Genomic DNA, 63364 nt, shown 5'->3' with positions numbered 1-63364 from the left:
AAAACCCTTATAGGGAAACACCGATAAAAGTCTTTAGTTTTGCTAGTTTTTTATTTTAGTCATCCATTCCACCATAAAAACCACCACAACTTTGTTGGAAAATCCCACCACAAGTAAAATAACCTGACTTAAAATAACTTAAAATGTTTAACGTTTTGAAATGTTTACAAATGTTTACATTTAATGAGGTTAATTAGTGGGAGAATAGCAGGAATAACACCTACATTTGAGTTGAATATGTTGTATATTCATTTGAGCTAATACACAGTGTGCAATGAAATAAATTTACAATCCTCCAGGACCATGGTGCAACAGAACATCAGGGCTTAGGCCTTGGTTACGCGAATTCATTACTAAGGCTAATTCATTTGATATGAAATTTAATTGTCATTTTTTAATGATCTAATAGAACAGGTATTGTTAAAAGTCAAAGAGCATTTACCTCAGAACCATAGAAGCAGTTATCCAGAAGTTTAAACTAGTGCAGCCAGGTGCAACATTAAAATATATAAATAAATGGAAATGCTTTGGAAAAAAACAAAAAAACAATTAAAACAAAAATGTTTAAATGCACATTTTCTATGTTTTTGTGTGTACAAACCTATTGTAGAAATGAAAAATATTTATTGATTATATGATTGCATTTATTTAATATATTTAATTTATTCTTTTTTTTGTATTTTCTTCCCCCAAAATGCTAAAATCAGCAAATAAAATTTGCATAGAAAATATAAAAGGAAGATACCACACAATATTAACTTTACAAATGAACACATTTTCGAGTAATTACCTGTTAAATTTATTATTTTAAGAATGGACATCAAACTGACATTCTGAGCAATACTTTACTGTACTTTACTGTACTATTGAAAATCCCTGATTAGGATTAATGGAAGTGTATATGGTGTTTTGTCTTATGTTTTAGTGAAAAGATTGGGCTAAAAGAAGCTGCACAAAAGTGTAATATATAAATAGTTTAAGGGTTTGGGCGTCTGACTCATATATTAATATCTTGTACAAGTCGTCACGTTCAGACCAAAACTGTGTCCCAGTTTTTATTGTTTAAGGCGCCTTAACATTGTTATATTCTGTGAACACTTCTTGATGAACAGACATTTTCATCCTTCATGTACAAATAGCATTAGCCAGATCTTAATTTTTCTCCAGTAAATGTATCTGTTTGTACATGGGAGGTTTGTTTCATGCTCAGTGTGGGGTAATGGGAGTGACCTGGCCCTGAGTTTATAAACAGGTGAGTAAAGGATTTAACTCTCTTTGCGTCCTCCTTCATTCTCCTCTCCAGTAAACATGTGGGTCCTGCTCATATACCTGCAACTAACAGTTCTACAAGGCAAGTTACAATTTATAATTCTTCATTTTACAGTTGTTACATAAAATATAATGATTATATATCGAGAGAGTATAGAATTATATATAATGACCTGCTGTAGGTTTATTTCATAATCATTTCTGCTTTAATAGACCTTAATTAATGAGAAATAATTCAGTAAATAATGATAATGAGAGTTGTATTCATTTGAGAGAAAAAAATACCATTACAGCCATATTTGAATATTTGGGCAGAATTAGCAAAATATTGTAATGAATGTAGATGATTGGCTTTGCATTTTCCTTAAAAAAGACTGAGTTCACGTAGAAAAAGACATATAATGTCCCCAAAAATGAACCCAAAAATGATATAAATGTATAAATGCATATACAGCAAGAGGAGTGTAAACTGCAGTCTTATAACAGGATATTACTTATCGTTTTGCTCAGAAAGCTACAAAAAAAGTGTTTCAGCACATGCTGAGGTATACTGTGTACATGAATGCATTTGTATTTTTCTGTGAGATCAAATAACAATCAGTCATTATAAAAGTGTTGTCCATCGTTTTTATGTAATGTAGAAAACTGCAAAATGACATGTATCACCACTGTTAAGACAAACCTGGTCTCTCCAAAGGGATAACTTCACTGTAGAAGGAAAAATCATTCACATTTAGTTCATCCCACTGCAGTGATTATTTATTCGGTGCACTTTTCTACAGGTTCATTTGAAATTTTGAGTAAATAATAAGGAGCAGCTGGAATATACTGATGAACTAAAAATATGAAAAAACGCAATAAAGAATGACTTTAAACGTTATACTTCTGAAACATTAAAAGTTGCACATATTTCACACTTTTCAGTTTCATTTAATGATTTTTGTAAAGATGAACTTTATGAAGAACCTAATATTGCTGAAGGAATCTTAATATTCATAACTTTATAATGTTATCCGCCCACATAACTATTTCATTAATGCATCAAGCAAAGAACACTTTCCATTTATTTTTTAATTTCTTTACTTAATTACTTATGTATGTATTTACTGAATGATTTTGTTCTAAATCTTCACCTTAAATCCATAGCTTCAGCGAAAATCTAATGAATTCGCTGATTCGGTTTGAGACAAAGAGAATATTTGAATCTTTTTAGAATGTTTAAAATCATTTGAACCAAGTGAAATTGTAGCACTGTATATTTAAATAATATGATCTGTATATATGTGATAATAATAATAAATTATAATATGATTTGTAATATGACTAAATAAATGATTTGTTTGTCTCTAAAGTATTTTAATTCTGTTCATCAAACTCTTGATAGTGCTATCTGTGATTCATATGTTTTTATTATTATTATTATTATTATTATTATTATTATTATTCAGACAATGCATGGTTTATATTGAGAATAAAAAAAACATTTCATGTTATAAACAAATTTTTAGAGCAATCATTTACTAGATTTGATTAGATTTTAATGTAAATTCTTTAAGATAAACAAACAAACACAAACAAACCAATAAACGTTTACTTTGTTTACTGTATATTTATTAATGAGGTATACAGTGTAGATTCTAAAAACTAGACATCAAATGTAATATTTAAAAATATTTGTATTTAAATTATGACATCATGTTTAATTCTTTTAACCCTTTACTACTCAAAGTCTGCAAAGTTAACTGTAACTCCGTTTCCTAACACTGAGACCTAACCCTAACCCTAACTTAAAAGGTCAGAATTTTAAGCATTTTCTCCCAGCTTCTTTTAATATTTCTATAATTTTATTTGGGTACATCTATATTGTGTTATATTGCATCCTAATTACCGTTCTGTAAGGAAATTAGTTTCTAAATTTACTTCCCAAAAACGATGCCGCCACTCCAGAATGTGTTCCCGCCTTGAACCCACACACACTGCGACCCTGAACTGGATAAGTGCTTATAGACAATGAATGAATGAATGAATGAATGAATGAATGAAAAGTATTTGCCTTTAATTAAGAATAACATCAATAGAAAATAAATCTAGAAATAATTGAGATATGACGGCAGAGATGGTTGAGTTTTCTGCAGCTGATGTTTTATTGTTATATTTGTTTGATTCCAGTGCTCTATCAACATTAACTCTGTCTGAGAACAGAAACGCTTCAGAGCTGCTTCCATTCCTCAAATTTAGTTATATTTATTTTATATACTCATATATATGAAATTCATCATTTTAGTTGCAGGATTCTTAGAAATACAATTTCTGCTGTGAAATCTGCTGAAGTTAAGGTAGCTCCATAAGCAATAAAATGCTTAATGTCAGAAATGAGTCAAATGCAGGGTCTATATTTCATTGAACTACTGTCAAATGCTGCGAAAGCACAGCTGACATTTTGCAACTTCCAAAGTCCAAAAATGATGGTTCATTATTCCTTGCTGCTAGAAATGACCCGACTTTAATGTGATGGTCTGAAACAGTCCTCTCCTCATCTCTCTCCAAAGTGATCATGCTAAATTTCATAAGCATTTACTGTAATAGGTTGTAGAGTAAATTGACAATTTGGCTTGACAGGGTACATCATGAACAATGTGGCAAACCTGAGTACTTTGGTGTGAGTGTTTGCTGTAAAACTATAAATCATCACGTCTGCCATCATGAAAGGATACAATAATAATAATAATAATAATAATAATAATAATAATAATCTCCATGTGTCTTGCACAGAAACACTTTTTTTTGAAGCATGAAATTTTGAAGTGTTTGTGCCGATGTTATTCTCTTATTTACTCGTTATTACCTCAGAGTCGGGTTTAATTTTTTTTTTAATTTCCAGGCTCAGGTTTAGGGCAGAGCCGTGGTTTAACTGAAAGAGCTGCGGGGACAAGCTCTAATCTCTGAATCTGCTCTGATAAGCAACTCTGAGCTGACAAGACCCAGAGTAGCTTCTGCAGAATGTGGTTAACCAGCTCTTACCTCTCAGTTTACACGCATGCACACACACACACACACACACACACACACACACACACACAGTTTCCATTCACCTTATAAGGTTAAATGCACAGAAAGCACCCCATTGGAAAAAAAAGTGCCACATATACTGTCAGTGCAGCACTGAAGGGTTAAAATAGTGGTGTGCAGTTTAAAAAGTGTCATGTGTGTCCATATTTGAAATCATATTGTTTGGGAGCCTTTCAAATTCTTTAAATATGTACTTATATGTTTATATTATATTGATAATAATAATAATAATAATAATAATAATAATAATAATACAATGAATAGACTACATTTTTTGGGCTTTTTTATGGATCCCTGTGACAGAAATGTGAGAAACAGTAACACACCAATGCTAATATAGTGAGAATTTAAATATTTGGAGTTCTCTTTTTATCAGCTCAGAAGCGGATCGCTCTGCGGGGGTCTGGCAGCCCGTGCCAGGGTCGTGTGGAGATTTTTCAGGAGAAGCAGTGGGGTCTAGTGTGTCGTCATGGATGGAACAATGTAAACAGTGATGTGGTGTGCAGTTCTTTGGGCTGTGGGAAACATTCCCAATCGGTATATGGAGAGCCCTATTATGATCATCCTCCACTACCAAAAAAATTCTGGCTGGACGAGGTGAAATGCAACGGATCGGAGAGCAACCTGTGGGACTGCCCACACTCTGGGTTGGGCCACACTGACTGCACTGGCAATTACGTAGCTGTCACCTGCGGAAATGGTGAGCTTTTCTATTTTCTGAGATTGTAGTTATCATGGTCTTATAGGTTCATTAATCAGTATCATTCAGTATCTTTTAGAATTTGGCATAACCTTGTTATTACATGAAAATATTTGTATATTTTGGTTGTTCCATGTTATTACACTGATAATAGAACCAATGCACATAATTACAAAAGTCAAATGAGGGAAGAAGTGTGTTTCCAAACTTGTGAAAGGCAGTCAACATCCTTAAAGTCGTTAAATTTGGCCTTTAGAGAAAACGATAACATGACAGGGCTGATGCGTTTCTCAGGTACATCACTTCCAAGAAATTCAAATAGTTCAATCAAAGGGCTCAAGGCAAGTGCACACCTTGGACAGAGCGCCAGTCTTTCACCGAAGTCTGAATTTATGGAAATGTAATCAATGAATTTTTTTTTTCTTCTCTCTTTAGAATCTATACAGCTGACTTTGAACAGTGATGGAAAAACAGATAGATGTGCTGGGGTTGTCCAGTTCAGAACAGTGAACGGCATTGCTAGCGCCTGCAGCTTGAATTTTAGTGAGTTTACCATGTCTCTACTCTTGTAAAAACGGTGTAAGCACTTGGCTCCCTCATGATTTTAACAGATTAAGGTAATAATGGTATCTCTGTCAGAGAGTGTGTTCTTTTTAGAGGTCTGTTCCAGAGAATTCTCTTTGCATAGTCATTATTAAAATATGAAGCGTCCAGACGCCAATATTAGCCTCTCAACCTGGTCCATTTAAATTAATTGGATTAACATTTGAATTTAAAAATCCGTTAGAATAGGACGACATTTTGATGAAATGATGTTTACTTCTCTGTGTAAAAGTTGATTATGGCACCTTTAAAGGTTTAAAGGTCCTCATGCTCATTTGGGTTTGTTCATTGCACTCATCCCGGCAACCTGCGTGAGCTTCACCTCTGGGGAGGAGGCGGAGGGGGCCAGACTACACTTTCTAGTGTTTTGAATGTGAACGGCAGTAGCCATTTTAAACACTTGCTGAGAGACTGTTCCTTTAATCAACTATGAGAAGTTCAAGTACATCAAGAGGCCGTTACATTTAACGTAGAATTACATTTAGTCAACTTTTATGAACAGGTCAATGGCCCTATGAGCCAATAGGAACCAGGCGTCAGAAGAAGGTTGCGTCTTTAAAAACAAACTCACAGAGAAAGTTATTCTAGTCCCTGATGTGCTGCCTCATGTCTGACAATTGTTTTCCATTTCCATTTCCTATCATCACCACTATAAACTGTTCCCTGTGCCATTTTCCAGCAGTACGTTTGGAAAACAGGTGTAATTCTGCAATTGAAAGGAAAAAAAAAGATTTTCAATAGATGCTATATTTTCTGCTGAATCAGAAACAAATACTGTACAGGTACATTTTTTTCAACCAAGGCACAAACAGTGTAAATCTAGGGAGGCATTTCAATTTGCAATGGAATTGGCTACAAATATGTTTCTCAGAGAAGTTCCACTGAAGCTATATCACTAGAGACGTAAAGGGTACCATCCCAGTGACAGCTGAGTGTGTGTTTACACAGGTTCACACTTTTAAGTGAATCTTTTACCCCATACAGCTTTTAAAGAAGCAGAGATGGTGTGCAAAGAGCTCAACTGTGGAAAACATCACAAGATCCTCAAGCCTGGAACCTTTGTTGGAGAGAAAAGTTCATACATTGTTCCCCTCAGCTGCACTGGCCGTGAAGAATTCTCCTGGCAGTGTGTGGACTGGGTCACAGGAAAGCACAACACTTGCACCGAAGAGGCCAGTATCATCTGCTCAGGTATGGTTACCATGGTAATTTTACCAAAGGACCATTAACCAAGTCTTTTTTACATTTAATACTAATGTTACTTGTTTACTACTAGTGTTAATTCTGCCAAATAACAACATATGGTTAATTTAATTATTATTATTATTTGGTCATTAAAAGATACTTATATTTTTATTCCACTTTGAATATATATGAATTTAAAGTTACTAATACTGGTATTATAAACATGATTCACATATTAATGTGGTATAATGTTTAATAGCTTTAGACATTTCTTTCCTGCTTGTGTTGTTCAGTGTAGCGTAAGAGTAACTGTATATGTCTGTGTTGACATGTAATGAGTCCTGTTAGCAATGTTAAAATCAGTGCTACTTTGACAACTGCACATTCAAAGTTACAAGCCATTCTGTATATCGTTGCTGACCAGTTAAAAACACGTCAGCATCTCGCAAACATGCATCTTTACTTTACAGGAGTAAAGTAATACCTTCTTAACTTTGGAAGGAAGTCAATGTAAAAAGATTGTATTCCAAGTCATTTTGCAGCATTTCTATTGGTCCATTTATCATTAGATTTTCACACGATGTGAAGGACAGCTGCTGTGTTCAAATGATGTTGTAAACTCAAAACTGACCAAAACAGAGAGACGTATTTTTAATTGGACAGCGGTGATATATTCACCCTGGACAGAGTTTTCCCGAAGGTCTGTTTCCAGAGTGGACAAGAGTCCAAAGTATAGAATAAAGCTACATTTTAACATATATCTACGCACATGGGGCTAGGCCTAAATTTACAGACCAGAAAAAGCTGGATTTTGAATTATCTTTAAATCAGTACATATGCTGAAATGACATGATTATTTGTGATATTTAAGTCAAATGCTAAAAAATATTAAAGCATTTTTTTATCCGTTTTACCAGTGATAGCCAATGTGTTTCTGAAGTGTTATTTTGGCTTTTAGTGTTGAGTTTGTGAGTCTATATTCGTTCAGAGAAAGAGGAACTTGGTTTTCTATGAGTGGAAATAACTGCTTGGACTTTGGTTATAATCACATTCTCCTTCAACAGAGCACAAACACCTGCGCCTTTCAGATGAAGGCGATGTTTGTCAGGGGACAATACAGGAGAAGAGAAGTGATGAAAAAGAGTGGCGTATGTCCAATTATACAGACATCCACGAGGTGGCTAATGACACATGCGCTAAAATGAGGTGTGGCGAGTCAGCCAGCGTTAAACCAATTAATGAAACACAAGTTCACCTCACATGCACAGGTAAGCGTACATGTGATCTTCTGGTCTATTTGTTGATTTTGTCACAGTGTTTATATCAGCTGACCTGAGGAAAATAATAATAATAATAATAAATAAATAACTTCTTGTTCCAACAGCTAAGGTATGTATGTTCTTGGTTCACCACTATGATCCAGTCCTGTACTCAACTATGACGTTTTTTATGCTGAAAGATTCAGATCATTTCATCATTTATTGCTTAAGAAAATATAGTTAACAACCAGTAGAAAAATTCTAATGTGAAGAGTCAGTGCAGAGAACCTGGAAGACTGAACATTAACAAAAGCCTGTTAGAGATGCTTACTGCCCACATGCTCTTATTGCCCCACTTCAAAATGCAAATGTCGTTTTGAAAAAGACATTCAAACATCTCCCAGATATAACAAATTAGATGTTTTTTAAATAGAGTTTGCGTGTAATAGAAAAGTATATCTATTTAAAACAAACTAAGTGTATGGATTTTTTTTAAATTTAATTTTCTAATTGCAATCTCAAATCTGAAAAAAGTAAATGTCAGTAAACTGATATCGTATGGCAGTGGTTTCCAAAGTAGGGGTGTGCCCCCTAGGGCGGGTGCTGAGGTATAACACAGGGCAGGGGAGGGGACAGCTACAGAAGTGAATAAATCCACTGTAAAATAGAGATTTGTGACATTGTTTTGTTTTCTTCAATAAGAAGTTGCAGTTTTGTATGAATTTCAAAGTTTAAAATAAATTTAAATAAGTTTGGAAGCTAGAGATATATGTGTACATGTGTGTCAGAGTGGGGATCAAAAACGTATTATTTACTCAACTGGGGCATTGCCGAAGACAAATGGGAACCACAGTTTTATGGTCATTTTGTTGTGTGAACGTCCCACATGTGTGTGTAGGTGACTGGATTGTGTAAACTGTCCACTGGAGTTAGTGTGTGAGTGAATGGGTGAGTGTGTAATTTGTAATCTACAGTTAGTGTGTGAGTGACTGGATGAGTGTGTACATTTTAAACTAGAGTTAGTGTGTGAGTGACTGGGTGAGTGTGTAAATTGTAAACTGGAGTTAGTGTGTGAGTGACTGGGTGAGTGTGTACATTTTAAACTAGAGTTAGTGTGTGAGTGACTGGGTGAGTGTGTACATTTTAAACTAGAGTTAGTGTGTGAGTGACTGGGTGAGTGTGTAAATTTTAAACTAGAGTTAGTGTGTGAGTGGCTGGGTGAGTGTGTAAATTGTCCACTGGAGATAGTGTGTAAGTGACTGGGTGAGTGTGTAAATTGTCCACTGGAGATAGTGTATAAGTGACTGGGTGAGTGTGTAAATTATCCACTGGAGTTAGTGTGTGAGTGACTGGGTGAGTGTGTACATTTTAAACTAGAGTTAGTGTGTGAGTGAGTGGGGTGAGTGTGTAAATTGTAAACTGGAGTTAGTGTGTGAGTGACTGGGTGAGTGTGTACATTTTAAACTAGAGTTAGTGTGTGAGTGACTGGGTGAGTGTGTACATTTTAAACTAGAGTTAGTGTGTGAGTGACTGGGTGAGTGTGTAAATTTTAAACTAGAGTTAGTGTGTGAGTGACTGGGTGAGTGTGTACATTTTAAACTAGAGTTAGTGTGTGAGTGACTGGGTGAGTGTGTACATTTTAAACTAGAGTTAGTGTGTGAGTGGCTGGGTGAGTGTGTAAATTGTCCACTGGAGATAGTGTGTAAGTGACTGGGTGAGTGTGTAAATTGTCCACTGGAGATAGTGTATAAGTGACTGGGTGAGTGTGTAAATTGTCCACTGGAGATAGTGTGTAAGTGACTGGGTGAGTGTGTAAATTGTCCACTGGAGATAGTGTGTAAGTGACTGGGTGAGTGTGTAAATTGTCCACTGGAGTTAGTGTGTGAGTGACTGGGTGAGTGTGTACATTTTAAACTAGAGTTAGTGTGTGAGTGAGTGGGGTGAGTGTGTAAATTGTAAACTGGAGTTAGTGTGTGAGTGACTGGGTGAGTGTGTACATTTTAAACTAGAGTTAGTGTGTGAGTGACTGGGTGAGTGTGTAAATTGTCCACTGGAGATAGTGTGTGAGTGACTGAGTGAGTGTGTACATTTTAAACTAGAGTTAGTGTGTGAGTGACTGGGTGAGTGTGTAAATTTTAAACTAGAGTTAGTGTGTGAGTGACTGGGTGAGTGTGTAAATTGTCCACTGAAGTTAGTGTGTGAGTGACTGAGTGAGTGTGTACATTTTAAACTAGAGTTAGTGTGTGAGTGACTGGGTGAGTGTGTACATTTTAAACTAGAGTTAGTGTGTGAGTGACTGGGTGAGTGTGTAAATTGTCCACTGGAGTTAGTGTGTGAGTGACTGGGTGAGTGTGTACATTTTAAACTAGAGTTAGTGTGTGAGTGAGTGGGGTGAGTGTGTAAATTGTAAACTGGAGTTAGTGTGTGAGTGACTGGGTGAGTGTGTACATTTTAAACTAGAGTTAGTGTGTGAGTGACTGGGTGAGTGTGTAAATTGTCCACTGGAGATAGTGTGTGAGTGACTGGGTGAGTGTGTAAATTGTCCACTGGAGTTAGTGTGTGAGTGACTGGGTGAGTGTGTAAATTTTAAACTAGAGTTAGTGTGTGAGTGGCTGGGTGAGTGTGTAAATTGTCTACTGAAGTTAGTGTGTGAGTGACTGAGTGAGTGTGTACATTTTAAACTAGAGTTAGTGTGTGAGTGACTGGGTGAGTGTGTACATTTTAAACTAGAGTTAGTGTGTGAGTGAGTGGGTGAGTGTGTAAATTGTCCACTTGAGTTAGTGTGTGAGTGACTGGGTGAGTGTGTAATTTGTAAACTAGAGTTAGTGTGTGAGTGACTGGGTGAGTGTGTACATTTTAAACTAGAGTTAGTGTGTGAGTGACTGGGTGAGTGTGTAAATTGTCCACTGGAGTTAGTGTGTGAGTGACTGGGTGAGTGTGTAAAATTTAAACTAGAGTTAGTGTGTGAGTGACTGGGTGAGTGTGTAAATTGTCCACTGAAGTTAGTGTGTGAGTGGCTGGGTGAGTGTGTAAATTGTCCACTGGAGTTAGTGTGTGAGTGACTGGGTGAGTGTGTACATTTTAAACTAGAGTTAGTGTGTGAGTGACTGGGTGAGTGTGTACATTTTAAACTAGAGTTAGTGTGTGAGTGACTGGGTGAGTGTGTAAATTGTCCACTTGAGATAGTGTGTGAGTGAGTGGGTGAGTGTGTAATTTGTAAACTACAGTTAGTGTGTGAGTGACTGGGTGAGTGTGTACATTTTAAACTAGAGTTAGTGTGTGAGTGACTGGGTGAGTGTGTAAATTGTAAACTGGAGTTAGTGTGTGAGTGACTGGGTGAGTGTGTACATTTTAAACTAGAGTTAGTGTGTGAGTGAAGTGGGTGAGTGTGTAAATTGTCCACTGGAGTTAGTGTGTGAGTGACTGGGTGAGTGTGTAAATTGTCCACTGAAGATAGTGTGTGAGTGGCTGGGTGAGTGTGTAATTTGTAAACTAGAGTTAGTGTGTGAGTGACTGGGTTAGTGTGTACATTTTAAACTAGAGTTAGTGTGTGAGTGACTGGGTGAGTGTGTAAATTGTCCACTGGAGTTAGTTTGTGAGTGACTGGGTGAGTGTGTAAATTGTTCACTGGAATTAGTGTGTGAGTGACTGGGTGAGTGTGTAAATTGTCCACTGGAGTTAGTGTGTGAGTGACTGGGTGAGTGTGTAAATTATCCACTGCAGTTAGTGTGTGAGTGACTGGGTGAGTGTGTAAATTGTCCACTGGAGTTAGTGTGTGAGTGAGTGGGTGAGTGTGTACATTGTCCACTGGAGTTAGTGTTTGAGTGACTGGGTGAGTGTGTAAATTGTCCACTGGAGTTAGTGTGTGAGTGACTGGGTGAGTGTGTACATTGTCCACTGGAGTTAGTGTGTGAGTGACTTGGTGAGTGTGTACATTGTCCACTGGAGTTAGTGTGTGAGTGACTGGGTGAGTGTGTAAATTGTCCACTGGAGTTAGTGTGTGAGTGACTGGGTGAGTGTGTACATTGTCCACTGGAGTTAGTGTGTGAGTGAGTGGGTGAGTGTGTAAATTGTCCACTTGAGTTAGTGTGTGAGTGACTGGGTGAGTGTGTAATTTGTAAACTAGAGTTAGTGTGTGAGTGACTGGGTGAGTGTGTACATTTTAAACTAGAGTTAGTGTGTGAGTGACTGGGTGAGTGTGTAAATTGTCCACTGGAGTTAGTGTGTGAGTGACTGGGTGAGTGTGTAAAATTTAAACTAGAGTTAGTGTGTGAGTGACTGGGTGAGTGTGTAAATTGTCCACTGAAGTTAGTGTGTGAGTGGCTGGGTGAGTGTATAAATTGTCCACTGGAGTTAGTGTGTGAGTGACTGGGTGAGTGTGTACATTTTAAACTAGAGTTAGTGTGTGAGTGACTGGGTGAGTGTGTACATTTTAAACTAGAGTTAGTGTGTGAGTGACTGGGTGAGTGTGTAAATTATCCACTGCAGTTAGTGTGTGAGTGACTGGGTGAGTGTGTAAATTGTCCACTGGAGTTAGTGTGTGAGTGAGTGGGTGAGTGTGTACATTGTCCACTGGAGTTAGTGTTTGAGTGACTGGGTGAGTGTGTTAATTGTCCACTGGAGTTAGTGTGTGAGTGACTGGGTGAGTGTGTACATTGTCCACTGGAGTTAGTGTGTGAGTGACTTGGTGAGTGTGTACATTGTCCACTGGAGTTAGTGTGTGAGTGACTGGGTGAGTGTGTAAATTGTCCACTGGAGTTAGTGTGTGAGTGACTGGGTGAGTGTGTACATTGTCCACTGGAGTTAGTGTGTGAGTGAGTGGGTGAGTGTGTAAATTGTCCACTTGAGTTAGTGTGTGAGTGACTGGGTGAGTGTGTAATTTGTAAACTAGAGTTAGTGTGTGAGTGACTGGGTGAGTGTGTACATTTTAAACTAGAGTTAGTGTGTGAGTGACTGGGTGAGTGTGTAAATTGTCCACTGGAGTTAGTGTGTGAGTGACTGGGTGAGTGTGTAAAATTTAAACTAGAGTTAGTGTGTGAGTGACTGGGTGAGTGTGTAAATTGTCCACTGAAGTTAGTGTGTGAGTGGCTGGGTGAGTGTATAAATTGTCCACTGGAGTTAGTGTGTGAGTGACTGGGTGAGTGTGTACATTTTAAACTAGAGTTAGTGTGTGAGTGACTGGGTGAGTGTGTACATTTTAAACTAGAGTTAGTGTGTGAGTGACTGGGTGAGTGTGTACATTTTAAACTAGAGTTAGTGTGTGAGTGACTGGGTGAGTGTGTAAATTGTCCACTTGAGATAGTGTGTGAGTGAGTGGGTGAGTGTGTAATTTGTAAACTACAGTTAGTGTGTGAGTGACTGGGTGAGTGTGTACATTTTAAACTAGAGTTAGTGTGTGAGTGACTGGGTGAGTGTGTAAATTGTCCACTGGAGTTAGTGTGTGAGTGACTGGGTGAGTGTGTAAATTGTCCACTGGAGTTAGTGTTTGAGTGACTGGGTGAGTGTGTAAATTGTCCACTGGAGTTAGTGTGTGAGTGACTGGGTGAGTGTGTAAATTGTCCACTGGAGTTAGTGTGTGAGTGACTGGGTGAGTGTATAAATTGTCCACTGGAGTTAGTGAGTGAGTGACTGAGTGAGTGTGTAAATTGTCCACTGCAGATAGTGTGGGAGTGACTGGGTTAGTGTGTCATTTGTAAACTACAGTTAGTGTGTGAGTGACTGGGTGAGTGTGTACATTTTAAACTAGAGTTAGTGTGTGAGTGACTGGGTGAGTGTGTAAATTGTCCACTGCAGATAGTGTGGGAGTGACTGGGTTAGTGTGTCATTTGTAAACTACAGTTAGTGTGTGAGTGACTGGGTGAGTGTGTAAATTTTAAACTAGAGTTAGTGTGTGAGTGACTGGGTGAGTGTGTACATTTTAAACTAGAGTTAGTGTGTGAGTGACTGGGTGAGTGTGTACATTTTAAACTAGATTTAGTGTGTGAGTGACTGGGTGAGTGTGTAAATTGTCAACTGGAGTTAGTGTGTGAGTGACTGGGTGAGTGTGTACATTTTAAACTAGAGTTAGTGTGTGAGTGACTGGGTGAGTGTGTAAATTGTCCACTGGAGTTAGTTTGTGAGTGACTGGGTGAGTGTGTAAATTGTCCACTGGAATTAGTGTGTGAGTGACTGGGTGAGTGTGTAAATTGTCCACTGGAGTTAGTGTGTGAGTGACTGGGTGAGTGTGTAAATTATCCACTGGAGTTAGTGTGTGAGTGACTGGGTGAGTGTGTAAATTGTCCACTGGAGTTAGTGTGTGAGTGAGTGGGTGAGTGTGTACATTGTCCACTGGAGTTAGTGTTTGAGTGACTGGGTGAGTGTGTAAATTGTCCACTGGAGTTAGTGTGTGAGTGACTGGGTGAGTGTGTACATTGTCCACTGGAGTTAGTGTGTGAGTGACTTGGTGAGTGTGTACATTGTCCACTGGAGTTAGTGTGTGAGTGACTGGGTGAGTGTGTAAATTGTCCACTGGAGTTAGTGTGTGAGTGACTGGGTGAGTGTGTACATTGTCCACTGGAGTTAGTGTGTGAGTGACTGGGTGAGTGTGTAAATTGTCCACTGGAGTTAGTGTGTGAGTGACTGGGTGAGTGTGTACATTGTCCACTGGAGTTAGTGTGTGAGTGACTGGGTGAGTGTGTAAATTGTCCACTGGAGTTAGTGTTTGAGTGACTGGGTGAGTGTGTAAATTGTCCACTGGAGTTAGTGTGTGAGTGACTGGGTGAGTGTGTAAATTGTCCACTGGAGTTAGTGTGTGAGTGACTTGGTGAGTGTGTAAATTGTCCACTGGAGTTAGTGTGTGAGTGACTGGGTGAGTGTGTACATTGTCCACTGGAGTTAGTGTGTGAGTGACTGGGTGAGTGTGTAAATTGTCCACTGGAGTTAGTGTGTGAGTGACTGGGTGAGTGTGTACATTGTCCACTGGAGTTAGTGTGTGAGTGACTGGGTGAGTGTGTACATTTTAAACTAGAGTTAGTGTGTGAGTGACTGGGTGAGTGTGTAAATTGTCCACTGGAGTTAGTGTGTGAGTGACTGGGTGTGTGTGTAAATTTTAAACTAGAGTTAATGTGTGAGTGACTGGATGAGTGTATAAATTGTCCACTGGAGATAGTGTGTGAGAGTGTAAATTGTCCACTGGAGTTAGTGTGTGAGTTACTGGGTGAGTGTGTACATTGTCCACTGGAGTTAGTGTGTGAGTGACTTGGTGAGTGTGTACATTGTCCACTGGAGTTAGTGTGTGAGTGACTGGGTGAGTGTGTAAATTGTCCACTGGAGTTAGTGTGTGAGTGACTGGGTGAGTGTGTAAATTGTCCACTGGAGTTAGTGTGTGAGTGACTGGGTGAGTGTGTACATTGTCCACTGGAGTTAGTGTGTGAGTGAGTGGGTGAGTGTGTAAATTGTCCACTTGAGTTAGTGTGTGAGTGACTGGGTGAGTGTGTAATTTGTAAACTAGAGTTAGTGTGTGAGTGACTGGGTGAGTGTGTACATTTTAAACTAGAGTTAGTGTGTGAGTGACTGGGTGAGTGTGTAAATTGTCCACTGGAGTTAGTGTGTGAGTGACTGGGTGAGTGTGTAAAATTTAAACTAGAGTTAGTGTGTGAGTGACTGGGTGAGTGTGTAAATTGTCCACTGAAGTTAGTGTGTGAGTGGCTGGGTGAGTGTATAAATTGTCCACTGGAGTTAGTGTGTGAGTGACTGGGTGAGTGTGTACATTTTAAACTAGAGTTAGTGTGTGAGTGACTGGGTGAGTGTGTACATTTTAAACTAGAGTTAGTGTGTGAGTGACTGGGTGAGTGTGTAAATTATCCACTGCAGTTAGTGTGTGAGTGACTGGGTGAGTGTGTAAATTGTCCACTGGAGTTAGTGTGTGAGTGAGTGGGTGAGTGTGTACATTGTCCACTGGAGTTAGTGTTTGAGTGACTGGGTGAGTGTGTTAATTGTCCACTGGAGTTAGTGTGTGAGTGACTGGGTGAGTGTGTACATTGTCCACTGGAGTTAGTGTGTGAGTGACTTGGTGAGTGTGTACATTGTCCACTGGAGTTAGTGTGTGAGTGACTGGGTGAGTGTGTAAATTGTCCACTGGAGTTAGTGTGTGAGTGACTGGGTGAGTGTGTACATTGTCCACTGGAGTTAGTGTGTGAGTGAGTGGGTGAGTGTGTAAATTGTCCACTTGAGTTAGTGTGTGAGTGACTGGGTGAGTGTGTAATTTGTAAACTAGAGTTAGTGTGTGAGTGACTGGGTGAGTGTGTACATTTTAAACTAGAGTTAGTGTGTGAGTGACTGGGTGAGTGTGTAAATTGTCCACTGGAGTTAGTGTGTGAGTGACTGGGTGAGTGTGTAAAATTTAAACTAGAGTTAGTGTGTGAGTGACTGGGTGAGTGTGTAAATTGTCCACTGAAGTTAGTGTGTGAGTGGCTGGGTGAGTGTATAAATTGTCCACTGGAGTTAGTGTGTGAGTGACTGGGTGAGTGTGTACATTTTAAACTAGAGTTAGTGTGTGAGTGACTGGGTGAGTGTGTACATTTTAAACTAGAGTTAGTGTGTGAGTGACTGGGTGAGTGTGTAAATTGTCCACTTGAGATAGTGTGTGAGTGAGTGGGTGAGTGTGTAATTTGTAAACTACAGTTAGTGTGTGAGTGACTGGGTGAGTGTGTACATTTTAAACTAGAGTTAGTGTGTGAGTGACTGGGTGAGTGTGTAAATTGTCCACTGGAGTTAGTGTGTGAGTGACTGGGTGAGTGTGTAAATTGTCCACTGGAGTTAGTGTTTGAGTGACTGGGTGAGTGTGTAAATTGTCCACTGGAGTTAGTGTGTGAGTGACTGGGTGAGTGTGTAAATTGTCCACTGGAGTTAGTGTGTGAGTGACTGGGTGAGTGTATAAATTGTCCACTGGAGTTAGTGAGTGAGTGACTGGGTGAGTGTGTACATTTTAAACTAGAGTTAGTGTGTGAGTGACTGGGTGAGTGTGTAAATTGTCCACTGCAGATAGTGTGGGAGTGACTGGGTTAGTGTGTCATTTGTAAACTACAGTTAGTGTATGAGTGACTGGGTGAGTGTGTAAATTTTAAACTAGAGTTAGTGTGTGAGTGACTGGGTGAGTGTGTACATTTTAAACTAGAGTTAGTGTGTGAGTGACTGGGTGAGTGTGTACATTTTAAACTAGATTTAGTGTGTGAGTGACTGGGTGAGTGTGTAAATTGTCCACTGGAGTTAGTTTGTGAGTGACTGGGTGAGTGTGTAAATTGTCCACTGGAATTAGTGTGTGAGTGACTGGGTGAGTGTGTAAATTGTCCACTGGAGTTAGTGTGTGAGTGACTGGGTGAGTGTGTAAATTATCCACTGGAGTTAGTGTGTGAGTGACTGGGTGAGTGTGTAAATTGTCCACTGGAGTTAGTGTGTGAGTGAGTGGGTGAGTGTGTACATTGTCCACTGGAGTTAGTGTTTGAGTGAATGGGTGAGTGTGTAAATTGTCCACTGGAGTTAGTGTGTGAGTGACTGGGTGAGTGTGTACATTGTCCACTGGAGTTAGTGTGTGAGTGACTGGGTGAGTGTGTAAATTATCCAATGGAGTTAGTGTGTGAGTGACTGGGTGAGTGTGTAAATTGTCCACTGGAGTTAGTGTGTGAGTGAGTGGGTGAGTGTGTACATTGTCCACTGGAGTTAGTGTGTGAGTGACTGGGTGAGTGTGTACATTTTAAACTAGAGTTAGTGTGTGAGTGACTGGGTGAGTGTGTAAATTGTCCACTGGAGTTAGTGTGTGAGTGACTGGGTGTGTGTGTAAATTTTAAACTAGAGTTAATGTGTGAGTGACTGGATGAGTGTATAAATTGTCCACTGGAGATAGTGTGTGAGAGTGTAAATTGTCCACTGGAGTTAGTGTGTGAGTTACTGGGTGAGTGTGTACATTGTCCACTGGAGTTAGTGTGTGAGTGACTGGGCGAGTGTGTACATTTTAAACTAGAGTTAGTGTTTGAGTGACTGGGTGAGTGTGTAAATTGTCCACTGGAGTTAGTGTGTGAGTGACTGGGTGAGTGTGTACATTGTCCACTGGAGTTAGTGTGTGAGTGACTTGGTGAGTGTGTACATTGTCCACTGGAGTTAGTGTGTGAGTGACTGGGTGAGTGTGTAAATTGTCCACTGGAGTTAGTGTGTGAGTGACTGGGTGAGTGTGTAAATTGTCCACTGGAGTTAGTGTGTGAGTGACTGGGTGAGTGTGTACATTGTCCACTGGAGTTAGTGTGTGAGTGACTGGGTGAGTGTGTAAATTGTCCACTGGAGTTAGTGTTTGAGTGACTGGGTGAGTGTGTAAATTGTCCACTGGAGTTAGTGTGTGAGTGACTGGGTGAGTGTGTAAATTGTCCACTGGAGTTAGTGTGTGAGTGACTTGGTGAGTGTGTAAATTGTCCACTGGAGTTAGTGTGTGAGTGACTGGGTGAGTGTGTACATTGTCCACTGGAGTTAGTGTGTGAGTGACTGGGTGAGTGTGTAAATTGTCCACTGGAGTTAGTGTGTGAGTGACTGGGTGAGTGTGTACATTGTCCACTGGAGTTAGTGTGTGAGTGACTGGGTGAGTGTGTAAATTGTCCACTGGAGTTAGTGTGTGAGTGACTGGGTGAGTGTGTACATTGTCCACTGGAGTTAGTGTGTGAGTGACTGGGTGAGTGTGTACATTGTCCACTGGAGTTAGTGTGTGAGTGACTGGGTGAGTGTGTACATTTTAAACTAGAGTTAGTGTTTGAGTGACTGGGTGAGTGTGTAAATTGTCCACTGGAGTTAGTGTGTGAGTGACTGGGTGTGTGTGTAAATTTTAAACTAGAGTTAATGTGTGAGTGACTGGATGAGTGTATAAATTGTCCACTGGAGATAGTGTGTGAGAGTGTAAATTGTCCACTGGAGTTAGTGTGTGAGTTACTGGGTGAGTGTGTACATTGTCCACTGGAGTTAGTGTGTGAGTGACTGGGCGAGTGTGTACATTTTAAACTAGAGTTAGTGTTTGAGTGACTGGGTGAGTGTGTAAATTGTCCACTGGAGTTAGTGTGTGAGTGACTGGGTGAGTGTGTACATTGTCCACTGGAGTTAGTGTGTGAGTGACTTGGTGAGTGTGTACATTGTCCACTGGAGTTAGTGTGTGAGTGACTGGGTGAGTGTGTAAATTGTCCACTGGAGTTAGTGTGTGAGTGACTGGGTGAGTGTGTACATTGTCCACTGGAGTTAGTGTGTGAGTGACTGGGTGAGTGTGTAAATTGTCCACTGGAGTTAGTGTGTGAGTGACTGGGTGATTGTGTACATTGTCCACTGGAGTTAGTGTGTGAGTGACTGGGTGAGTGTGTAAATTGTCCACTGGAGTTAGTGTTTGAGTAACTGGGTGAGTGTGTAAATTGTCCACTGGAGTTAGTGTGTGAGTGACTGGGTGAGTGTGTAAATTGTCCACTGGAGTTAGTGTGTGAGTGACTTGGTGAGTGTGTAAATTGTCCACTGGAGTTAGTGTGTGAGTGACTGGGTGAGTGTGTACATTGTCCACTGGAGTTAGTGTGTGAGTGACTGGGTGAGTGTGTAAATTGTCCACTGGAGTTAGTGTGTGAGTGACTGGGTGAGTGTGTACATTGTCCACTGGAGTTAGTGTGTGAGTGACTGGGTGAGTGTGTAAATTGTCCACTGGAGTTAGTGTGTGAGTGACTGGGTGAGTGTGTACATTGTCCACTGGAGTTAGTGTGTGAGTGACTGGGTGAGTGTGTACATTTTAAACTAGAGTTAGTGTGTGAGTGACTGGGTGAGTGTGTAAATTGTCCACTGGAGTTAGTGTGTGAGTGACTGGGTGTGTGTGTAAATTTTAAACTAGAGTTAATGTGTGAGTGACTGGATGAGTGTATAAATTGTCCACTGGAGATAGTGTGTGAGAGTGTAAATTGTCCACTGGAGTTAGTGTGTGAGTTACTGGGTGAGTGTGTACATTGTCCACTGGAGTTAGTGTGTGAGTGACTGGGCGAGTGTGTACATTTTAAACTAGAGTTAGTGTGTGAGTGACTGGGTGAGTGTGTAAATTTTCCACTGGAGTTAGTGTGTGAGTGACTGTGTGTGTGTGTAAATTTTAAACTAGAGTTAGTGTGTGAGTGACTGGATGAGTGTATAAATTGTCCACTGAAGTTAGTGTGTGAGAGTTTAAATTGTCCACTGGAGTTAGTGTGTGAGTGACTGGGTGAGTGTGTACATTGTCCACTGGAGTTAGTTTGTGAGTGACTGGGTGAGTGTGTAAATTGTCCACTGGAGTTAGTGTGTGAGTGACTGGGTGAGTGTGTAAATTTTAAACTAGAGTTAGTGTGTGAGTGACTGGGTGAGTGTGTACATTTTAAACTAGGGTTAGTGTGTGAGTGACTGGGTGAGTGTGTACATTTTAAACTAGAGTTAGTGTGTGAGTGACTGGGTGAGTGTGTAAATTGTAAACTAGAGTTAGTGTGTGAGTGACTGGGTGAGTGTGTACATTGTCCACTGGAGTTAGTGTGTGAGTGACTGGGTGAGTGTGTATTTTGTAAACTACAGTTAGTGTGTGAGTGACTGGGTGAGTGTGTACATTTTAAACTAGAGTTAGTGTGTGAGTGAGTGGGGTGAGTGTGTAAATTGTAAACTAGAGTTAGTGTGTGAGTGACTGGGTGAGTGTGTACATTGTCCACTGGAGTTAGTGTGTGAGTGACTGGGTGAGTGTGTAAATTGTCCACTGGAGTTAGTGTGTGAGTGACTGGGTGAGTGTGTAAATTATCCACTGGAGTTAGTGTGTGAGTGACTGGGTGAGTGTGTAAATTGTCCACTGGAGTTAGTGTGTGAGTGAGTGGGTGAGTGTGTACATTGTCCACTGGAGTTAGTGTTTGAGTGACTGGGTGAGTGTGTAAATTGTCCACTGGAGTTAGTGTGTGAGTGACTGGGTGAGTGTGTACATTGTCCACTGGAGTTAGTGTGTGAGTGACTTGGTGAGTGTGTACATTGTCCACTGGAGTTAGTGTGTGAGTGACTGGGTGAGTGTGTAAATTGTCCACTGGAGTTAGTGTGTGAGTGACTGGGTGAGTGTGTACATTGTCCACTGGAGTTAGTGTGTGAGTGACTGGGTGAGTGTGTAAATTGTCCACTGGAGTTAGTGTGTGAGTGACTGGGTGAGTGTGTACATTGTCCACTGGAGTTAGTGTGTGAGTGACTGGGTGAGTGTGTAAATTGTCCACTGGAGTTAGTGTTTGAGTGACTGGGTGAGTGTGTAAATTGTCCACTGGAGTTAGTGTGTGAGTGACTGGGTGAGTGTGTAAATTGTCCACTGGAGTTAGTGTGTGAGTGACTTGGTGAGTGTGTAAATTGTCCACTGGAGTTAGTGTGTGAGTGACTGGGTGAGTGTGTACATTGTCCACTGGAGTTAGTGTGTGAGTGACTGGGTGAGTGTGTAAATTGTCCACTGGAGTTAGTGTGTGAGTGACTGGGTGAGTGTGTACATTGTCCACTGGAGTTAGTGTGTGAGTGACTGGGTGAGTGTGTACATTTTAAACTAGAGTTAGTGTGTGAGTGACTGGGTGAGTGTGTAAATTGTCCACTGGAGTTAGTGTGTGAGTGACTGGGTGTGTGTGTAAATTTTAAACTAGAGTTAATGTGTGAGTGACTGGATGAGTGTATAAATTGTCCACTGGAGATAGTGTGTGAGAGTGTAAATTGTCCACTGGAGTTAGTGTGTGAGTTACTGGGTGAGTGTGTACATTGTCCACTGGAGTTAGTGTGTGAGTGACTGGGCGAGTGTGTACATTTTAAACTAGAGTTAGTGTTTGAGTGACTGGGTGAGTGTGTAAATTGTCCACTGGAGTTAGTGTGTGAGTGACTGGGTGAGTGTGTACATTGTCCACTGGAGTTAGTGTGTGAGTGACTTGGTGAGTGTGTACATTGTCCACTGGAGTTAGTGTGTGAGTGACTGGGTGAGTGTGTAAATTGTCCACTGGAGTTAGTGTGTGAGTGACTGGGTGAGTGTGTACATTGTCCACTGGAGTTAGTGTGTGAGTGACTGGGTGAGTGTGTAAATTGTCCACTGGAGTTAGTGTGTGAGTGACTGGGTGAGTGTGTACATTGTCCACTGGAGTTAGTGTGTGAGTGACTGGGTGAGTGTGTAAATTGTCCACTGGAGTTAGTGTTTGAGTGACTGGGTGAGTGTGTAAATTGTCCACTGGAGTTAGTGTGTGAGTGACTGGGTGAGTGTGTAAATTGTCCACTGGAGTTAGTGTGTGAGTGACTTGGTGAGTGTGTAAATTGTCCACTGGAGTTAGTGTGTGAGTGACTGGGTGAGTGTGTACATTGTCCACTGGAGTTAGTGTGTGAGTGACTGGGTGAGTGTGTAAATTGTCCACTGGAGTTAGTGTGTGAGTGACTGGGTGAGTGTGTACATTGTCCACTGGAGTTAGTGTGTGAGTGACTGGGTGAGTGTGTAAATTGTCCACTGGAGTTAGTGTGTGAGTGACTGGGTGAGTGTGTACATTGTCCACTGGAGTTAGTGTGTGAGTGACTGGGTGAGTGTGTACATTTTAAACTAGAGTTAGTGTGTGAGTGACTGGGTGAGTGTGTAAATTGTCCACTGGAGTTAGTGTGTGAGTGACTGGGTGTGTGTGTAAATTTTAAACTAGAGTTAATGTGTGAGTGACTGGATGAGTGTATAAATTGTCCACTGGATATAGTGTGTGAGAGTGTAAATTGTCCACTGGAGTTAGTGTGTGAGTTACTGGGTGAGTGTGTACATTGTCCACTGGAGTTAGTGTGTGAGTGACTGGGCGAGTGTGTACATTTTAAACTAGAGTTAGTGTGTGAGTGACTGGGTGAGTGTGTAAATTGTCCACTGGAGTTAGTGTGTGAGTGACTGTGTGTGTGTGTAAATTTTAAACTAGAGTTAGTGTGTGAGTGACTGGATGAGTGTATAAATTGTCCACTGAAGTTAGTGTGTGAGAGTGTAAATTGTCCACTGGAGTTAGTGTGTGAGTGACTGGGTGAGTGTGTACATTGTCCACTGGAGTTAGTTTGTGAGTGACTGGGTGAGTGTGTAAATTGTCCACTGGAGTTAGTGTGTGAGTGACTGGGTGAGTGTGTAAATTTTAAACTAGAGTTAGTGTGTGAGTGACTGGGTGAGTGTGTACATTTTAAACTAGGGTTAGTGTGTGAGTGACTGGGTGAGTGTGTACATTTTAAACTAGAGTTAGTGTGTGAGTGACTGGGTGAGTGTGTAAATTGTCCACTTGAGATAGTGTGTGAGTGACTGGGTGAGTGTGTATTTTGTAAACTACAGTTAGTGTGTGAGTGACTGGGTGAGTGTGTACATTTTAAACTAGAGTTAGTGTGTGAGTGAGTGGGGTGAGTGTGTAAATTGTAAACTAGAGTTAGTGTGTGAGTGACTGGGTGAGTGTGTACATTGTCCACTGGAGTTAGTGTGTGAGTGACTGGGTGAGTGTGTAAATTGTCCACTGGAGTTAGTGTGTGAGTGGCTGGGTGAGTGTGTAAATTTGAAACTAGTGTTAGTGTGTGAGTGACTGGGTGAGTGTGTAAATTGTCCACTGGAGTTAGTTTGTGAGTGACTGGGTGAGTGTGTAAATTGTCCACTGGAGTTAGTGTGTGAGTGACTGGGTGAGTGTGTACATTTTAAACTAGAGTTAGTGTGTGAGTGACTGGGTGAGTGTGTACATTTTAAATTAGAGTTAGTGTGTGAGTGAGTGGGGTGAGTGTGTAAATTGTAAACTGGAGTTAGTGTGTGAGTGACTGGGTGAGTGTGTAAATTGTCCACTGGAGTTAGTGTGTGAATGACTGGGTGAGTGTGTACATTGTCCACTGGAGTTAGTGTGTGAGTGACTGGGTGAGTGTGTACATTGTCCACTGGAGTTAGTGTGTGAATGACTGGGTGAGTGTGTACATTGTCCACTGGAGTTAGTGTGTGAGTGACTGGGTGAGTGTGTACATTTTAATCTAGAGTTAGTGTGTGAGTGACTGGGTGAGTGTATAAATTGTCCACTGAAGTTAGTGTGTGAGAGTGTAAATTGTCCACTGGAGTTAGTGTGTGAGTGACTGGGTGAGTGTGTAAATTGTCCACTGGAGTTAGTGTGTGAGTGACTGGGTGAGTGTGTACATTGTCCACTGGAGTTAGTGTGTGAGTGACTGGGTGAGTGTTTAAATTGTCCACTGGAGTTAGTGTGTGAGTGACTGGGTGAGTGTGTACATTGTCCACTGGAGTTAGTGTGTGAGTGGCTGGGTGAGTGTGTAAATTTGAAACTAGAGTTAGTGTGTGAGTGACTGGGTGAGTGTGTAAATTGTCCACTGGAGTTAGTTTGTGAGTGACTGGGTGAGTGTGTAAATTGTCCACTGGAGTTAGTGTGTGAGTGACTGGGTGAGTGTGTAAATTGTCCACTGGAGTTAGTGTGTGAGAGTGTAAATTGTCCACTGGAGTTAGTGTGTGAGTGACTGGGTGAGTGTGTACATTGTCCACTGGAGTTAGTTTGTGAGTGACTGGGTGAGTGTGTAAATTGTCCACTGGAGTTAGTGTGTGAGTGACTGGGTGAGTGTGTAAATTTTAAACTAGAGTTAGTGTGTGAGTGACTGGGTGAGTGTGTACATTTTAAACTAGGGTTAGTGTGTGAGTGACTGGGTGAGTGTGTACATTTTAAACTAGAGTTAGTGTGTGAGTGACTGGGTGAGTGTGTAAATTGTCCACTTGAGATAGTGTGTGAGTGACTGGGTGAGTGTGTATTTTGTAAACTACAGTTAGTGTGTGAGTGACTGGGTGAGTGTGTACATTTTAAACTAGAGTTAGTGTGTGAGTGAGTGGGGTGAGTGTGTAAATTGTAAACTAGAGTTAGTGTGTGAGTGACTGGGTGAGTGTGTACATTGTCCACTGGAGTTAGTGTGTGAGTGACTGGGTGAGTGTGTAAATTGTCCACTGGAGTTAGTGTGTGAGTGGCTGGGTGAGTGTGTAAATTTGAAACTAGTGTTAGTGTGTGAGTGACTGGGTGAGTGTGTAAATTGTCCACTGGAGTTAGTTTGTGAGTGACTGGGTGAGTGTGTAAATTGTCCACTGGAGTTAGTGTGTGAGTGACTGGGTGAGTGTGTACATTTTAAACTAGAGTTAGTGTGTGAGTGACTGGGTGAGTGTGTACATTTTAAACTAGAGTTAGTGTGTGAGTGAGTGGGGTGAGTGTGTAAATTGTAAACTGGAGTTAGTGTGTGAGTGACTGGGTGAGTGTGTAAATTGTCCACTGGAGTTAGTGTGTGAATGACTGGGTGAGTGTGTACATTGTCCACTGGAGTTAGTGTGTGAGTGACTGGGTGAGTGTGTACATTGTCCACTGGAGTTAGTGTGTGAATGACTGGGTGAGTGTGTACATTGTCCACTGGAGTTAGTGTGTGAGTGACTGGGTGAGTGTGTACATTTTAATCTAGAGTTAGTGTGTGAGTGACTGGGTGAGTGTATAAATTGTCCACTGAAGTTAGTGTGTGAGAGTGTAAATTGTCCACTGGAGTTAGTGTGTGAGTGACTGGGTGAGTGTGTAAATTGTCCACTGGAGTTAGTGTGTGAGTGACTGGGTGAGTGTGTACATTGTCCACTGGAGTTAGTGTGTGAGTGACTGGGTGAGTGTTTAAATTGTCCACTGGAGTTAGTGTGTGAGTGACTGGGTGAGTGTGTACATTGTCCACTGGAGTTAGTGTGTGAGTGGCTGGGTGAGTGTGTAAATTTGAAACTAGAGTTAGTGTGTGAGTGACTGGGTGAGTGTGTAAATTGTCCACTGGAGTTAGTTTGTGAGTGACTGGGTGAGTGTGTAAATTGTCCACTGGAGTTAGTGTGTGAGTGACTGGGTGAGTGTGTAAATTGTCCACTGGAGTTAGTGTGTGAGTGACTGGGTGTGTGTGTAAATTTTAAACTAGAGTTAGTGTGTGAGTGACTGGATGAGTGTATAAATTGTCCACTGAAGTTAGTGTGTGAGAGTGTAAATTGTCCACTGGAGTTAGTTTGTGAGCGACTGGGTGAGTGTGTAAATTGTCCACTGGAGTTAGTGTGTGAGTGACTGGGTGAGTGCGTACATTTTAAACTAGAGTTAGTGTGTGAGTGACTGGGTGAGTGTGTACATTTTAAACTAGAGTTAGTGTGTGAGTGACTGGGTGAGTGTGTAAATTGTCCACTGGAGTTAGTGTGTGAGTGACTGGGTGAGTGTGTACATTTTAAACTAGAGTTAGTGTGTGAGTGACCGGGGGGAGGGTGTAAGACTAGCACTGTTTTCCAGTGTGACTTTCTGTCCTATGCCCAATGATTCTGGCCAGGCTCCACCCACCACAACACTTTTCAGGATGGAATAATTACAGAAACTTAATGAATGACTTAATGAAGTATATAAACGGAGCATGAATTGCAACTGAAATGTCAGTGTCTGTTTTTCAGACCGTGTTAAAGTGGAGCTGAAACAGAGCAAATGTTTTGGGGATCTGTATGTGAATGTGAACACGACCAAACAAATTGTGTGTTCTGATGGTCTGAGCCAGGACGAGCTCAATAAAATTGGGAAGGTGGTCTGCCGGCAGCTGAAATGTGGGAATGTGCTGCATGCCTCACCACGTGACAAAATGGAAAATGGATTGTTGAGCAAAGTGCAATGCAGTGGAGAGGAACATACACTGTGGGAGTGTCCAGCCAAATATGAGCTCTCTCGGCCCTGCAGGGGCATCCAAGTTACATGCGCAGGTAAAGCAGGTCTTCAACATACAGACCGCATCCTGCTCTGTGATTCTCTTTCCCTGTGAAATACTGTAAATACACTGGTGAACCCTCTTCTGTGATTGTTTGAAATGCTCTCAGTATATACATACTTTTAATATTCATTTATATATATTTGTATATGCACTTACTGAATCCCTGACTCTGTTGGCTGACAGTCATTGACGCCGTGAGCCTGAAGGATGGTTTGAGCAGATGTTCCGGAAGACTAGAGGTGAAGTTTAGGAATTCATGGTGGATGGTGAGCAATTCCCGTTGGTCACCAATAAATTCAGATGTAGTTTGTCAGCAACTCGGCTGTGGGAAGTCAGAGAAAAAGAATGAACTTTTCGTCAAGAGCAGTAACAAGGTACTGGAATTGGACCTGACCTGTACGGACACGTCCAACGAACTGTCTAAATGCTCTTGGAGTTACTGGAGGGAATATTTGTCTACAGATAAAGTAGTCAATATCTTCTGCACAGGTATGCGGTCTTTATACACTCTTCTTACTGAAAGGCAACTATGTAATCCTGTTAAAACATTTGCCAGAAACCTTTTACAGCCTACATATTTCAGTAGGCTTATGCTGCTATCACACATAGGCAGTGTCACTCACACACAGCTCCAGGGTCTGATACTTTCTTTGGGTCACGTCACTGTCTAAGAGTTTGGTGTGTCCTTCTTGTGTCTGTGTGGGTTCCCTTTGTCAACCTATAAGATAGTTGGCATTTATTGTAATAAGTCTTATGTAGCTTCATACCTAGTGAATGTGGCATTTCAAATAAATTTTACACACTTGACCTTATGTATATTTCCCTATTGTGGCTTATCCGGACACAGGGAAAACCAACACCTCCCCACTCCACCACACTGACCCCCACTCCCCCCGCCATACCTGACTCCGCCCACCATAACCGACCCCCTACCACACCCGACCTCCCTGCCATACATGACTCCACCCACCACACATGCCCCACTGCCAGAGGAGTCCCTTTCAAATGTCAGAGTTTCTGATTTCATCAGGGTTCAAGAGATTCAAGAGAATCCACAATATTCTGTTACTATTTAAGAAGCTTTGTCAATTAGAAGCATTCAGCAGTTCATCAGAAACTGGCATATATTAAGGTCTATGTGTTCTGAAACCTTCTTCCCCAACAGAGAATAAGCTAAGGAAGGTAATGGGTTTCCACCTGAAGGGGAACTCATCGTGTGAAGGAGAAGTGGAAGTAAATTCAACGTTTTTGAAGGCAGAGGGAAACGACTGTTTGGAAAAAGCCAATGAAGCCTGCTGGAAAACTAACTGCAGTGCATTAAAATCATCTAACTGCCCTACAGGTTCTTCAAGAACTAATTCCACATCCAACACCACCAATCTTTATGTGAATTGCGTAGGTAAGCTACAGTACCAGACACTTCAGAACTAAAAGCTTCACCTCAGGTACTTGCTCATCAGCCATTTATAACCCCAAAAGGTCTAGAAATATGTATGAAAGTCATCATTCATTATTTTCAGCATTTTGAAGGATCTAGTTGCCTTGTAGTCTCTGCATGAATGAACTGATGCTCCATAGAGTGGGTCCTGCATGTGAGGGGAGACATATTTAAAATAAGTTTGGAACAATATCTCTGATACATCTAGACCAGTAAATGCCAGTGTAATGGCTGTTTCCTAATAGGAAGAAAGGTCATTGGAGACGCTGATGGATTGCTCTGATTGCTTTAACAGTGGTGTTTGTGACTGTTCTCCCTCAGGTACTGTAGAGGTGAAATTGACGAATCCATGTTGGGGGGATGTGGAGGTTTGTTTTGGCAGTGAGTGTGGTGGCATATGTGAACAAACCTGGACGAATGATTTGTCGGACATGCTGTGTGAAAACCTGGGCTGTGGGACAGCGTTCCGAGGAGATTATCTTGGGAAAAAAACAGCTACAGTGACTGTGGGCAGTGTCCACTGTGATGGGAAAAAGAATTTCAGCCAGTGTAACTTTGTGCGCTTGAACGCCACCTGCTCAACACCTGCATCTGTTACCTGCACAAGTGAGGATCGCTAATGATGATAATGAGAAATTTCAAAAGTAGAAGAAGAAAATGAAGAAATTTTAGAATCATTTTTTGTGTGTGTCTAGAATCTTCTAGAAGTCTAACATGAAAGCTATAAGACATGAAATAATATTGAGAATAGCTCATATTTCAAACATGGAAACTCAACACAGGCAAAAAACTATCATAAATTTGTCACTGTGCATTTTGTTATTATGGAATTACAGTGATCCCTCGTTTTTCGCGGGGGATGCGTTCCAAGACCACCCTCAAAAAAATGAATTTCCGCGAAGTAGAGGAAAGATATTTTTTTATGCATTTAACAAGTATTTAGACTTTTAAACCCCTCCCTGTTACTGTTAACACCCCACCCTTTGCATTAAACAGTAATTCTATAATGTTTTTCAGCTGGAACTACATGTGATATCCTACCAGTTTCTTTAATAGAGTCATTCCTAAACTGTGATTTAGCGTCAGTAAATTTCACTCGGATGTGGAAAGCCTCTTTCATGGTTTTCCTAGATTTTCCCTCAATATCCGCCATATAGCGGCCATAAGCCCTTAAAAAAAAAGTAGCGAATCCACGAAAGATGAACCGCGAAGTAGCGAGGGATTACTGTACATTTATATTCCCATATTACTAGAAATATGTAATACCTCTACTTCATCCAGGACAGTAGGTGTCAGTGTAGTGGCTGTGTTATGACATGCAGTAGAATAATTGGTGAAAATGACTGACTGCTCCTTAAAGTAGCACTATACACTTAAAATTGATGATTCTTCAAGGGTTCTTTAGTAAAAATAATGGTTTTATATACAGCCCCGAACACTCAAAGAACCCTTTGCATGATTAAAAGTAACAAGCTAGACATTTCAACTATAGAACATGGGTGTCCAAACGTTTTTCAATGGGGGCCAAACTTGATCATATCAAACTTCTTAAGGGCCAGTCTCTCTTTTCAAATATATTATTCATAAATTATTAACAACAGTGTATTCAAAATATGAATAACGCTAATTTACAAAACCGATTATATTTATTAACACTGAATTTCGTTTTAGAGCAATAAGTGATAAGAGCAATAAGCAATACTTTCTCTTGAAATCGCTGGTTCTCACTGTCAACTTTGCATCTTCTTTTGCTGCCATTGTGAATTACTTTGCTGGCCCAGAGAAATGAATGACGTTTAAGTTTAGCTATGTTCATTAACACAGTGGTGCTATACTCTATACATGAGCGCACTGCTGCCACCGTCAGGCGAAAGAAAAAACCGGCAAGTGCCAGTGGGCCACTGATGATGTACTCTTAAAAGTGATGCTGCGGTCCAATTAAAATCGTACAGTGGGGCGCATTTGGCCCGGGTTACGGACTTTGGACACCCCTGCTATAGAAGGACCATTCTGATGCAATATAGAACATTTTACCATAAATATGAAGAAGGCTTTCACAATGAAAAGAAGCCTTTAATCATGCAAAGTGTTCATGAAGTGTAGGTAGTATTTACTTTTAATTACAGCTTCAAAGTCATTGTGATGCTTCACTGCCCTGTAATAGGGAGAATAGAGCCTCTGATGTTGCTAGTCTGGGTAACTTTAGGAAACACACACACACACACTTGATTTTTTTAAAGACAGTTCTGTAAAAGTGAATTACACTCTTTGACTTTATTAGAACCCAGGAGCAAATCTTACTTTGTGTTGCTTTAAAGCCTCTGATTTGAATGTTGACATCTATATCATGTATCCCTTCACAGGGAGTGTAAAAGCCAGGTTGCTGGACACTCGAGATAAATGTGCTGGAAACTTGGAGATGTTTTATCTTGGAGGATGGGCCTCAGTGTGTACAGACAACATGGAATTCCAAACTAAGGAGGCCATCTGCACAAGCATGGGCTGTGGAAATGCAGACAATTTCACACTGCCCATTCCCTTAACAAATGCAAAACTGTCCGGCATCACCTGCAAAAATAACCTTGCCACATGTACCTTCGGAGGAACTCCGAAAAACTGTCAAACTGGCTATATCAACTGTACAGGTATACTTGTTATATTTATTTGATATTTATCATTGATAGCAGAGCATCTGACCCTATCACTGAGAGATGCCACAGCCATTTCAAGCTAGGGGTACAAGAAAGTCCAGTTTTCCAGGCACTCAGTGCGATGCCAGTCAGTGCTAGTGTCTGACTGAGCTTGTGTGCACAGGTTCTAAAGGCACCGCTGCTATACCGCTGATATTCAACTTTGTCTTAGCAGAGTATTATTGTATAACATTCTATAGCTCCTTTGGCAGCACTCATAACTCAAATGTGCAGGAATGTACTTCTTCAGAATCTGCCTCAGAGGCAGCAGAGCCTCTGTGGAGCTTTACCGGTATATGGTGCTGTATTTGGAAACAAATGGTTTTAACCTTCCTGTCACATCTTGACAATTTCTGCTTTGTTTTCCCCTTTCTATTTGGCTCTCTCTTCCCTGTTTTCCTGTCTCTGCACATGGCTTTGTTTATGTTTCACTCTAGCTCCGCCTTTGTTCCGCTTCCTCATCGTTTCCCTTGTTATCCGTTTCAGCTGTTTCTTGTTAAGTTCATGTATTTAAGCCCTTTTCCCTCACTTCCTGTGATCGGTCATTTTGGTTGTATTGTGTTTCACTTGCTTGTCTCTCTTGCCCCATTTCGTGTTTACCTTATAGTTCGTTTGTGTTGTGTTATTGTAGTCTGCGTTTCTCATTCTCGTTTCTCCTTTCGTCTTCGGTCTCATGCTTGTCTATTGCTAAGTAGTGTCATTTCATGTTTATCGTCAAGTTCGCGTTTTGTTATCTTTCTTCATTAAACTGTCCGTGTTATAGCGAGTGTGTCCGCCCTCCGTGAATCTACTCTTCACACCACCCTGACACTTCCTCCTGTGTTAGCTGTCTGTTACCATCTCTTATGTTAATGGATTGGTTTTGACCCGTGTATTAAATCAGCTATAAGACCCCCGAAAAACAATTAGTTATCAACCAATGTTTCTTGCCTCTGGTTGAAGTTGTTATTCTTCCTTATCCATGAAAGGATTGGTTTTAATTGTTCATTGTTGCGTACTGTAAACTGGAGATGTACACTCTACAAAACACAAACTCTAAACTGACTGGGCCTTACATGTCTGGACATGTCTGTCTTTCTTTGTTTTGTGAAACAGACAAAGATAGAAGCCCCTAACTGAAGCTCGAGTGGTTGTAGGAGGAGCCAGCTGTAGGCTGTTGGTGTATAGTGTGTTTATGAGTCCAGATTTGGCACTTGTTTTTGTTTTCTGATTTAAAATTTTACCTGGGTCGAAATTGACCCCAACAACAGAAAAGCCATAATTTTAACAAGAGCATTTTATAATTTAGTATAATTTTTTTTTATTATTATTTTGTTGAAGTAGAAGTTCCTGAAAATTCAAAATGTCTTGATGCAATAAACACATTTATGGAGCAATTGTATGCATTTAAAACCTAAAAACAGGTCGGTCAAGACCCTAACACAAGAGGAAGGTTAACTAGGGTGACCAGACGTCCTCTTTTACCCGGACATATCCTCTTTTTTAGACTTTAAAAAATGTCCGGGCGGAATTTCACAAACGTCCGGGATTTTGTTTTTCTAGAGTGTACATAGAACTTCGAGAAGCGTTACGTTCACAAACTAGTCCCGCCCTCCCCTACTCCGATTGATTCGCTTGACAGTTACAGTCATCTGCCTCAAAGGCAGCACTGCCTACAGAACCATTTTTAATAGTGATTTTGCACACTTGTTCAGACATAGCTGACATATGAGGACTGGCAGTTAGTTTGTGTTGAGCTTTCAAATGATTAGTAGTGATAAGAAAAGACTTGATTAAAAAAAAAAGTGTAATGTAGAACCCTTTATAGACTTAGGCATATAATAAGAATACACATATAATAAGTAAAAATTGTTATTATGGTGAATTTGGTTTTTAGAGCATAGCACTTCTCAGTGTGCCATGTGATTCCAGCAATACTTTATCTTCATGAATTTAAAGTACTACGAAGCAATGGCTAAATGTGTATTTATTGATCTAAATAACAATGGAGTTGGTGTGTTCTCCCTGTGTCTGTATGGGTTTCCTCTGGGTGACTGTCTGTGGGGAGTGTGGTGTGTTCTCCCTGTGTCTGTGTGGGTTTCCTCCGGGTGACTGTCTGTGGGGAGTGTGGTGTGTTCTCCCTGTATCCGTGTGGGTTTCCTCCGGGTGCTCTGGTTTCCTCCCATGGTCCAAAAACACACATTGGTAGTTGGATTGGCGACTCAAATGTGTCCATAGGTGTGAGTGAATGTGTGAGTGTGTGTCACCCTGTGAAGGACTGGCGCCCCCTCCAGGGTGTGTTCCCGCCTTGCACCCAGCGATGAAGAGATTTGTAAAGTCGCTGATGTTTGTTGACTTTATGTGTGATGTTGGCTCTTCTTGGTCCCCAGAATGGAGAAGGTTTATCCTCGTTGAACCTGGCGAAGTGTGTTCAGGTATGGTCTACGTGTTTGACAGTCAAGGCCGGATCCCTGTGAGTAGAGAAGCCTGGGGGGTTCAGAAGGGTTCAGAACTCTGTCAAAACCTACAGTGTGGGGAATTCAATAAATACATTGAAAAGCTGTACATACCATCAAATAACAGAACCTACAATTGCTCTGGGACAAACAAGACAATCTTTGATTGTAAGGTGCAAATCACACCAACACCGTTCCAGCCTCTCAACATCAAATGTGCAGGTAAGAGCATTTAATACTTGTAGAAACTGTGTCATTCAGTCTAAAACTGCTGTGAGGATTTGATGGTATTCATCCATGTAAATATTTTATGAGATCAGGTACTGATTCTGAATCAAAAGCCACTCCAGCTCATCCCAGGCACAGTGGGCGTTATTCAGTAGTAGAGAATGTTGTTCCAGTGTTCCACAGCCCAGTGCTGGTGGGGTATATCCTCCTGTTGCATTTAGCATTGAGCATAGTTTCTTAGTCTCACATGTCTCTCAAACCATTGCCATTAACTTCATGAATTGCTTTAGTTCATCTGAGTGACAGTTTTTGAAATATCTGATGTGAACTGATTATCACAGTTGAATTAAGTTTTTTTATGTACAGTGTATATATTGTGTATTTTTGGTGTGTTTCCTTAGTCAAACATGAAATAAAACTCCAGACCTCCTGTACTGGTGAGGTTGTGATTAACTCGCAGGCGAGCATGTGCTGGCAACCTAAGAACCCAGAGAGAGTCTTCAATGAGCTGTGTCAAAATCTGCAATGCAGTAAATTCATCACTTCCTGGTCTACCAATAAAACCAAGTCCAAGGCCCTGAGTTTTAGTTGTCTGGGTGTGGAGAACAGACTGTGGCAGTGCAAATCCTGGAACAACAACAATTGCAAAGACATTGTCTCTGTGGCCTGTGCAAGTGAGTCAGTGCATCTATAATACACCTAAAATAACATACCTTTACTGTCACGGTTCAAAACTATAAAACTTTCCATGTCTAGGAGCATGGCCAAGCACAGACAGAACGGCTCTTCTCTTCTCATTACAATGAATTTATAACAGATCTGTAATATAATATCTCTAATATAGCTATAATACATTAATAATACAATCATAATAAAACACATCTACAGCCAAATGTTATTATCCAAAGTTTTACTGTGATAATAAACATATCATTGAGCTAAATCAAGAGCGCTGCTGGTTGAAAAAACCCATAAGATCAAGGAGAACATCTTGAAACCAAACCTCGTATGTTTTACAATCGAATTATTTTTGTATTTTGTGTAATTATTTATAAGGTTTTACAAGTGCCACACATATTGAGAAGATAATTTGTTGGACCTGGAGGTTGTGGGTTCGATTCCCGCTCCGGGTGACTGTCTGTAAGGAGTTAGTGTTTTCTCCCCGTGTCCGTGTGGGTTTCCTCCGGGTGCTCCGGTTTCCTCCCACAGTCCAAAAACACACGTTGGTAGATGGATTGGCGACTCAAAAGTGTCTGTAGGTGTGAGTGAGTGAGTGAATCTGTGTGTGTTACCCTGTGAAGGACTGGCGCCCCCTCCGGGGTGTATTCCCGCCTTGCGCCCAATGATTCCAGGTAGACTCTGGACCCACCGTGACCCTGAACTGAATAAACGGTTACAGATAATGAATGAATGAATGAATGAATGAATAATCTTAGGTGCCTAAGGCTATAGTTCAGTTCTCCATACTGCTCAGAGACTTCTCTTGGAAATAAAACAAAAAGCATAGGCATTTCCATCGCTTCTCTTTTTGAGCTTGAGTGGCGAGATGAATTACTGCGAAAGAAACAAAGCTATAAAATAAAATGTAGAAAGTAAAATATGTTTAAAAAACTAAGAAAATATCAGACAGCAAAAGTTATTGTCTTTCCGTTCGCTGAAACACAAGACAGTGTTGGTGTAATAGGTTTAGTCATGTGGACATGGTTTTATTAAATAAACCAAATGTTTCGTATTTTCAGTCTACGTACGTTGTTATAACGTGCAATAACAACTCTTATGCTCTTATTCTGCAGAGGGATTAAAACTGGAATTTAAAGAGAAGTGTGGGGGTGAACTTCAGGTCAACTACATTGGAAAATGGGAGCCAATATGTGTGAATAACATGGAAGATGCTCATCGGCTTTGCAATTTCAAGAGCTGTGGGAATGCAACGAAGTTGGACCATTTGTCTAACACAAAACCAAAGATATCATTTAGTTGTGAAGGCAAAGAATACGCTGAACATCAATGTTTTAAACCAGAAGCCTGCTCAAATGGACCTGCTTATATCGAGTGTCAGAGTAAGTAGTAGGTGCTAACACTGTCCATTCTCTCAGCTCCACTGACCAAAGCAGCACTTTGTAGTTGTACGATTACAGACTGGCGTCCATCTGTTGCTCTACGTACTGTGTTAGTACCCTTACTTCCTGTTTAAACTGGTCATAAATAGGGTGTCACAGGATCATCACAGAGCAGGTATGAGTTGGCTGGTGCATCGTTCCCAGCTCTGCAGTGACACTGACGTGGTGCTGCTCTGTTGTGCTTGAATGAGTGGATCAGACACAGCAGTGCTGCTGGAGTTTAAAATTTCCTCAATGTCACCGCTGAACTGAGAATGGTCCACCAGCCGACAGCATCCCGTGTCCACTGATGAAGGACTGGAGGACGTCCAGCACAAACTGTGCAGCAACAGATGAGCTACTGTCTCTGACTTTGCATCTACAAGGTGGAATAAGGAAGTAGGGATGTCTAACAAAGTGGACAGTTAGTGCACACTGTGTTTAAAAACTCCTGTAACACTCATATGTTTTGTTGAGTGTGAACGTAATCTTTACAGCAGAGGTATTACAACCTTTTCTTATGGAGACCCCCATTTGTTTTCAGTAATTACTGTAATTCACATAACTGCACAGAAGCGTGTATTTTCATCTTTTGTATCTATTTAAAACCATAAAACACGCCACTTAACTGGAGGTTAGGGGTCTGTCCTTCTGCGGGATTTCTTTTATAGAGTGAAAACACATGGTTATGTGGGAATGAAACATTCTTTATTTCTTTTTGTTTGTCATTCCAGAATACGTTGCAACTAACTCAAATGCTGAACTCATTTCTGGTTTGGTGGTGACCCTGCTGTTGGTTGTGGTCATTGTGATCTGGCAGAGAAAACGCCTCCTGGCCCTCTGTGAGTAGCTCCATGAACTGATCAACTCCTGTGTGAAGCGCGTTGTAAGTTACGCTACTTCATCACCGGTGATGCCTCAGCTTCAAGGCTGGGGTCTAAGGGAGCACACGTGACCTCGCTCTCTCAGGGTGCTCTCTTTTCAGCTGTCTGTTAGCTAACATTACAGAACTGGGCAGTGGGAATAATTCATTCACAGCTTAATTGCCATTGAACAAGGCGTCTAACCCCCAAACTGCTCCCTGGCAGCCACCGGCTCCAGTTGTGTGTGTATGTCTTTATAATATCAGCTTTCATAATTCATTATAACATCTGCTGAAAAGAACATCTGGGCAGATTATGCAGAACCAATCAAACTCCATGAATATTAAGTGAAGTTGAGGGGCTTTATTTCCGTGCTAAGTTCATTTGGATATTAATGGGTGTCCTGGACTCTAGGAGGCACTGTTTCTACTGTTCAACCACTAGGTGGAAATCTTGTTTTTATTATCCTTCCTCCCTTTCCTCTAGGTCTCTACCACACGTGTTAAAGACTATAATCTATAATGTATCTATATCTATAATTAATCTATAATGATTCCCATGGGCTCAAACGTGGTCAGCTATAGTAGCTTTCTCCATTTGTCCCTGTTTAATGTGGCAACATTGGTGTCAAAAACAGGCTCCGTATTTCATATTGTCTCTCTGTATAAATACACATTAACAATGAGTGCAATAAGTGTTACTACCGGTGACGTATTCACAGATACAGCTGGAGTAGAGCAGCAAATCATATGACAATAATAAGTACTCCCATCAATTATTCATGTGATTGCACAAAAACATGTAAAAATGGAACAAGAAAATAGTTATAATTTTTACAAAGCAATCATTTTTCTGTCTCTTTTTGCAGTAAGATCAAAGTCTTCTTCCAAAGACCAGGATGTAGAGCTCAGCAGCAACACTGACACCAAAAGAGGTAAGGGGTGAGATCCTGAATATTACCGAAAGCATGGTGTTTGGTGATAGTCCTGGAAAAGTAGTATCTTCCAGAATTTAACTCCAAATGTAATCTAATGTTCATATGGTGTTTATGCCACTAACCAATAAAACGTCCCCAAAATACACACCGCACTGTTTCTGTAGAAGTAGATTTGAATGACAGAAAGTCCTCTATGTTTGAAATGGACGACTACGTGGATGTGGATCCCATCATGAACCCAGTGGAGACCAAAAGTCAAGGTAGTGTTACTATCTCAACTTCATTAATGTTTTGCATTAGTTTCTATTGATGTTTCACAATCATGTGCAAATGTCTGGGTACCACTTGAAAGTTATTTTTTTGTGAAAAGGCAGAACATACACATCCTCTACAGACAACACACACACTGTTGATTTATTTATATTGTAATTTCATCCAATTAAACCTCCAATTCCAGGGAGGACAGTACTACTGTCTCATGGAAAGAGAGCGAGGCCGATTGTTTTCTCTCTGACTTCACTGGCGTCACTGGAGATCCATTAAAATATAGAGTCAACAACTAGAGCAGTTTTGCATATTTTAATGCTTTATTTCTTAAGGAGAATGAACAAAATGTGGCCTGTTCAAAGGCTATGAAACATTTGATGATTTTATTATAGACTTAAGGCAGCATGGTGGTGCAGCAGGTAGGTGTCGCAGTCACACAGCTCCAGAGACTTGAAGGTTGTGGGTTCAAGTTCTGCTCCGGGTGACTGTCTGTGAGGAGTGTGGTGTGTTCTCTCTGTGTCTGTGTGGGTTTCCTTCGGGTGACTGTCTGTGAGGAGTGTGGTGTGTTCTCTCTGTGTCTGTGTGGGTTTCCTTCGGGTGACTGTCTGTGAGGAGTGTGGTGTGTTCTCCCTGTGTCTTTGTGGGTTTCCTCCGGGTGCTCCGGTTTCCTCCTACTGTCCAAAAAACACACGTTGGTAGGTGGATTGGCAACTCAAAAGTGTCCGTAGGTGTGTATGAGTGAATGTGTGAGTGTGTGTTGCCCTGTGAAGGACTGGCGCCCCCTCCCGGGTCTGTTCCTGCTTTGTGGCCAGTGATTCTGTGTAGGCTCCAGACCCACCGTGACCCTGAACTGGATAGGCAGTTACATACACGGTGCCTTAACATACATCCATTGTTTCATTCATTTTCTTTAATTATTTTACACTGATCAGAGTCATGGTGGGTCTGGAGCCTCTCCAATCATTGGGCACATGGCAGCAAGAGTCTCCAAAAAAGGCACCAATCCATCACAGGGTTAGAAATGAAATGGCATATATAATAGAACATTAATATTTATATGTATAGAAAATTTCTATATTCAGAAGTAGGCAGTCTTTGTGTTGTCAGAGAATGTGTTATGTTTTTACTGACTCAGAAAATGAAACAAAGGTTTGCTTATGGCTGTCACTGTTATTGTTGTTGTTCTGTGATAGATCTGCAGCCTGATGAAGGTGAAGAGGAGAGGAAGGATGTTAGTGAAGGCTCTTCTAGAACTGAATATGATGATGTTGAAGAAAATGAAGCATCCCAAGAGCCAGAAAACAGCCCTACCCAGCCCCTCCTTCCTCCCAGACCTGCTAACTTACTTGGTAGTGTGTGTGTGTGTAAATGAAAGTTAATATTTTCATATTTTGAAGATAATAAGATGTATGCAACAAAGCATCAGAGACATACATTTAATTTCCACTCAAAATGGCCATTAAACACCAGTTCAGTTCAGTTGTTCAAGTTGTAGATGTTGTTTTTTTAGCTGCTGTGATGTTGAGGTCTGGGCCCTGGGGTCCACTGTAAGTCCAAATTTGAATTTTGAAACATATAGAAGTAGGTTTTATTTGTTTGTTTACTTATTAATTTGGTTGTTTTTATTTTCACTGACATTGATTTTGACTGGAAATTAGATAAATGTGGTGGTCTTAACTGTGACTTACTTATAGTACAGTGCTACTCTTATTTTTTTAAATTCTGTCACACCTAGACCTCACATCCACATTATTTAAGACTTTCTAAACTTTCTAAATCCTTTTCAGGGATTTATTAGTGGCAGAATCTTTAAGCAGTGGTGTTGTCTGTGCCTGTGTGCTGTGCAGATGATGTGAGTTACGAGGTTGAGCTGGATGACCCAGATGATTACGATGATGCGATGCCTGCCCAAGCTGCTGTGAGTGAGGAACGAGGAAGCCCGGTCTCAGTGAACAATGAGTCGGCAAATGGGTTAGCGGAAAACGATGAGCAAACTGGGCCAGAGACGGAAGAGTGAAGGTGGTTTCAGACTATTGGACAAACTGGACAGCAGAGAACCTGAAACAAAACAGATAGATAGATAGATAGATAGACAGACAGACAGACAGACAGACAGACAGACAGAAAGATAGACAGACAGACAGAAAGATAGACAGACGGACGGACGGACGGACGGACGGACGGACAGACAGACAGATAGATAGACAGAAAGATAGATAGACAGACAGATAGATAGACAGAAAGATAGATAGACAGACAGATAGATAGATAGACAGACAGACAGACAGACAGATAGATAGATAGATAGATAGACAGACAGACAGACAGACAGACAGACAGAAAGATAGACAGACAGACAGGCAGACAGACAGACAGGCAGACAGGCAGACAGACAGACAGACAGACAGACAGACAGACAGATAGACAGATAGTAGGCTGCTTGATATAAATATTGTAGCTGAGACAAAACAGTAATGGATATTAACCAGAATAATTGTATATGGTCAAAAATGGACACCACTGTAATTATATATATATATTTCAGTTATTTCAGCAGTTATTTCAGTAAAGCACTAGTTTATATAAATCTATGTAAAAAAAGAGATATATAATTGATATAAACTAGTGCTGTACTGAAATAGCTGTAAGCAGAGTGACCCCACTGTGAGTCCTGTGGGTGCTGCCACACCATCTGTAAAATTCAAAATCAGGTCCAATGGAAAACTGTTCATTTTTTTATAAACTGCAGTGCAAGGACCCTCCCCAGAAATCCTGTCTGCCCACGCTGACCAAACATGTCCACGTCACACACTTCAGAACGCCTCTTACCTTTATCTTTAATCCAGACCTTTAACTTACCAAAGCCGAAAGAAGGTCTTCTTTTCAGGAATCAGCAACGGGTGAATTATATTACAGTTATGAGGCTAAATCTTTGAATGAGTTGCTTTAGCGAATGTCACATAACTCCATTTCCAGTTGTCAATGCCCACTATCAAAGTGTACAACAGTTGTGCCGTGACACTGAGGAAATGGAGATGAATGTTTTTACTGTTATTTTTGTCAGATATTAAATGTTTTTTTTTGTTTATTGAGATGCTGAGCCTCAGGGACCATCCTGAAACACCAAACTGCAGTCTCTTAAATAAATAACGCTCTAAATGGTTTTAGTTTTCTATCTAGTTTTCTTTTATTGTTTGGAGATTCTTTATCTTACTTAAATAATATGTTTCTTCAATGAACAGTTTACCAAATCATTTCAGCACATTAAACACATGCTTAAAAGTGTTTTTTCATAATTACTTAATGTAGCATTACTTAATGTTATTTAATGTTAGCTTTTTTGCCTACGTCAGTGTGATTTTTACATTTGTGATATTGCTATTACATTCTATTTTCACACAAACTACACAATTTCAAACAACTGTAAAATAACATTAAATGTTCTCTGTACAATTCAAAATAAACGTTTAATAGAAGAGATTTATTATTATTATTATTTTATATATGTGCATCTTTTTCTGCGTTCAGTATTTCTGTATTTCAGTCATTGTTTTATTGTTTGTGGTTTGTATCTAAGATTAATTAGGGATTACTGTACTGGGCAGTGTCAGTGTCTGTGGAGAATGGCTCAGGTGCTGTACGTTAAACTCTACTGCTTTATAACTGCTATAGTTTGATATACAGCACAAGAAGCCGTTTTCTCTAATCCTCCCTGATGCCCTTTTTCTTATCTGACATCTGATCATCTTTGGAGCCTTGTGAATTACACCTGGTGTTTTGAAATCATGTCAAAAATTGGAAAAGTACCAAAACAGAGACAAAGATTTGTTACGACAATGACAGTTTATTTCTTGTTTGTTTCATTTCTTTGCATTTCACACTGTGTCAGATTGAGAGAAGCTTCCGATCGAGCCATAAATATGTCCCCTCTCAGAAAATGATCTAGACATTCAGGTTTCTATAGTTTAAAAAAAATGTCATATCATTTAAACTTCTGCAACATTTTCAAAAGAAACTAAACAAATCAGAAAAAGAGTACAGTGCCAGTCAAAAGTCAAACATCTTCTCATTGGTCGTTGGTGGAACAGGGCTAGTCACTGTGTAGAACTGTGCACCAGCCCCTACCTCTGCACAACCCAAGTTATGGTCTCAGACACATTAAAAACTCTCGACGAAGCCACAGCTGTTGACTGAAAACCATTCCAGATGACGACCTCATGAAGCCGACTGAGAGAACGGAGAGAGTGTGTAAAGCTGTCATCAAAGCAATAGGGGGCTACTTTGAAGAATCTAAAGTATACAACATATTCTGTGGGTTCCTTCACAGTTTTAATCTCTTAAATAATTTAAATAATAAAAAACAAAGAAAATACATTGATTGAGAAGATGTGTCTGATTTGACTGATAATATACATTCACAATATGTGGAAAATGGCCCAACGCTCCCTGAGTGGGCAAACATTTGACTGGTACTGTATATCGCGGGGGGGGGGGGGGTGTTACAGTGGGGCAGCAGGTAGTGTCCAGGGACCTAGAGGTTGTGGGTTCAATTCCCGCTCTGGGTGACTGTTTGTGAAGAGTGTGGTGTGTTCTCCCTGTGTCTGCATGGGTTTCCTCCGGGTGCCTGTCTGTGAGGAGTGTGGTGTGTTCTCCCTGTGTCTGCGTGGGTTTCCTCCGGGTGACTGTCTGTGAGGAGTGTGGTGTGTTCTCCCTGTGTCTGCATGGGTTTGCTCCGGGTGACTGTGAGGATTGTGGTGTGTTCTCCCTGTGTCTGCATGGGTTTCCTCCAGATGACTGTCTGTGAGGAGTTGGTGTGTTCTCCCTGTGTCTGTGTGGGTTTCCTCCGGGTGACTGTCTGTGAGGAGTGTGGTGTGTTCTCCCTGTGTCTGCATGGGTTTCCTCCAGGTGACTGTCTGTGAGGAGTGTGGTGTGTTCTCCCTTTGTCTGCGTGGGTTTCCTCTGGGTAACTATCTGTGAGGAGTGTGGTGTGTTCTCCCTGTGTCTGCGTGGGTTTCCTCCGGGTGACTGACTGTGAGGAGTGTGGTGTGTTCTCCCTGTGTCTGTGTGGGTTTCCTCCAGGTGACTGACTGTGAGGAGTGTGGTGTGTTCTCCCTGTGTCTGCGTGGGTTTCCTTTGGGTGACTGTCTGTGAGGAGTGTGGTGTGTTCTCCCTGTGTCTGCGTGGGTTTCCTCCAGGTGACTGTCTGTGAGGAGTGTGGTGTGTTCTCCCTGTGTCTGCATGGGTTTCCTCCAGGTGACTGTCTGTGAGGAGTGTGGTGTGTTCTCCCTGTGTCTGCGTGGGTTTCCTCCGGGTAACTATCTGTGAGGAGTGTGGTGTGTTCTCCCTGTGTCTGCGTGGATTTCCTCCGGGTGACTGTCTGTGAGGAGTGTGGTGTGTTCTCCCTGTGTCTGCGTGGGTTTCCTCCGGGTGACTGTCTGTGAGGAGTGTGGTGTGTTCTCCCTGTGTCTGCATGGGTTTGCTCCGGGTGACTGTGAGGATTGTGGTGTGTTCTCCCTGTGTCTGCATGGGTTTCCTCCAGATGACTGTCTGTGAGGAGTTGGTGTGTTCTCCCTGTGTCTGTGTGGGTTTCCTCCGGGTGACTGTCTGTGAGGAGTGTGGTGTGTTCTCCCTGTGTCTGCATGGGTTTCCTCCAGGTGACTGTCTGTGAGGAGTGTGGTGTGTTCTCCCTGTGTCTGCGTGGGTTTCCTCTGGGTAACTATCTGTGAGGAGTGTGGTGTGTTCTCCCTGTGTCTGCGTGGGTTTCCTCCGGGTGACTGTCTGTGAGGAGTGTGGTGTGTTCTCCCTGTGTCTGTGTGGGTTTCCTCCAGGTGACTGACTGTGAGGAGTGTGGTGTGTTCTCCCTGTGTCTGCGTGGGTTTCCTTTGGGTGACTGTCTGTGAGGAGTGTGGTGTGTTCTCCCTGTGTCTGCGTGGGTTTCCTCCAGGTGACTGTCTGTGAGGAGTGTGGTGTGTTCTCCCTGTGTCTGCATGGGTTTCCTCCAGGTGACTGTCTGTGAGGAGTGTGGTGTGTTCTCCCTGTGTCTGCGTGGGTTTCCTCCGGGTGACTGTCTGTGAGGAGTGTGGTGTGTTCTCCCTGTGTCTGTGTGGGTTTCCTCCAGGTGACTGACTGTGAGGAGTGTGGTGTGTTCTCCCTGTGTCTGTGTGGGTTTCCTCCGGGTGACTGTCTGTGAGGAGTGTGGTGTGTTCTCCCTGTGTCTGTGTGGGTTTCCTCCAGGTGACTGTCTGTGAGGAGTGTGGTGTGTTCTCCCTGTGTCTGCGTGGGTTTCCTCTGGGTGACTGTCTGTGAGGAGTGTGGTGTGTTCTCCCTGTGTCTGCGTGGGTTTCCTCCGGGTGTGTGTGTGTGTGTGTTGCCCTGTGAAGGACTGGCGCCCCCTCCAGGGAGTATTCCTGCCTTGCGCCCAATGATTCCAGGTAGGCTCTGGACCCACCGCGACCCTGAACTGGATAAAGGTTACAGATAATGAATGAATGAATGAATGTATATCACAGTAAATCACAAACAAAAGTGTAATCGTGCAGAAATGAATATCTTATTCACAAGACTGGAATCACCTCTTACACATGAACACTGTGAATTTTTATAGACGCTTTCCCAATATTTGTTGATGAACTTCTAATGTATTGCCTAAACACACTTGGAGGAGAATGCTAACTGCTCACTTCTTTCACGTTAACCTCCAGTATCCAACAAAGGGCCAATCACAGAGAAAGTTCAGCGTTCAGTCGAAAGAAGGTGAAACACACAAACACACACACACACACACACACACACACACACACACACACAGAGAGAGAGAGAGAGAGAGAGAGAGAGAGAGAGAGAGAGAGAGAGAGAGAGAGAGAGAGAGAATGGTGCCTGGTTAAGCTCACTGGGCCATGGCTTCCCCCGAAGGAACTCATTTGTAAGAGGTGCTTCCAGTGTTTTCTATAAACACTGCACTCAGCCCAGTCTCTGGAGTGAGACTGACATGTCAGCACGGAGTGGACCCCTGGAATAGAACACACAACATTCCAAAGATTAAAAAAGAGGGGGGTGTGGGGGTGATGGGGGTTAAAATTCCACTCCGGGATTTACCTCATGCTCCACTTAAAACAGTAATGGACTTTTTTTTTTTTTTTAAAGATGACTTCATTAATGCAGCCTTGATCTGTCAAACACAGGAGCTATTTAATAAACTAATCAAGGAACATTTTTAATTAAACTGAATGTTAATAAATAAAGTAGTATTTTATAGAGCACCATTTATAACAACTGCAGCTCATTCTGTGCTTAGAGACACCGAGTTTAGTGGCTGTGTTATTTGATCCTTACCCTACATTATTATTATTAAAATAATTATTTATATGGTATTTTTTATGAATTATTCCTCAGTGGCATTAACCCTTCATTAACCGCTAGTACACTATAAAAGTATAAAAATGTGTGTATATTATAAATGAATATAGAACCATATAGAAACTCTCAGTTTTAGGTTTTAAAACTACAACTATGGCATGCTGTGCTCCAGTTGTATTTTAATTGTGTGTACGTTGTCTTCTTTTCTCGTACATCATGATGACCTCATGTATATTTATGTTCTTTTTAGCGCTCTTAAGCTCTTGCTGACCCTCCAGGATGCCAGAAATGTTGAAGGCCAGCATCATCCAAAACACACATAGGTCCAGACAAACAAACAGCTCAGAGAATCCTCGCAGAAATGTTTACACCCTGTTTATAAGCTGTAAATGACTGTATACCGTAGCCTATGTATTTATGACTGCTGTAAAGGCATGCTGTGCTCAGCAGGCAGCTGTCTTTTAAACTGCAGTTACATGCTACAAACAATCGCCATGCTACTTTAATGAACGCAGCAGTGAAAGGAACGTGGGGTCATGGAGCAAAGAGCAGAAACAGCAAAGCAGGTATGGATTTATCGCACTGTTATTTTTTTTCACCGCAAATAAAAACCAATATGCAGATGTATGCTGACATGTATCAACACGCCAAATGGTTTAAAGCAGGGGAAATGTGTGAGTGTGTGAATCGGAATCATATTGAGAAAGGCCTAGTTGTGGTGTTCATAATGTTTTGTGCCCATGCTATCTTTGCCCATCTGTAAGCCAATGGATGAACTGGCCACTCAGGACCTGTAGGTTAAATTATGACCTTCACAGTTTGGCCCTGACTGTCTCATTAAGATGGTATTTGTTGATGGGTGGGTTATATCAGGCCGTAAGCCCAGGTTTCCTTTTTCCAATACATTAAATTCAAGTGATGTTCACTTACTGCCTGATATATCAACAAGTGCCAGTGTTTATCATTACAGTGGCACTGGTTGGGGTAGGACATATCAGGCAGAAAGTGAACATTTCTTGATTATTTTAATCCTGTTCAGATGCAAATATCTGCCTTTAAACAGGTAGCTCTCACCTTGCATTGGATAAAATAGGAGGTTGGGCGCTGCTGCATACCGTATTTAGCCTCTGAGGAGGTAAAAAATAAAATGAGAAAAGGGAAACCACACAGGCTGATAAAAGAACGTATTACAGGGGCATTTAGTTCTGTTTCTGTTCCATTCAGGTGTCACATCCTGGCCCGGTCCTGTCTGTTTTCCCCACTATGTGCTCATGTAACACATGGCCCTGTTTGTTGTTGTTGTTCCTGTCTCCGCCCTTGTTCCGCCCTAGTCCTGCCTCTGTCTCGTTATTGTCTCCAGGTGTTCCTTGTTTGTCTTGTCCTTATATACCCATGTGGTTTGAGTGCTCCTTTGTCTGGTGTTGTGTGCGTAGATGTGTATTACTCTGTTTTTGTGTGTCTCACATGTCTACCCTGGTTCACGGCTGTCTCCCGTCTGTCTTTGGTTAATTCATAGTACAGTCTTGTCTAGTTTCCATGTATCTACCCGTGTTTATTTTGATTCTGTTAATAAAGTTCCTTGCGTTTACGTCTGTCTCCTCATCCTCTCTGCGCAGCCATGACATTTATACGTTTTTTTAACAGTGTAGGGGACATCATTTCCATCCAGAAATAAATAAATCAATGCACTGTAACCTTGCTAACAAACTCAAAACATCTCTGAATGCCATAATATTATCAGAGTGCATGACATTCCTGCACCGTCCTCAACCTGTCGTCTCATCTCAATGTGCTCCACTGCTCATTGTTTACTTAGTGTTTGTCCAATTAGAGTGAACAAGTGAAATGATTTCCATCACACAAAGCCCTGTGGAGCGCTGTAATGGGAAGCCGTTGGCTGTCAGATCGTGGGCGGTTCGTGGTAATTTTCCATAACAAATTTGAACACTGCAGATTTATGGGTAGATGTTTATTCGAAAAAGACTGAGCCTCTCAGTGGGATTCGAGACCACTGAACCTTTTCCAAAACCCTGCTGAGAGATCGGGAAGAGTGATGTCATTTCAGCTGTCGTCCCAAGCTCAGAACATCGAGATTCATCACTGCCCAAGTGTACGGCCACAACAAAAGACCTCTTCTTGTACAACAGCTCCAGTTCTAAAATCACAGTTATGCCATGGTACCAGATGCTTCTTCTAAAATCAAAGTCCAGCAAAGTCCAAAATGCCCATATTGGAGCATGTACAGTAAATGCTAAGTGGAGAACAGACACAGAATCAAGATCAAACCTCAGGCAGAAGGCCTATCAAAAATCATGCTCTAAAACAAACTGAACTAAATAAAACCAATTTAGAGGGACATGGTGGAGCAGGTAGGTTTCCTCCGGGTGCTCCGGTTTTCTCCCACTGTCCGAAAAAACACATTGGTAGGTGGATTGGCGACTCAAAAATGTCCGTAGGTGTGAGCGTGTGAGTGAATGTGTTGTCCTGTGAAGGACTAGCGCCCCCTCCGGGGTGTGATCCCACCTTGCGCTCAGTGATTCCTGGTAGGGTCTGGACCCACCGCGACCCTGAACTGGATAAGTTACAAAATGAATAAATGAATGAGAACCAATTTAACTGAATAGTCTCTAGACACGCCACAACCCTGAGCAGGATGAAGAGTTGTATCAAATGAATGAATGAATCACTCATGAATAACAGCATTAGTAATAATACATTTCCAAACGTTTTAATGCTAGCTGTGTTAAAAACCTGGGGCAGCACTGTGGCACACCAGGTAGTGTCACTGTCACACACCTGCACCGCCTCTGGGGGCTCCGGTTTACTGTGACTGTGAATATGTGAGTGTGTTGCCCTGCGATGAACTGGGGCCCTGTCCAGGGTGTGTTCTTGCCTCAACCCTGAACAGGAGGAAGCAGTTATAGAAGGTAAACAAATGTTCAAAAGCTTTAATATGCCCCTGATTAAATTTAGTGAAATTATATGGTCACAAAACTTTTCTGGGCCATAGTGAGCACAGAGACTAACTTCTATCTATTCTTGAATTTAATGTATTTAAAAAAGAAGAACATGTTTTGCCGCCTGATATAACCCACTCATCAACAAGTTCCATCTTAATGAGACAGTCAGTGTTATTCACTTGACCTGATAAACTTGATCCGTGGTTTTAATCTTATGGCAAGGGCCAAAGTGTGAAGGTCATGTTTTGGTCAGAGCAGGTCTTAGCTTAATTCTTAAGTATATGTTGCTGTCATTGCAGTAAAATTGCTTTAGTGTGAAAATCACTTGCCCAATGTCTAATCAGATGATGGGGTTATAGAAGAATGAAAGAAACAATGAATGAATGAATGAAAAATTGTGATACTATGATCGCTAAGTGCTCCATTCTCGCTGATGGTCCTGACGGCTCATAGGTAATGCACAGGCCGTTTACTGATACTTCTCTTGATAAATGGTAAGAGGACATCACTGTCGTTGACTCTTGGTAATCTAGCATTAGCTGCAGATAGCGTATCTGTTAAGCACTAATTACAACAGCTGCAGTGATGACTTCACCCCATCCCACTCTGCAGTTGCCTGGAAAGAAGATTCCTGGAATGGACACTGTGTATCCCCTTGGTTACCAAGGAGACATACATTGTTGCGTATCGTCTGCAGACACGAGCTGAGTCTAGTGAAAAATGAAAGCACATGTTATTAAGCTCCCCGATTTAGAACTGGAGGACAAACGAAAACAAATCTCATGCATTCAGCTCCCTCTTAGATTTTGGCTGCTACATTAACCACAGATCTATAGCTCTGGCAAATAAAACAGTCAACGGGGGGTTGATTTATGCACGGAGGCTATTTCCTACATAAGCGTAACAAGGTTTGCTTGTGGCTTTAATGCCGCATGGAATATTAATGCAGTTCCATGAAGGGACACTGTAAGTCCAGACCCCCCAGAGGGACAGAAGAAACCCCACACTAGTCAGCGTAACACTCAAAATATGCTGCAAAGCACGGGGAGCTGCTGAACTGAGGCTCAGGGCCAAATGGGCTCCTAGCCTTTTGGACACACAAGCCCCTCGTTGGGACTCCTGCATCTGTGCCAGACCCCAACAACCACCATCACACTGTCCATCACTGGCGTGCCAGCTGCAGAAGATGCCAGATTATACACTGCGAGTGGGTGAAGGCTGGGGGCAAAGAGTGTGTGTATGTGTATTTATATGCAATAAATGACTTCCACTTCAAAGCAGGTCAAAGTAGTTTACAAAGCTATAAAATAAAGCAGCCGATGAGATTGATGTATTTATTTCGTGTTTTACAAAGGCACAACTCGTCCACACATCTGTCTCTAAATTAACATGTCAGTGAATTAACATATCAGTTATCTGTTTAATATGTTTAGCTTACAATAAAACTAATGTTACATAAATATTTAAAAAACACATTTGCTCACTGTTAATAAAATCAAACTATAAACAGATCAACAGAAAACATGTATTTTAATAACCAGTTAACAGTGGGACAAATCTGAGTCTACAGGAGTCTTTCAGTAAGCAGACTTCTTCCTAAATACAGTTAATCCTTCCACATTGCGACTTTCCTATTCATCATTATTTTTTATATATATTTTTTGGGTCATCTTATGAATTAAAATGGAAGTTACATAATATATAGTCTAGTATTTTATAATATCAACATATGTTATATTTATATTACCTTAAATATATAAAAATTAATAGCTAGAAATATAGCTAGAGATATCTTACATGTATAGAATATATAATCTTACCTGTACAGTTTCACACGGATTTTCCAGATCACATTGTAGATGGAATAACTTTATTTAAATACCGTCATTATTTAGATGGTTTAGGTGTTTGCTACAAGGTAATTTATATGATCTGTATTTATATATAAAATGAGAAATGTTTTCTACAATGTTAAAAGTTAATTTAAATTTGTAGTCTAAAAATACCCAATACCTTTCCTTTTATCAATAATCTTAGCATTTTGGGCTAAAGTGTATTTTAAATAGTTAGAATTACAGAACCTCTGACCCATAATGTTTTCCTTGTTTGATAATCAGTAAAAATTATTTCAAAATTTCTTATCAAGGATGCTAAAGTAGCTAGCAGTGAATGAAAACATAAGGATATGAGGTACAATTTAATTTGATTGGTAACTGAAAGCCCTGATGTCTGTTTTTATCAGTGATGTTAAAATGTATTCAGTTCAGGATATAAAAACAAACTGAAAAAAAATGACTGAACTCCTTTTTCCTTCTCGAACCTTAGCTTGTTAGCAGAAATGCTAATTCTAGAAGAAAACGAGACCCTTGTCTTTTCTCATGCATGGTAATGGAATTGTGTTTGTCATTATTTATTAACAATGGGTAAAATACATTTATTACAGAGGTGTTTCCTTGGACTCCAACTGCCTCTGCTGTTTACCTCCGGTTCTTACATTGGAAACAAATGTTAGCATATTAGCATTAAACAGAACACATAAAGATGCTACTATTTCTAGCAAGAAATAATGCAATGACAGCATCACTGCAGTGCTGGGCTGCTTTTACAGGGGCTCAAAAGTGGGCTGGTGCCTTTCCCACAGTCCTCCACCAGGCCAATCATGCAATTTGACTTCACCCACTCCTTCCCCACATAATCCTTCACATCTTTCACCAAGCACCTTTTATTAGCATCCAGTGCTAGCAGCCTCTCAAACATCTCCATACATGTAGGGGTGAATCTTTTCCACTGTGATGGAACTGGATTCTTCTCCGGGTCATGGCACCACTCAGCAAACTCCTGGTAAAAGTCGTCATCGTCCATGCAGCGCTCCCAGGGGAAAAAGCCTGTGAGGATGCAGAAAAGCAGCACTCCGAAAGCCCAGGTGTCCAGACTTGCCTGGACACTAAGAGGTGGGGCCTTGATCTCTTTCTGATCCTCCTCCAGTACCATGGCACACAGCTCCGGGGACATGTACGGCAAAGTGCCTTTGATGAAATGGATAAAAGTGCCCTGTTTCTGGGTCAGGCCAAAGTCGGCCAGCTTGACCCTCTGACAGTGGCTGTCCAGCAGCAGCACATTCTCAGGTTTAATGTCCCGGTGAACTAGGCCCAGCTGGTGGATGAACTCCAGAGCACTGGACACCTGGATGGCACAGCGCTTTACTGCACACTCTGGAATACCCACCTGCCAGAAGGAGGGAAAATGTCCTAATAAAATCATCAGCGATTTACAAGTGTGGTACTGTAGGAAATATATATATACTGCATAATATATATATGTGTACTTTCTTATGTCTGGATTACAAAAAAAAACTTTTACGGCATAGATATGTAATTCCTGACATTTACAATGTAAAGGTTAAAAAAAAAAAAAAAAAAAAAAAAAATAAAATATATATATATATATATATATATATATATATATATATATATATATATATATATATATATATATACAGCTTGATGATATTTGCTTTGAACTCTATGAATTTTACTGGATTATGTAAATGACAATGGTTTAATTTTCATGTAGTTACAATTATATTGTACTACGAACAAGTGCTTTTTTCACGTTAAGTAACAAAACAATAGTTAAATAAAAAAAGTTATATATAATGCATTTACATATGCAATACCATCTGTTGTACATTTTTGAAAGCTATCCCAGTAAACATTTAGCCGTTGATTCAACGTTGAAATAACGTAATGACTGCCTTCTAATCAACGTTCTCTTAAGGTTGAAAATGAAAGTTGAAAAGACGTCCAAACACAGATACTGAAAAGACGATTAGTAGACGTATTTTGGCGTTATTAATTGGTCCCGAAATAAATTACTTGTATAAAACGCGTTTTGGACGTCCACTGACGTTATCGATTGGTCACCACTTAACTAACTTATGTAAGATGAATTTTGGACGTCCATTAACGTTCAAAATATGTCCTTGACGGACAGACTACTTTTAGACCTATTTCGAACGTCCAGGGACGTTCCTTGTTTACTGGGATATTTTATTTTTAGCATCATGTAGTTTGCAATTAACATGTCACTTGTCACGTCTTGCTTAGGGTCACGGTATATGTCATAAATCAAACTTGTGTGGCCACAGGCCAAGGATTCTCCATGATACGGCATCACACAAATGTTACATGTGTTATGATTCTTAAACAGCTCTATAAGTGTCTATCCCTCAGCAGACATAGCCACTCTTCAGTTTCTCTGACCTGCGGCTTGTCCCTTACAGCATCTCACATCGTATCAGATCTGCAGACTCCTCAGCGTTTAGAGAGCCCTGTCATGTTGTTGTGCCTTAAATCTTTTATATGTGGAGTTTAGTGTTTCAGAGGAGTTCACTGAGCCAGCGGGGCTGCGCTGGTGCTGAAAGGAAGTGAAGCAGCTGCACGGCTCCACCATTCACGCGCTGACCTTCTTCCTAGACTTTGTCTCTCTATGTAGGCACTCAACTGAAATGTATTAAGCATGAACGTCTTCCATCAAACTAGTTTGAAACATGATTACTACCACAGTTGTGGTGGTGGTGGGTGGCGGTGACATCAGTGTTGAAAACTCTTATATGTTTATATGAGCTTTCTAATCTGCAACCAGGTAGTCAGAAAGCGTACGTCCAACGTCAAGGCATCGCAATATTTTCCAGCTAAAACGCCCCATTGCTAGGAAGCTGTAAGGGTCAAGACTAGCACAAACTCCCTCTAGACATATGAGTCAGTCACTGGAACTTCAACACACTTGGAGGAGAATGCTAACTGGCTAAAGTGCTAATGATACTTATTGCTTAAAGTCACTGTGCTGCCTGCACCTGGAACAGATTCTCGCAAGACATCAGATTTGCCCCAAATGTTACTATTTTCAAATCTAGACCTTTCTGTTCTCCTTTGCATTTGAGTAGAACTGCACTTAGACTGAATTATAAATGTAGATTTACTTATTTTATTTCTAGTACCATTTTAATAACTGTCCTTTTTTATTACTCTGTTTTTATTGTTTTAAATTCTACTGAATAGCTTTTAATCATATTTTATATTCTGTTTTAAATCTATACTATACTTTCTAATTGTTTTTATTTTCGTTCACTATTTGAATTGCCATTGTGTACTTGCTTTGCCTTAAACCTGAGACTTTACCCCATATTTGTTATTGCCCTCTTCTGTCCCACATTGTCAATGTCAATTCTATGCAACGTTCTGAATGGAGGTACTTCATATTCTGTTTGGACACTGACCCGAGGCTGGATGATGGCGAACAAATCTCGTCCCACCACCAGCTCCTGAGCGAATCCGTAGTGTTCGGGGGACTGGAAGGCGATTCCAAAGAGGCCCACGATGCAAGGATGATGGGACAGGTGCAAGGAGATGCAGTATTCCCGCAGGAAGCCCTTCAGCTTGGTGGACGCTTTGGGCAGAACTTTCAGAGCCATGGGTGTCCCTACAGAACCCATGCCAAAGAAAGAAACAGGAGAGGGCAGGATCAAACGTCACACACTTGCACTAAAATCTCCAGAGACACATAAAGTTCTGCAGAGGATTGTGACTTTTTATTCGACACCAGGTGTCACAGCTGCCTGACACTACATCATGGGAATAGCACCGTTATAGCTTTAAATGTCACTACAGTGAAATAGTGTATGATGTGATTAGAGCATGCACTGCTAGGATACAGGTGAAACTGATCTTACACATGAAATATCAACACATAAAACTTTCTTTACTTAATCTAAGCAAACTGGATCTTGGGTGTTGTTGCAGCTGTTTGAATGATATCATATTGGGAAGTGTAAAAGCTCTACAGTTAGCGTCATGCTCTAGATTCAAAGTTTATCTCAGGAAAGTGATAAATGTTCTATCTTACCCGTTCCGTCAGTTGTGAAATATGTTGGTAATCGTGTAATAAGTTAATGTTAACTGTCACAATCAGTTCTTAACATGTTCATAAATGATCTCATACTATAGCAAAGCCTCTAATGAGAAATGAAGCATTACTAGTAAACAACCAATACTATTTATGCTGTCATTGGTCAATTCCTGCCCCAGTTATTGATCACCACTCAAATACAAACAAACAATTAAGCAGTTGTTTGGTGTCCTGGCACATTTTCAGACTTTCCGCCCGACAAAGCTGCACACAGGTGCCTGTTCTGTTTACGAAGTTACTCTCATATTCTCTGCTGGTGCATTCAAATTCAGTTTGCCAACTGAAGGAAATTCCTTACATCATTACACTGTGGCTACAAGTTTTATATGTTCAGGCGTCTTGAACAAAATGCACAGACCGATGTCAGCTCGCTCTGAAAAGTTCAAATGGTAACACAGAACATCTCGGCTGGTGATAGAACACGTTGGATTTTATTGCTTCTGTTTAAGACATTGTCAACCATTTGACTTCATTAATTCTGAGAATGTATCAAAGTGTTCTATTTTAGTGATCAATAATGAACTCTGTAATCGGGGGATTTTTGGACCAGATCATTTTTAACTACCTTGAGTTTTTCCACTTGAGACGTGTCCTTGAAAGATGAAGAGTTATTCATGAAATTAATTTAGGCTAATGCAATTTTATTTGTATTATAAAACTGGTTTTTGAGGGTAGGTATTTAATGCTTTATGAGACCACTGTAATTATTCAATACTGAATGTCATTTAATTCCATGGCTGAACATAGTTTAGTGTGCAACTTAAAAGAACATTTAAAACACATGTATAAATTGCTCTGGAGTCAGTCCCAAAATGGCTGTTTTATTTATTTATTTTATTTATATTACCACCTGCTTTACTTAGAGGACATTAATTTTTCTTTCGGCAGCATGCATCGTTTGTCCCACCTGTGGCCCAATGTGGTACATACCCCGGCAGCGATGAGTGACCAGCAGCACCCGTCCGTACTTGCCCCTGCCGATCTCTTTAATCACGTTGAAGTGCTCTTTGATGTCCAGCTGACACAGGCTCTGTGCGGTCAGTTCCATCAACTCCTCGATAGGGCTGCTGCCCTCAGACACTGAGTCCGGCTCAATCATCACAATGCTAGCAATCACACACCAGCAAAGAGTGTCGTTATTATATAATGCCTCATCAATCTTAACTCTGTAAATGACTATGCCAGAAGGTTTCTTTTTTTTTTCTTTTAGAGTAACATTGCTAGTGTTGTTGTTTTTTTTTTTTTGTTTGGAAAAAAAGCACATTTACAAACATTGAATATCTGAAATCCCCAAAGGTTTATTTGTTTATTTGCTTCTCAATGGAAATGTTGTTGCTTTGTTAATGGAAGTGTACACTATAAGAAAATTGCAAGAGAGAAAACATTCAATTAATTGCAATCAAACAACTAATTTAATTAAGTTTAAATTATGAAAATACATCAAATACATCATAAAATTGAATAATGAGACATTTCAGTATATAGTTTCAGTTCATACTTTTTCATATATATTTTATATATTTTTTTATTACATATATTATTTTTGTTTGTTTTTTATGTTTTTGAGGAATGGACCAGTAGTTATAAAATTATACTGGTAACAAAATGTTATCTCAGTATAAAAGTATTACAACTAAAAAAAAAAAAATGCATCATGCTTCTTTATTGAGTAATATTTTCCTGCTGTAAAATAATCTCTTCTTGTTTGATTTCCTGTCTGCCGTTTCGTCACAGACTCCTGTATCTGTAACCAGTATCTGAACACACAGCAGCCTTCAACTGCCCTTAAAATCACTCAGCACCTCTCAGACCCTCACTTTACTATCTCTCTTACATTACTGACCCCTCACTCACCCTCACCACGCTCACACTCTCGTACTGAAGCAGAAACAGCAGTCAGTATCACTTCACCACATGGGCTTCTCCAGCAGAGACAATAAAGTGTATTAGATATTTTTCATAAAATTATCCATGAGAGAAGGTTTGAATGATGAGAGCCTGAAATACGTGAATTTTACATTTTGTGCCTTGCATCATGAGATAAATGGATGAAATCATGCCAAACTTCGTCTCATTTTCCTTAGAAGAGTACGGGCACCGTTTCTCCATTCACTTTTTTTTAAAATTGGGAACCTAGACCCAATCTTTTACATTTAGAAGTATATTTATAATTTTTAATTCTACGTATTTTATTGCCATGTTTTTTCATCAAAACAATGATTCATCAGTAAATATGATTTTCAAACCCTATTGTAACAAATATATTTTTTCGCTAAACTCGTACTGATTTTTTAAAAAACATAACTGTTATAACATTGTAATATTGAATCTGAAATTAAATAAGTCTTCTCTGAGCACTAACGATACTGAATAAAACAATGATTATACCAGTAATAAACACAGGCCAAAACTAAAGAAATGAAAGGAGGATATTTCACTTTCATAATAAAAATACACACTTACATACACACACACACACACACACACATATATATATATATATATATATATATTTGTGTGTGTGTGTGTGTGTAAATAACAATTCTTAATTACAACGAATACGCCATTTTAAAGGTTACATAAAATTCAATGATGATTTATTTTATTTGTTTGATTCGTGCAAGTTTTACAACAGCCGGCGATTGCAGCTGTTTGTATATTTGCAGCTAAAAAATATATACATTTTAATTTGAATTCATTCTTTGCATAATTAAAGTGCAGAACAATTAACAATTAAACAGTGACACAATAATTATTATTAACAAATGGTGCATGAAGATAAACAAAATGTAGCCATTAATACCACAACAAAAGGGAAAGTGAAAATCACAACAAATACACATGGCATTAGTCAATACTTCACACGCTCTCTCTCTCTCACACACACACATACACCACCATGCACACACTTTTAACCATGCACAAATCTTACTAATGTTTCCCACCTTGCACTGTCCAGTGTGTGTGATCATTGCCAGAGTGATGGAAGTCTTTCCCTTTCACACTCTCTGTTTCTCTCTCTGTTTCTCTCTCTCTCTCTCTCTCTCTCTCTCTCTCTCTCTCTCTCTCTCCTATGTGTGAAAGATCAGGGAGTGGCTAGTCGGAGTGGCGCTAACCCTGAAGCTGAAGCAGAAGCCTCAGTAGCTGAATTTTCTGCTCCTCTCAGCTGCCAAATACATTCATACTCAGTCACAGAGCTCCTGTGCGGAAGAAGCGCGTTCCTCTGCAGCCAGCTCCATTAACACAACCACATGTTTATGTACAAATATGAATATGACACAATGTACAGGTGTGTATAAAATTGTCAGACTGTCAGTTCAATAAGATAATTTATTTGTTTATACTTTATTGGATGCTTTAAAATTAAATATAACATTGAATTTTAACAACAATGTGCTCAAACAGATAATTTTCATCAAATCATGCAAATTTTTGTTGTTTGTTTGTTTGTTTTTTCACATAAAGGTAGTTATTATATTTCTGTTAAATGTCTGAGCACAGAATGTTGATAATTTTGCAGTTAAACATATGTTAGAATTGCACCGTCATGTATTATTGTTTGGTAATGCCAAGGTCAAAAGGTCAGATGTTTTAAATTACATAGCAACCCTTAGCAACAATCGTAACAACGGGGTGTTTTTACAAAACCTTGACTCCTGTCACAAATCCTTCTTTACAAATCCGTCCTACACTGGTCCTTAAATCCTCACTGAGCTGATAAGGCATGGATCTCAGAACTGCCACCTCTGGCTGTAAAGCCCATGAGGCCTCACTGAGTTAAATGTCAGGCCCCCAAATTGCCTCTTGTGAGTTTAAAAATATAAGGACTGAATGGGTGAGTAGACGGGATGCAGGCGTGGATTACTTTCATTGGGGTTAAGCTTCAAATGATACTCGAGGCAGTTAGGGATAAAGATACAGAGAGAAACTCTGAAACGCAGGCAAGTATTTAATCAAAATAAATAAAACAAAAACCAAAAAATACATAGACAATATCAACACAAAACAGAAACAAGGCTCAGGAATCAAAACTGAAAAATAGAGGTTAAAATAGCTGAGGTCAACAATCCAAAAGTCATTGTAGGTGTGAATAGTTGCGAAGGGGTGGAGCCAAAGCAGAGCTGGAGCAGAACTGAACCCTTCCCAGTTCTTGCTGAAATAATGACCATGTAAAGTTCATTCGTTCATTATCTGTAATCGCTTATCCAGTTCAGGGTCGCGGTGGGTCCAGAGCCTACCTGGAATCATTGGGCGCAAGGCGGGAATACACCCTGGAGGGGGCGTCAGTCCTTTACAGGGCAACTCACACACTCACACCTAAGTCGCCAATCCACCTACCAACGTGTGTCTTTGGACTGTGGCAGGAAACCGGAGCACCCAGAGGAAACCCACGCAGACACAGGGAGAACACACCACACTCCTCAAAGACAGTCACCCGGAGGAAACCCACGCAGACACTGGGAGAACACACCACACTCCTCACAGACAGTCACCTGGAGGAAACCCACGTAGACACAGGGAGAACACACCACACTCCTCACAGACAGTCACCCGGAGGAAACCCACGCAGACACTGGGAGAACACACCACACTCCTCTCAGACAGTCACCCGGAGCGGGAATCGAACCCACAACCTCCAGGCCCCTGGAACTGTGTGACTTGTGACTGTGACTCTACCTGCTGCACCACCGTGCCGCCATCATGTACAATTAATATTGGTAATTAATTAAAGTATCGCAGCTTTTCCTTCATGTTATATGTGATAATACACAGAATTTCAACAGGGTCGACAAGGGTTCGATTCCCCATCTGGGTAACACCAAAAAGAGCCATTGGGCAAGATTCAAACTGCAGTTGCCTACTTCTTTTTAACATGTTTCCAATAGTAAGTTACTGTAGATGATAGCATCGGTGAAATAACGTAATTATAAAATAAACCTCTAAAACTAAAAATACCTCATATGAAGCTGGGGACTGAACATAGGTAAAGAGATTGAGACATTTAGAACAGATGACTGAACATGAAACATTGTGTAAACAAAGTTCTGAGCAATGACTATGGCCTTTCTGGTCAAAAAAGGACAAAGAAATTTAATATCTCTTAAATCTATGAAAAAAATACAAAGCTGTTTCTCCAGTGAGCGTCTAGGAATCTCTCACATGTATCTTTAGGAGGTCAGTTCTAGTAAAGGTCTCAGTGTTGTCCCACATTATGCTCACGCTTGCTGAGATTAAAAAAAACCTGGGGGGGGGGTGAACGACTATTGACGACAGACTGACCAATTAAATGTTTACAGAGAAGGTTATCGACCAATAACGGTAGCTCTACAGTCAGACCGTCCAATCCGAAGATTTTAGGCTACTTCACCACGCCCCCTTCTCACTCAAGCGAACCAATCGGAGTAGGGGAGGGCGGGACTAGTTTGTGAACGAAACTTCTCGAAATTCTACGGAAGCTCTAGAAAAACAAAATCCCGGATGTTAGTGAAATTCCGCCTACGGAATTTTTACGTCTAAAAAAGAGGACATGTCCGGGTAAAAGAGGACATCTGGTCACCCTAATCTAACATATTTTCTTACCCAATACACGAGTGTGGATTTTCACCATATCGTTCAGCCCATTAGTCTGCGGTGTGATGATACTGGATCAACCCCATGTCTACAAAGTTCTACGAAGTAGACCAACCATAAATGTTTATTAAATACTACAAGTACCATTTAATCTTGACTCACCTTGCAGTCTAGGCCACCTTGCATTTATATACCATTTTATAATCAGCTTAGACCAGGGGTTGCGAAGAGGCGGACCACAGTCCGGGTCCGGACCCAGACACTATCCTCTCCCGACTTGGACCTGTAACTGATAAACTCTTTGGAGCTGTTTAATTTTGAACAGAGTGTTTGTTTTAAGTGGTGTGACTCATGTGACTCATTGTGGTTCAGGTTTAGCGCTCCAGGAAACTAACAGACTAATCGCATGCGTGCTTGTATATTACACATGAGGCTACTCAGCCAATCAGATCTGTGCATTATGATCAACTGTGACTTGTATGAGTGACACACAGGGCAGGGCTCCAGACACCTCCGCCTGCTGTCCCAATAAAAATGACAGTGTTGTGTGAAGTAAAACCGGAAACATTAATAAGAAGGGAAAAATTACTGGTTGAAATTCTCATAACGCTCAACATGGATTTTGTTTACGAAAAAAGTTCCATCCTTCAGCATGAAGAGCCAGTCACCTAACGGTTAACAGATAAAGTCCCGCCCTCCAGTAATAAGAGCCAATCAGATTGCTGGTTATGTAAAAACTGTAAAGTCTACTGCAACTACAAGACAAATCGTTGGGGACTTTATTTAAAGATGCATTTTTTTGTTATTATTTCAAACTCATTGTATTGTTTGTAAATTGGACTTGAAATGAGAAATGGACATTTTATTTAGAGTATTTGTTATTTATAATTATTTATATTGAAATAGGCGGCACAGTGGTGTCAGCAGGAAGTGTTGCAGTCACTCCCTGTGTCTGCGTGGGTTTCCTCCGGGTGACTGTCTGTGAGGAGTGTGGTGTGTTCTCCCTGTGTCTGCGTGGGTTTCCTCCAGGTGACTGTCTGTGAGGAGTTGGTATGTTCTCCCTGTTTCTGCGTGAGTTTCCTCCGGGTGCTCCGGTTTCCTCCCACAGTCCAAGAAACACACGTTGGTAGGTGGATCGGTCACTCTAAAGTGTCCGAGTGTGTGTGAGTGTGTGTGTTGCCCTGTGAAGGACTGGCGCCCCCTCCAGGGTGTATTCCCGCCTGGCGCCCAATGATTCCAGGTAGGCTCTGAACCCACCGTGACCCTGAACTGGAAAAGCGCTTACAGATAATGAATGAATGAATGAATGAATATATTGAAATATGTTTAATTTGACCATTAGTTATTAACTACATAAAATGTTGCTATAACTACACGGCTACTTCAATGTGCAGGATATGGCACTGAATATAATGCAACTTAAATATTATGTTCCGGACCTTGGCTTGAGAAAATCTTCTCTAACTGGACCACAATGAATTTTAATTCATTACCCCTGGCTTAGACCGTATTATATAAAATTTTGTTTACGAAACTTGACCTTGGCTTAAAGTTTCGCTCGCAACATATTTTCACCCCAGATGTCTACGGCATGAAATTTCTTGCTGCAAAATTCCATCAAAATGAATAGGATTATGCTTGTGAAATTCCTGCTGATTAAAGTCTAGTGTGACCACAGCTTATCCACAAGAAAACGTGCAAATAAACTCCATACCAAAGCCCCCTAAAAACTTCAGGGGAATCTCTGTTATTTCTCCTGAGCCTTTAAAGAAAAACGTGAACGTCTAGGGAGTTATTTCTTCTCAGGACACTATCACAGCTGGAGATGTTATCATGACTTCTCCATAAACAGGCAGGACCATAACATGTTGAAAAATTGTTGCCCTCGTGCACATGAAGATGATCCTGGCACCGTGGCCTGACGTTTGAATGACAGAAAGTGGGGCAGAAGAGAGGCGAGCTTAATTTAGAAAGAGTAATGTGCAGGGCTTCTGAAGGAGAGGAAAAAAGGTGAAGACAGGCCCTTGAAGGGATCAGTACTGCCGCACATATCTGTCAGCCATGTGTATGCATCTCTGTGTGTGTGTGTGAGACTGTTTTGTAGATGAAGCAGAGGGTCAGCATGTCCCTGTATAGCTCAGATTTTGACACATTGCATTCGGCAGTGGATTGACTGTGCCATTCTTACGACCTAATTACCACCATGGCTGGCCTTTGCTGCTTCCTGGCTGCAGCTAAACCAGCCGCTGCATTGGAGGTGAGAAAATAAGTGGCATTGTTTTTTTTGTTGCCTTGTTTTATGATGAGCCTGACCCCAGTTCTTAGATTCTGACTTGTTAGGACCTTTGTCCAACAACTCAGGGTCAAAGGGTTTATTCAGACCGCAGACAAATTTAGAATTGTTGTTCAAAAGAGTGATCTTTGGGATGACTTCGCAATGGATCCAATCTGATATGTGCATCAAGATATGGCCGGCCTCCCTGCATGCGTTGCTGTGGTAACGAGGTAGGTGTAAGTGAGAGCTTTGATGGTGATGTGGATTTCTAACATGGTTACAGTAGTGAGGGAGGTGCATCATCTCAAGCTACACACAATCGCTCTGTCAACATTTGGTTGTCACTAGAAGCAAACTCAGTAACAGAGGAGGTTTGGGTACGTTGTGAGAGGTCTGGGGACTTCATAAGATACTCTGGAACGCCAGTTTGAGTGCCCAGAACGTCAAGACTGAGAAACATCTCTTAAACTCCTTTGAAATTACATTTCAAAACACTATCCTTTTTGTAAAAATCTGGTTTCAGTTTTGCTGTTCAAATGATCAAAAGATTTGGGTTCTTGAACTCTGTTACTACAGTTACATTATAATAAAGGAGAGCAGATCAGCATCAGGGGCTGATTCACTGCTCCCCAACCAATCATCATGCCAGTGATTCTATTACCACAAGAATCAGTCTAAACTCACCACGCGCACCAAATAAAAAGGCAGCAGAGATTAACAACTGAACGTTTTTGTACATTGCTGTTTATTAAATTGAAAGACCTGTGGCTGTAAGCTTTCTCTTCCTATTCCTTATTATTTTACCCACTTCTTATTTATTTCACAGACTGACTGGATCAAAGAAATTTGTTTGTTACCAGTGAAAACTAGTAAGTAAGTAAGGTGTGTTTGGTTAGGTGTGTTTAAATATTTTGTATTTGCCATTGGTGGTGCAGCAGGTAGGTGTTGCAGTCACAGAGCTCCAGGAACCTGGAGGTAGTGGGTTTGAGTCCTGCTCCAGGTGACTGTCTGTGAAGAGTGTGGTGTGTTCTCCCTGTGTCTGCGTGGGTTTCCTCCGGGTGACTGTCTGTGAGGAGTGTGGTGTGTTCTCCCTGTGTCTGCGTGGGTTTCCTCTGGGTGACTGTCTGTGAGGAGTGTGGTGTGTTCTCTCTGTGTCTGCGTGGGTTTCCTCCGGGTGACTGTCTGTGAGGAGTGTGGCATGTTCTCTCTGTGTCTGCATGGGTTTCCTCCGGGTGACTGTCTGTGAGGAGTGTGGCATGTTCTCTCTGTGTCTGCATGGGTTTCCTCCGGGTGACTGTCTGTGAGGAGTGTGGTGTGTTCTCTCTGTGTCTGCATGGGTTTCCTCCAAGTGACTGTCTGTGAGGAGTGTGGTGTGTTATCCCTGTGTCCGCGTGGGTTTCCTCCGGGTGACTGTCTGTGAGGAGT

The 63364-nt window shown here is 40.9% G+C and overlaps 2 protein-coding genes across 2 annotated transcripts; one reads left to right on the top strand and one right to left on the bottom strand.

Annotated features, from left to right (window-relative positions):
• Nucleotides 1-3896: 3896 nt before the first annotated feature.
• Nucleotides 3897-41159, top strand: LOC136665621 (scavenger receptor cysteine-rich type 1 protein M160). Its single transcript, XM_066643268.1, has 17 exons — nucleotides 3897-3918; nucleotides 4715-5038; nucleotides 6626-6832; nucleotides 7891-8094; nucleotides 26546-26845; nucleotides 27037-27342; nucleotides 28019-28252; nucleotides 28613-28897; nucleotides 30655-30936; nucleotides 33351-33638; nucleotides 34046-34318; nucleotides 35438-35704; nucleotides 36478-36585; nucleotides 37475-37540; nucleotides 37708-37803; nucleotides 39004-39159; nucleotides 39658-41159. Exons 1-17 carry the CDS (start codon nucleotides 3897-3899, stop codon nucleotides 39825-39827), a joined length of 3588 nt encoding a protein of 1195 aa, XP_066499365.1. The 3' UTR covers nucleotides 39828-41159.
• A 9452-nt stretch (nucleotides 41160-50611) lies between these two features.
• si:dkey-8e10.3 (serine/threonine-protein kinase SBK1) lies at nucleotides 50612-55192 on the bottom strand. The gene is made up of 3 exons (XM_066644903.1): nucleotides 55024-55192; nucleotides 53405-53607; nucleotides 50612-51351 (listed from the first exon to the last, which is right to left on the bottom strand). Exons 1-3 carry the CDS (start codon nucleotides 55190-55192, stop codon nucleotides 50707-50709), a joined length of 1017 nt encoding a protein of 338 aa, XP_066501000.1. The 3' UTR covers nucleotides 50612-50706.
• Nucleotides 55193-63364: the final 8172 nt, after the last annotated feature.

The sequence above is a fragment of the Hoplias malabaricus genome, chromosome 14, assembly GCF_029633855.1.
Source record: "Hoplias malabaricus isolate fHopMal1 chromosome 14, fHopMal1.hap1, whole genome shotgun sequence".
Classification (NCBI taxonomy): Eukaryota; Metazoa; Chordata; class Actinopteri; order Characiformes; family Erythrinidae; genus Hoplias; species Hoplias malabaricus.
This window is presented reverse-complemented; position numbering and strand designations above follow the sequence as displayed.

Bases quoted from the DNA above. Each gene is read 5' to 3' on its own strand.
- LOC136665621 (XM_066643268.1), top strand. From the start codon at position 3,897: ATGAACAATGTGGCAAACCTGA. The intron at 26,846-27,036 runs GTAAAGCAGGTC...GTTGGCTGACAG, and splicing joins CATCCAAGTTACATGCGCAG to TCATTGACGCCGTGAGCCTG. The intron at 27,343-28,018 runs GTATGCGGTCTT...CTTCCCCAACAG, and splicing joins AGTCAATATCTTCTGCACAG to AGAATAAGCTAAGGAAGGTA.
- si:dkey-8e10.3 (XM_066644903.1), bottom strand. From the start codon at position 55,192: ATGATTGAGCCGGACTCAGTGTCTGAGGGCAGCAGCCCTATCGAGGAG. The intron at 53,608-55,023 runs GTATGTACCACA...TGGGTTCTGTAG, and splicing joins GGTCACTCATCGCTGCCGGG to GGACACCCATGGCTCTGAAA. The intron at 51,352-53,404 runs GTCAGTGTCCAA...TCCTTCTGGCAG, and splicing joins TCGCCATCATCCAGCCTCGG to GTGGGTATTCCAGAGTGTGC.